The 72089-nt window shown below is 37.8% G+C and overlaps 6 protein-coding genes across 6 annotated transcripts; 3 read left to right on the top strand and 3 right to left on the bottom strand.

Annotated features, from left to right (window-relative positions):
* Positions 1 to 3078: 3078 nt before the first annotated feature.
* On the bottom strand, positions 3079 to 6481 carry LOC139040480 (olfactory receptor 4D10-like). The gene is made up of 2 exons (XM_070487251.1): positions 6293 to 6481; positions 3079 to 4754 (listed from the first exon to the last, which is right to left on the bottom strand). Exon 2 carries the CDS (start codon positions 4278 to 4280, stop codon positions 3345 to 3347), a length of 936 nt encoding a protein of 311 aa, XP_070343352.1. The 5' UTR covers positions 4281 to 4754; positions 6293 to 6481; the 3' UTR covers positions 3079 to 3344.
* Positions 6482 to 24243: 17762 nt separating this feature from the next.
* LOC139040695 (olfactory receptor 4D11-like) lies at positions 24244 to 25044 on the bottom strand. The gene has a single exon (XM_070487447.1). It carries the CDS (start codon positions 25042 to 25044, stop codon positions 24244 to 24246), a length of 801 nt encoding a protein of 266 aa, XP_070343548.1.
* Positions 25045 to 31076: 6032 nt separating this feature from the next.
* LOC139040776 (olfactory receptor 4D6-like) lies at positions 31077 to 32021 on the bottom strand. Its single transcript, XM_070487783.1, has one exon. The coding sequence runs from the start codon at positions 32019 to 32021 to the stop codon at positions 31077 to 31079; it is 945 nt and encodes a 314-aa protein (XP_070343884.1).
* Positions 32022 to 39990: 7969 nt separating this feature from the next.
* On the top strand, positions 39991 to 40935 carry LOC123277834 (olfactory receptor 4D6-like). Its single transcript, XM_070487784.1, has one exon. The coding sequence runs from the start codon at positions 39991 to 39993 to the stop codon at positions 40933 to 40935; it is 945 nt and encodes a 314-aa protein (XP_070343885.1).
* A 6032-nt stretch (positions 40936 to 46967) lies between these two features.
* LOC139040694 (olfactory receptor 4D11-like) lies at positions 46968 to 47768 on the top strand. The gene has a single exon (XM_070487446.1). The coding sequence runs from the start codon at positions 46968 to 46970 to the stop codon at positions 47766 to 47768; it is 801 nt and encodes a 266-aa protein (XP_070343547.1).
* A 17755-nt stretch (positions 47769 to 65523) lies between these two features.
* Positions 65524 to 68926, top strand: LOC139040479 (olfactory receptor 4D10-like). Its single transcript, XM_070487250.1, has 2 exons — positions 65524 to 65712; positions 67251 to 68926. Exon 2 carries the CDS (start codon positions 67725 to 67727, stop codon positions 68658 to 68660), a length of 936 nt encoding a protein of 311 aa, XP_070343351.1. The 5' UTR covers positions 65524 to 65712; positions 67251 to 67724; the 3' UTR covers positions 68661 to 68926.
* The last annotated feature ends 3163 nt before the right edge of the window (positions 68927 to 72089 follow it).

Genomic DNA, 72089 nt, shown 5'->3' with positions numbered 1-72089 from the left:
CAGGAGATCCATCTACAGGAAATAAGCCTGAGAAAAATCTCTTCTTTGTGTAATTCAAGGGATTCCAGAGAAAGAGTTGCTTTCTCGTCAATTCCAAAGTGAACTCATTTCTATGACTCTCATTTCACAATATCCTCTTTGTTCATCTTTCTTAGCTGTGCTTTCTGTCACTGAAGTTTCACCCTGGAATGTAGCACTTTGTGTACTTATCACATTGTTTTTAGACAGAATGTATTTATGAATATTAACAATTACATCTAGAGTTCAATTATTCTCACTCTTCTTTTCTCACACTTATGCATAGACACTGAGACCCCACAGGCATTCACACCCATGTAGAGTTATATTTCTTACCTAAAGTCTCCAACCTTCTCTTCCAACATCTTAAACAATGTTCACATGTATCTTGGGAATCATTCAACTTCGTAAAATTCTGTTAAATACCCCTCTCAAAGCCAGTGATTTCAGTGGCTTCCCTTTTATCTTTATGTGGGAAATGGCAGACATAAGATAATATTTTCTTGGTTTGTTCACAAAGTCTGACAGTGCTACACCATATTTGCCAATTCCTTGATCCCAGGATTGGAGTGAGAATTATCACAGGGACTATAGTTGGATGTGATTGTGGAAAAATTCTTCTGATAGTGAGGTGGTTTCAGTGGGAGTGATTGTGATTCAGGCACATATGCTTAGTAACACACTTTTTGTCTAGTGTCTAAAATTTTCTAATGGTGACAAAGATTTTCTCCTTGACTATATTCAGGCTCCCCTGAACTTTTCAACTAGGCTTTGACTTTTGGAACCCCATCCTTGTCTCTGCATTGTCCAATTTTAACAAAAATCCTGCTTCATCAGTTTAGCCAAAATCCCCCATCCTCCATAGCCTATCACCCTCTGTTCAGGTTCCTCATCCTCCACCATCCCCCCAGTGATGTCTAATCACCCTGACCTGACTTTGGCAAGAATTTTATTAGGTCAGTTTAGCCAGAATTCGACATTACTCCTGACATTTCCTTTTAGAGGTTTTTGTACTGGGAAATAAATGTCCATTCTTAAGGATTCTGAGCAACTTCCTTAGGCAGTTTCATGCACGTAGGGTGATTCCTGAAGTTTGACACAAAGCTTTGGAAGCAGCACTTGGACCTGAAGAGGTTGTTTAGTCAAGAGTGAGGGAGCTCCCAAAGAGCTGGTGAACAAAGTGGGTGATGCAGTTCTCACAGGATACACACGCAACCGGAATATCCACACTGGATGCATCTGCAAATCCCACTTGCTTGACCTTCAAAGTTTTTCAAAATACTCACCATCTCCACAATTACTACCCTAAATCATGTCTTCATTATTTCTTTCATGAGATTATTGCCTCATCTTGTTTTTGTCCTCACTCCTCTTCAGTCTATTAATAACAGTAGCTCCTGCAATTCTGTTAAAGCATGCATCACTATTCTGCTCTTTCAAGCCCTCCAAATGTATCCAATCTTGTTTAATGTGAAAGTCAAAATCCTCACAATCATCTAAAGATGGTCATCCTATGGCCCCATAATATCTCTTACCTTTAGTACTACACCTCTCCTCTTCTCATCCACTTACAAAGGCCTCCTTGCTGTTTCTTGGATCTCTGGGAAGATCAGCATCTCATGGCCTTTGCATGTCTGATTTTTGGACTGAGATTTGGACTGAGACATGAACATGTTTCTAGTTTCAAAGATTTTAACATCTGGGATCTACCTCCAGACATGAGAGGAAAAAGCACAACTCCCAGCAGCTGTAAATAGCATAAAAAGTAAACAATAAAAGCCAAGCTTATATATTGAATAATGTTTTCCACCTCAAGCCAACTTTTTTGAATGTATATGCATAGTCTGATGTAGCTTCATAGGTTTCTGTCATTTTTTAGGGCATCATATTAAGAGAGAATAATAACCATGAAGCAATTGTTTTCTTAACCATATTCTCCAATGACTTGAGGAGCAGAAAGGAGTTAGAGACGATATTCATTCATTGAGTTTTGTAATTCAACAATTTTTATGAGTGTTTTCTATGTTTTGCTTGCTGTGATAGATGCTGGGGATACAATAAAAGCATAATTCTACTGGGGGAGATAGGAAGAAGGAGGACAGGGAATTGGAAACAAGGTCATGAGTTCTGTGCCCAAGCTAAGCCCAGGGCACTGAGGGAAAGTGGTGGAGGTGGCAAGCAGGAAGGTGGGGTTCAGAGGAAGGTCAGGGTAAGGACCCTGCACAAGGTCACAGAACTCATAATTTTTGAGGTCTGTATTCTAAATCAAGCTGTGCTAACTTCAAGACACCTGCTCTCAATCACTGGATTGTGGGCTTTGGATGGAAAAATCTTCAGATAATAGTTATTTAGTTTATCACATAATAGAATCAGAGGAGGAACTTAATTTGAATGTGTTTACTTCCTTAAGATTTGATTACTTTATGAAAGACCATATAGAATCCAATGCCCAATCTGTATTATTTTCTTTCTCTCTTTCTTTTTTTTATTTTAAAGATTGGCACCTGAGCTAACATCTGTTGCCAATCTTCTCTCTCTTTTTCTTCTTCTCCCCAAAGCACCCCAGGACATAGTTGTATATTCTAGTTGCAGGTCTTTCTGGCTCTGCTATGTGGGACACTACCTCAGCATGGCTTGATGAGTGGTGTTAGGTCCATGCCTGGGATCCTCAATGGCAAAACCCTGGGCCACTAAAGTGGAATGCATGAACTTAACCACCCAGCCAAGGGGCCGGCCCCCTGTATTATTTTCTAATATGTGTCTCAGCTCCCTTCCTGGGAACAAGTTATGTACTTGGAATGTCTCAGCATATATATATTTTACTTTTTCTTATTGATATTTTTATTTAGACAACTGGAGATTCCCATGCAGTTGTAAGAAATAGCAGAGAGATATCCCACCTTAACCCATTTTCCCTCAATGTTCATTTCACAATCTATATGTATATCAAAATTTCAAGTTGTACATCTTCACCATATGCCTTTTTTATCTGTCAATTACATCACAAAGGAGCTGGGGAAAAAACCCACAATAATTGCAATATGATAAAATTGTCTGAGTTTATTTCAATTCTGATTCCTTTATTTCTTGCAAGGCCCTATTGCAAAAGCAATGAACACCTCTCCAGCTAACAATTTGATTTCTCTACTTCGTTTTAGAACATTAAACCCATCTTTTTACATTGTTATTGCAGCCTGATCCAGAATCTTTGAAAATAATGTGTATCTTAGTAGAAATATAAAAACTATTTAGAAATCCTTTAGTCAATACATTTTATTTGATGGACAAACATATTCAAAGGTGATGAGAAGGAGTGAGAGACCAGCCTATACCTTGTCAGAAGGCAGAAATCTTCTCTTCAGTCTCCTCATGGCTGACTTCATCTCCTGGTTCCTCAGAGTGTAGATTAAGGGGTTCAGCAGAGGGGAGATGACAGTAAAGGTGACGGAGATGGGCTTATCGGTGGGGAGGGCAGTGAAGGGCCGGGCATAGACATAGATGCAGGGCACAAAGTGCAGGGTCACCACAGTGATGTGTGAGGTGCAGGTGGAGATGGCTTTCCTCCTGCCCTCCCCAGCCTGAGACCTCAACATCATTAGGATGACTGTGTAGGACACAAACAGGAAGATAAACCACAGTGTAGTGACCAGTCCATTATTGGAAATCATCAGCAGCTCAAGCATAAAAATGTCAGTACAGACGAGTTTGAGGACATGGGGAACATCACAGTAGAAAGTGTCAAGAACATTGGGTCCACAGAAGGGGAGGGGCAGCAAAAGGGCAATCTGTACGATGGAGTGGACAAAGCCCCCCACCCACGAGGCCACTATTAACCCAATGCAACGGCCTCTACTCATGATGGTCACGTAGTGCAGGGGCTTGGAGATGGCCACATAGCGATCTAATGCCACCACTGACAATGAACATGCATCCACCCCTCCAATGAGGTGGAAGAAAAACATCTGAGTAAAGCAGCCATTGAAGGAGATGGTCTTTCTCTGTGACAGAAGGTCCACCAGAACCTTGGGAGCTGTGATGGAGGAAAAGCAGATGTCGGCAATAGACAAATTACGGAGCATAAAATACATGGGGTTGTGAAGGCGAGATTCAAAAGTCACAGTGACCATGATGAGAAAGTTTCCAACCAGAGTTGTCACATATACAAAAAGTAGGAAAAGAAATAAGACCCAGTTCAGTTCTTGATTCTGGGTTAGGCCAAGGAAAATAAATTCTTTGACCCTCGTGCAGTTTTTTAGCTCCATTGAGTCAACTTCTTTCTCTCTCTCTTGTTTCAAGCTTCTTCATTTGAAAAGACTTGGCTATTTATTTTGTTTTCTTCTCAAGCACTAAGAATACAATTCAGAATGTTCCTCGCGTGGTTGCGCTGTTTGTGATTTGTTGTTTTGTCTAAATTTTTAAGATTGCAGTCAGTTTGGTGATCAAATCAAATTATCCCATGTAAAGTCATTCAATAATTCTGTTCTTATAAAACTATTTTTGAAAAGAACAAACTTTATGTTCAGCAGTGATGTTTACATAACATTTTATTTAATTTATTTTAGTTTTCAAATTTTGCTATTGTTTTCTTCCCTCCAAATATATCGAATGTCCAAAATGTCTGAATCATAAACAGAAAGATAAGTACAATGTGGTTCCAGCCACTGTAGACTCATAGTATGAAAGTTTAATATTCATATTAGCGAACTTTCTGTTGACTTCCACAGGGTCTTGTCTTGCTAAAAAGAAAAAAAGAGTATCATTCTGTTTCTTACTGCAATGTTGCTGTGGCATGAGTCAGTTTCCTTACTGTTGGCTGTTTTATGTTGAATTTCTTAAAATTGCCACCTGTTATTCCATATATGTAGCTTTTCTTTGTCATTACCTTATACGAATCAGAATTTTTATTAATTATTTTTAAATATTTAAAATTTATTTTTAAGAAACACATTGAAACAATATATAAATACAAATATCAAAGAATATCTTTAATTTCTTTTATTGTGATAACACTTAAACATGAGAGCTGCCCTCTTAACAAATTTTTGGGTGCCAATACAGTATAGCCACAGTGCTGCACAGCAATTCTCTAGAACTTATTCATCTCACGTAACTGTTGTGATCCTTGCTTGAGTGTGGGGGAGAGAATAAAGATAGTGACCCACTTTTGAAAGGTCATCCATACTCTATCAACCACACTCTCTTCTGCCTCTTTCTCTGTGTGGATCAAAGCTAAGAGAGTAGAGGGTTCACACAGGAGGGAGAGATGTAGATATGTTTAGAATAATACCTATTTTTTATAAGCTGTTATTGGTCATTCTTAGGAAATTTTATAATTATTACTTATTCCACCTTATACTTAGCAAGTCAACATTTATTGCAATGTTCAAATGTATATGAACAAATGGGACCACATTGTCAAAGTGTTTGCAGCTTAGCGAAAGTGAATGATTTGTATAAATTGATGAACATAATGCATGATAAAATGTAAAATGTCAAGAGAAAAGTAGAGATTGATTTGGTTGGGATAGGAACTATGCTAAGAGATATAATGATTTCTATCAGTAATAAAAGCTGCTATTTTTTGAGTGTTTACTGTGTGTGAAGAGTTATGAAATGTTGACATTGAATTTTCACCACTATCCTTTAGAAAGTATTAATGTTATTCCTGTTTTTCAGATGGAATATAGTGTGAATCTATGTTTGACTGAAGTTAAGGAAAAGATAGAAATAGGATGGAAAAAACATTGTTTTGTTTGCCTCTTCAATCTTATGTATATAGGGTCTCATTTTGTATAACAAGAATATTTTGGGGTGCGCCTGATAGCCGTGTGGTTAAGTTTGCATGCACTGCTTTGGTGGCCCCAGGTTCACTGGTTCGGATCCTGGACACGGACCTATGCACTGCTCATCAAGCTATGCTGTGGCAGGCGTCCCACATAGGAAAAATAGAGAAAGACGGGCACAGATAGTAGCTCAGGGCCAATCTTCCTCAGCATAAGAGAGGAGGATTGGCAGCAGATGTTAGCTCAGTGATAATCTTTCTCAGAGAAACAAAACAAAGAAAAGAAAATTTGGTAAAGTCTGTCTGAAGATAAGAATTTTTCAGAAAGGGGTTCTGGAAACCCAATTTATGTGGAGCTTAGTCTGAGACTATCTCATCAAGAAGCAACTCAAATGATGACAGCAAACGAATGATGCCTTCTCTCACACTGAGTGGACCACATTTCTGAATCCCTCTTAACATATCACCTCTCTTCCAATAGTTAACACCCACCTTTGTTGTTTCTGTCACTGAGAAGATCATCTTGGCTCTGAAGCATTTAGTATACCTGGAAAATATCAAAGTCAAACTATTCATACATAGTTTGTATAATCAATAACAACATCTCAATGTCACTATCGATAACTTTAACCTTAGCTAAATCTTAACATCTTTACCTAATACCTTTGATCCTGAAACTCCAACTACAAATTGTATGTCATCAGGTACAGACCAGAATAAAACACTAGTGACACTAGTGACGTTAATTCTTGAAAATATTGTTTCTGAAGGCAGAGCCTCTTGGAAGACTAAATATCTTAGTGTCTTTATTCTCCTTTCAGGAAAGAAAGGGCAGATTCAAAGAATCACATCTTCAAGAACTTCCTCTGTGTCCCTATCTTACGTGCAAATCCCTCAGCCTCAGGCTTAATGTGAGAATTGCAAAGGGAATAATATTGGACAAGGAAGTGGAATTCAGTGCCTGATTCTGTTGTTGGTGATGAAGTTTCAAAGGGAGTTATTAAGAAGTTACTGAAACATTCACATGTGTAAACACACATTCACGCATACACAGACAGACACATTTTGATTGATATCCAAATTCTTTAGAGGCAGTAGAAGAAATCTATCTGTTTATCCATAGCTCAATAAGAACTTTGTTAAAACATGCCAAATACTGCACCTGAGAGAGAAAAAGGGTCCAGTTTTCATTGCTTGTAAGGCTCAGAGGACAGTATATACAAATCAGTTTCATTTTGATTGTCAAAAATCTCAAAAAAAAAACTGCACCTCAAATCCTTTGCTACCAGTCTAGTTTCTAATTATATGCAGAATGATTATAGTCTCATGATGTTGCTCTAAGTCTCTGCATGTAGAGAAACAAGACTTAGATGATGTTTGGGGAATGCACGTTTTTCCTTTTTTCCAACACTCTACTCAAATGGAAACTCTCAATTTGGATACATCTAGATAAGTATGTTAGTAAAGCTGTCTACAAAATCATAATAGTTACTTAAGATTACCTGAATTTATTGAATGATGTGATCTTATATAAAATGAACTTCCACTGTTTGCAGAATGCTGATGGGTTTGGATTTACTTGCTTTTCCATTTTGTTTTAGTACTGTGAACTAGCCTACACAGATTAAAAAGTGCATGATGCAGGTTATGTGTTTGAGATGGGTAATTCCTCCCCCAACCCAGCTTTACTGAGATTTAATTGACATATATCATTGAGTGTGTTTAAGGCATATAATGTGTTGATTTGATACATTTATAATTGCAAAATGCTTATCATCTTAGTGTTAGCGAACACTTTCATCACCTCACATAATTACTCATTCTTTTTGGTAGTGAGATCATACTCTCTTTTAAACTTTCAAGTATTGTTACCATATTGTTAACTATAATCACCATCTTTACATTAGATCCAAAACTTATTCATCTTATAGCTGGGAATTTGTACAGTTTAACCAACATCTCCTTACTTCTCCCCATCCCCAACACCTGGTAACCTACATTCATTCTACTCTGTTTCTATGAGATCAGATTTTTAGGTTCCATATATATATGAGATCATAGAATATTTGTCTTTGTTTGACTTAGTTCACTTAGCATAATGCCCTCAAGGTCCATCTGTGTTGTTGCAAATGGCAGGACTTTCTATTTTTTGTGACTGACCACACCTTCTTTATCCATCCATCCATTGGTGGACACTGAGATTGCTTTCATATCTTGAATGTTGTGAATAATGCTGCAATGAACATAGAAGTGCTGATACTTCTTCAAGACCTTAATTTCATTTCCTTTTGGTATATATCCAGAGATGGTATTGCTGGTTCATATGGTAGTCTTATTTTAAATCTTTTGAGGAACCTCTCTACTGTTTTCCACAGTGGTTGTACCAATGTATATTTCCAGCAGCAGTGCACAAGGATTTTCTTTCCTCCACATCCTCACCAACACTTATCTTTTGTCTTTTTGATGATAGCCATTCTAACAGGTGTGAACTGATATCTCACTGTGGTTTTGAATTGCATTTCTCTCATGCTTAGTGATGTTGAGCACATTTTCATGTACCTATTGGCCATTTGAATACCTTGTTTAAAAAAATATCTATTCAGTTCCTATGCCCATTTTTAAATCGGATTGTGTGTTTTTTGGTATTGAGTTTATCAGTTCTTTATGTGTTTTGGATACTAACAGCTTATCAGATACATAATTTGCAAATAATTTCTCCCATTCTGTAGGTTGTCTTCTCATGTTTTGATTGTCTCTTTTGCTGTGCAGAAGCTTTCAGTTTGATGTAGTTTCATTTATTAAGTTTTTCTTTTGTTGCTTGTGCTTTTGGTGTCATATCCAAAAAATTATTGACAAGGCCAATGTTGAGGAGATTTTCCATGACTTTTTCTCCTAGGAGTTTTATTGTTTCAGGTCTTATGTTTAAATATTTAATCCATTTCAAATAATTTTTCTGAGCTGTGTAAGACAGGGGTCTGATTTCATTATTATGCATCTAGTTATCTAGTTTTTCCAGTATCATTTATTGAAGAGAGTATCCCTTTCCCATTGTACATTCTTGGCTTCTTTGTTGTAAATTAATTGCCTGTATATGCATGGATTTATTTATGAGCTCTTGATTATGTTCCATTTATCTGTATGTCTGTTTTTATGCCAGACTATACTGTTTTGATTATTAAAGCTTTGTAGTATAAAGGTTGAAATCATAAGTATGATGCCTCCGAATTTATTTTTCTTTCTCTCAATTGCTTTTTCTAATTCTGTGAAAGATGTTATTGGAATTTGGATAGGGATTGCATTGAATCTGTAGATCTCCTTGGGTAGTATGTACATTTTACAATATTAATTCTTACAATCCATGAGCATAGAATATCTTTGTATTTATATATATCTTCTTCAATTTCTTTCGTCAATGGCTTATGATTCAGTGAACAGATCTTTCACTTCCTTGGTTAAATTTCTTCCTTAGCGTGTTATTCTTTTGATTCAATTCTAAATGGGATTGTATCTTTGAGTTCTCTTCTGTTAGTTCATTATCAGAATATAGAAATACTACTGATTTTTGTAAGGTGACTTTGCACCCTGCAACTTTGATGTAGTTGTTGATTATTTATCATAATTTTCCAATGGATTCTTTAGGGTTTTCTACATATAAAATCATCTAATCTGCAAATAGTGAGAGTTCCACTTCTTCATTGCCTATTTGGATTCCTTTTATTTCTTTTTCTTGCCTAATTGCTCTGGCCCAAACCTCCAATACTATGTTGAAGAAGAGTGGTGAGAGTGGCCACACTTGTCTTGTTCCTGTTTTCAGAGGGATGGCTTTCATTTTTTCTCCATTGAGTATGATGTTGGCTGTGGGTTTGTCATATACGGCCTTTAATATGTTGAGTTACTCTCCTTCTATAAACATTTTTTTTTGAGGAAGATTAGCCCTGAGCTAACTGCTGCCAATCCTCCTCTTTTTGCTGAGGAAGGCTGGCCCTGAGCTAACATCCATGCCCATCTTCCTCTACTTGATACATGGGAAGCCTACCACAGCATGGCTTGCCAAGCAGTGCCATGTCTTCACCTGGGATCTGAACAGGCAAACCCCGGGCTGCTGAAGCTGAACATGTTTACTTAACTGCTGTGCTATGGGGCCGGCCCCTATATATATTTTATTGAGAGTTTTTATCATGAATGGGTGTTATATCTTGTCTAATGCTTTCTCTGTGTCTGTTGAGATTATTGTGTGGTTTTTATTCCTCATTTAGTTAATGTGGTGTATCACCTTGATTGATTTACAGATGTCAAACCATCCCTGTGTCTCTGGTATGAATCCCACATGATCATGGTGTGTGATCTTTTTAATGTATTGCTGTTTTCAGTTTGCCAATATTTTGTTGAGGATTTTTGCGTCTATGCTCATCAGTGCTATTGGCATGTAATTTTCCTTGTTTGTGTTATCCTTGTCTTCTTTTGGTATCTGGGTGATGTTGGCCTCATGGAATGTGTTAGGAAGTGTTCTGGCTTCCTCAATTTTTTGGAATAGTTTGAGGATAGTTAATAAATCTTCTTTGAATGTTTGGTAGAATTCTCCATAGAAGCCATCTGTTCCTGTGCTTTTATTTTGGGGGAGGTTTTTGATTACTATTTCAACCTCTCTACTTGCGATTTGTCTATTCAGATTCTCTATTTCTTCTTGATTCAGTTTTGGGAAGTTGTAAGAGTCTAAGAATTTATTCTTTCTTCTAAACTGTCCAATTTGTAGGCGTATAGGTTTCCAAAGTATTCTTTTATAATCTTTTGTATTTCTGTGGTAGCCATTGTAATTTTTCCTTTTTCATTTCTAATTTTATCTATTTGAGACTTCTCTCTTTTTTTCTTAGTGAGTCTCCCTAAAGGTTTGTCAATTTTGTTTATCCTCCCAAAGAACCAGCTCTTTGATTCATCGATCCTTTCTACTGTCTTTTTTGTGTCAATATCATTTGTTTCTGCTCTACTTTTTCTTTTTTCCCTCCACCCACTGAGTTTGGGCTTTATTTGTTCTTCTTTTTCTAATTCTGTTAGGAGAAGTTTAAGGTTGCTTATTGGAGATTTTTATTGTTTGTTAACATGGGCCTGTATTGCTATAAATTTCCATCTTAGGATCACTTTTGCTGCATCCCGTATAAGCTGGTCTGATGCATTTTCATTTTCCTTTGTCTATAGTATTTTTTGATTTCTCCTTTAATTTCTTTAATCATCCATTTGTTGTTCAGTAGCATATTGTTTAGTTTCCACATTTTTGTCCCTTTCCCAGCTTTTTTCTCCTAGTGGATTTCTAGTTTCATAGCATTATGGTCAGAAAAGATGCTAGATATTATTTCAATCTACTTAAATTTATTGAGGCTTGCCTTATTTCCCAATATATGGTCTACCCTTGAGAATGTTACATGCGCACTAGAGAAGAATGTGTATTCTGCTGTTTTTGCATGGAGTGTTCTATACATATCTCTAAAGTCCATCTGGTCTTTTCATTTAATTCCACTATTTCCTTGTTGAATTTTTGTCTGGATGATCTATCCATTGATTTAAAAGGAGTGTTCAGGTCCATACTGTTATTGTGTTGTTGGTAATATCTCCTTTTAAGTTTGTTAACAGTTGCTTTATGTACTTTGGTACTCCTGTGTTGGGTGCATAAATATTTATAAATGTTAATTCTTCTTGGTGGAGTGTCCCTTTAATCATTATATACTGCCCCTCTTTGTGTCTCTTTACCTGTTTTATCTTGACATCTACTTTGTCTGATACAAGTATGGCAACATCTGCTGTCATTTATTTGTCATTAGCATGGGATATCTTCTTCCATTGCTTCACTCTGAGACTGTGTTTGTCTTTGGGGCTGAGATGTGTTTCCTGGAGGCAGCATATTGTTGGGTCTTGTTTTTTAATCCATCCTACCACTCTGTCTTTTGATTGGAGAATTCAATCCATTTACATTTAGAGTGATTATTGATATATGAGGGCTTAATGCTCCCCTCTCATTGCTTATTTTCTGCATTTCCCTTTTTTCTCGTCCCATGTATTTTGGATTACCAATTGGGTTAAGTAGTTTTCTATGATGATTTTCTTGATTTTCTCCTTATGTCTCTGTTTTAATTATTTGTTTACTGATTACCAGTAGGTTTATAGAAATATCTTATAGATGAGCTAGTGCATTTTTGATAGCCTTTTATTTCATTAGACTAAACCAATTCCATCTCTTTCCTCCTCCCCTTTTAGGTTATCATTGTCATATCTTTTTCCATCTTGTGTTGTGAGTTTGTGTTAAAATGACAAGATTATATTTATTTTGGTGTTTTCCTTCCCTTTATCTTTAATGTTATAGTTAAGTGTTTACTAATCTGTTCTAATAGACAGCTGCATTTTCCTGATTATTGCCTACCTATTTATCTCCTGGCTCAGGGCTTTGTAGCTCCTTTCCTTTTATTTTTCCACTATGAGGGCCTTACTGAGGATTTCTTGTAGGAATGGCATGTGGTGATGAACTCCCTTAGCTTTTGTTTATCTGGGAAACTTTTTATTTCTCTGTCATATCTAAAGCATATTTTTGATTGATAGACCATTCTTGGCTTAAAGTTTTTGTTTTTCAAAATTTTGAATATATCATTCCACTTTCTCCTAGCCTGTAAGGTTTCTGCTGAGAAATCCACTGAAAGCCTGTTAGGGGTTCCTTTGTTAGTTGTTTTCTTTTGCCTTGCTTCCCTTAATATTTTCTCTTTGTCATTGACTTTTGCCAGCTTTACTAATATATGCCTTGGAGAAGGTCTTTTTACATTGATACAGTTAGGAAATATATTGGCTTATTTCACTTGCATTTCCAACTCCTTCCTCATGTTTGGGAAGTTCTCTGCTATTATTTCTTTGAACAAGCTTTCTGCTCCATTCTCCTTCTCTTATCCCTCTGGAATACCTATAATCCTTATGCTGCATTTCCTAATTGAGTCTGATATTTCTCAGATAATTTCTTCCTTTCTTTTTAATCTCAGTTCTCTCTCCTCCTCCATCTGAAACATTTCTATATTTCTGTTCTCTAAGTTGGTAATTCAATCCTCCATAATATCAGCTCTATTGTTTAGGGAATCCAGATTTTTCTTCATCTCATTCATTGTGTTTTTCATCTCCACACAGTTCTGATTGGTTCTTTTTATAGTTTCAATCTCTTTTATGAAGAAGTTCCTCAATTCATTGAACTGCCTTTCTGCATTTTCCAGTTACTCGTTGAGTATTTTTTTAATGATAGTTATTTTGAATTCTCTGTCATTTAGGTTGTGAATTTCCATGCTGTTGGGGCTGATTGCTGGGTACTTGTCATTTTCCTTCTGTTCTTGAGATTTAATATCTTCATACAGCTTGATGGCCTGGATTTTTGTCTCCATCTCGTGATATTATCTTTTATTTTTTTTAGGAAGATTAACCCTGAGCTAACTGCTGCCAATCCTCCTCTTTATTCTGAGGAAGACTGGCCCTGAGCTAACATCTGTGCCCAGCTTCCTCCACGTTATATGTGGGACGCTTACCACAGCATGGCATGCCAAGCAATGCCATGTTCACACCCGGGATCCAAACTGGTAAACCCCGGGCTGCCAAAGTGGAACATGCACACTTAACTGCTGTGCCACTGGGCCGGCCCCTCATGACATTATCTGTTCACAGTTTCCAACTGCCACCACTGGGTGGGATCAGGCACTGTGTATTCTGAGCTTGCCACAATCTGCAGCTCCCTAGCTCAAAACAGACTCCTTTTCTGTTTGTGTGGCACTCTGGCCATTTGCTGAGCTAGATCACTGGGCAGGGGGAGGGGCACTTTCTTTCACCTGTGTGATCCCCTCAGCTGCTGGCTACTTTTCTCTCTGTGCGGTGGTCTGTCTGATGGCAGAGCTGGAGTGCTGGGCAGGAGGAGGGGCACTTTCTGTTAAGATTTTTCTACTTTCTTTTAGTCCATTTTGGTAACCTATAATTCCCATGAAAATTATATACTTTAGTATATCCTGGAAATTTTAAAAATTACATTTCAACGCACTGAGTCTTTACTTCTTTCTCTTGAAAGGCTGCAAGTCCATAGAGTGCATTTGTTTACATGTTCAGTGAGAAAAGTGTAACTCCTGAATGTGCCTGGATCTTTGGGAAACAAAAGGAGGGTGTCTAGAAGAGAATATCTTATCAGCTTCCCATAAGATAAGTATCTTCATGTCTTCCAAAATGAGGAACTGTAGCTGTAGCATCTTTGGTCCCCTAAAGTGAGCAAAAATAGAAGTTTCACACTTTATTTTAATACCAAGAAAATGATGAACTGCACATAAATAATGTAGTGTTATTGACGATCAGAATTTGATTATAAAAATCTGTTTTGTACTAGTGAGTTGACGACAGTCTTCTGTGTTCCTAAAATACATGGCTGACAAAATAAAACTTGTTTACTTTTTACCTGTCTCTCTTTGGAAAAGTCTTTGTGTGTGACTGTGTGTGTTTGCATGTGTATGTGTGTGTGACAGGGACTGATTACCTCATACAGTGATGTGTTGCTTAATGGTGAGGATGCATTCTGAGAAATTCATTTTTAGGTGATTTTGTCATTGTGTGAACATCATAGAGTGTACTCACACAAATCTAGATAATACAGACTTCTATACACCTAGGTTATATGGTATTAATCTTGTAGGATTACAGTCATTAATGTGGTCTGAATTGACCAAAATGCCATTATGTGACACATGACTGTATTTTTAAATATTCAATTTCTTGAGTTCTAAGATGAACTTTTCTTTCATATTTTAACATCCGTGAAATTAAGATTTGTCTTACAATCAATGAGTATATGTGATATGGAAATGCTTCATTTTTACTACTTAGCTGTCATTAAAGTGGCAAATACAGTTTACAGTGGATGACATTTTAAATTCTAATATGGTAAGTATAGTCAATATACAAAATGCTTGAGACTCCATCTCTGAGTCTCTTTTCATAAAGTCTAGGGGCACTTCAATTGATATCAAGTCATCTCACTATTAGCCAATTACATGTGGAATTTATGAGAGTGTTAAATTAGACCTTTACTTCAGATTTGAAGGTCGATTTCATCCTCTACAGAGTTTTAAAGTGGTGACAGCTTGGGACTGGCTTCTCTAGCCCATTGCCCTTGTACTTGAGATTTGTGCGTGGTGTGTTGCTCATTCTTAGGCTTTTGGGAGAAACATGTGGGCACCTTCCCTTGATTGAGCCCTGTCCCACCTCTGACCCTTTTTATTCATTTTTCTCTTTCTTTACCTTTTCAGTCCATACAGCCCCTTCATCTCCAATTGAAGCATTTCTCTTATATTAGTTTCCTACTACTCCTGTTACAAAATTACAAAGAGTTAGTTGTTTAAAACAACACAAATTTATTGTCCTAAAATTCTGTAGGTCAGAAATCTGACATGGGCCTCACAAAGCTAAAATCAAGGTGTTGGCAGGATGCATTCTTTTCTGGAGGTTCTAAGGCAGAACCCATTCTTCTCTTTTTCTAGCTTCTAGAGTCTAGCTACATTCCTTGGCTTGTGGATACTTCCGTCTTTAAAGCCAACCATGTCAACTCAAGTACTCCTCACGTTGCTTACTCTGACCTCCTCTTCTGTCTACCTCTTCCACTTTTGAAGGCCCTTGTGATTTTATTGGCCCTCTCCCAGATAATCCAGGGTAATCTCCCTCTTCAAGGTCAGCTCATTAGCAACCTTAATTCCACCTGCAACCTTAATTTCCTTTACTATCTAAATAGCATACTCACAGATTCTGAAGATTAGGATGTGAATATCTTTGTGGGGGGATTACTCTTCCTACTACAACTCCCTCTTACTCAGCTTCTGCATTTTTTGCAAGTCATTCTGAAATCTCAAAACTCTGAATGCTGGAAAATCTTTAGGAATATATTTGGCAGTAAACTCTGATCTGACGTGAATTAATTTTGTTGCAAAATTTGATCTGAATTTATGTGACACCATGCACAGTTTTTATTTATTGCATGTTTGTGGAAATATTCATACAGAATATCAAAGTGTTTGTGTATCAGATGCTTCCCATGGAAGAAATTACGTAATACATAATACATGCACTGTATTATGTTTCTAAAATATAAGAAATTATAAATTAAAAAATCTAGCTGTTTCCAATAAATGAAAATGAAGGAATGCAGTCTTACATTATCATTATTATTATCATAATAATTAGCCTACTGCTACATTTCTATGAATCTGCTTACTTACTCAATCTTACTAGGATTTGTGCTCCAGAAGAAAGAGAGAGTAAGAAAATTCCATCCTCCCATATATGATTGTCAGGTATTTCAAGTGTCTGTCTGGACATACTCAAAGCACTGGTTTATTGAAACTCCGATTGAATGAATTTGTACATTCATTTTCCATGAATATTGCAAAACATTCATTTTTCCTGGGATGTTTCTATTCTATGGTGTACATGGGTCTCAACAAATGTTATTGAATCTAACATTTGATTTGGTGTTCTCATAAAGAGACACACAGATGCCCAGATCTTGAGTATAAGATTGCAGATACTGTGATTCAAATACTTCCATTTCCTTTGACTTCCATGATGAAGTATCTGTTCAAGAAATAGAGACAATTTTAAATACTAAAAACCAAGGAGGATCTCGTCAAGATGGCAGCATAGGCAGACTCTGAACTCACCTCCTCCCACAAACACAGCCAGATCACAACTATTCTTGGAAAAATTATCCCAGACAGACAACTGAAATGTGGATAAAAAGAACACCCACAACAAGAAACTGTCCTGACTGAGGCAGAAGAGGGAGAAATTCCTTATGGAGAGAAAAAGAAGCCACCTTTGTGAGTGGTGGAGCTTCACAGCCAGCCAGATGGGAGCCATCCTAAGGTATGCAGCCTCCCTTGGAGAAGTAAGGCCCTTAGTAAGGGCACTGTACCACTATAAGCATCCTTCAGACTCAGCACAACTGAGATAAGTGTCCTACTATCTGGCTCCACTGGCTATTAACTGCAATGGGGAATAACCCCAGAAAAGCTATCAGAAGAAAGCTGGAAATATCCAGCTCTTAAAAGGCCCATACATAGATTCACCCATCTCAGACAGCAACCTAAAATCACCAAAAAGAAAGCTCCACAGTCCTTTGGTGAAAAGAGACTCACCTGGCAGGCTCTGGGTGCATCTCAGTGAGTGATGAGACCGCTCCAGAGACTGAGACATTAGTGGCAGCCATTGGTGTGACCAAGTACAGGAGAGCTGATATAGATGCTGGCAGATGCCATTGGAGTTCTTCCCCTGGCTTGTTAGTTCAAGGGTCTGCCACACCCCTGCACCCAATAAAGAATGGATTTAATTCAGTTCATCCCAGGCAGGCAGCCCACTCTAGGGACTGGAACCACGTAACAACAAGCCCTCATGCTACTTGTCAGCCTGCGTAGACTGGGTACCTTAATCCTCTACAGACAGGCTGGTGTGTCCACCTCTGTGGAGCAGGGCCTGTGTGAGGACCAGATGAACTGTGGGCGGCATTGGTGGAGGGGTGGGGGCATCTACAGTGTGGTTACAGAGTACGCTTCAGGAGATCAGGAAGTATTCATGAGCCAGGACTGTGTTTATGGTGTGTGTGGACTGGGGGCGGGGGGGGGGCTTATCAGTGGCAGAAGACTTGTGCTTCACAAAAGCCCACAAACAAGATTTGCCCCACCTTCTGAAGCCTGAAAGAGTTGAGTGCTCCCCATGCCTAAGGCCTGCCCGACAGAACTGTGATTCTAAGAGAGCTGACAATAGCCTTGCAAGCCTGAGGCCTACAGCAACTGTTATCCCCTGAGCCTAGCAACCAACTACATTGGGTACCTACTCAAGTAACAGGAAAACTGCAACAAGAGTGTGCTATTAGATCTTGTTGCCAATGCTGCTGGGGCTCCCCAAACCCAACTTACAAACAGCCAGCCAGGGAGTGAAAGACTAGACTCCTTGAGTATCTGCAGTAAGAGCAACCCTGACACAGCAGAAGGACATAAATAGCACACACAGGGGTCACTCATGGGTCATTTGGATTGCTGATGAGAGGGAAGCACACTACTGGGCCTCTAAAGGCTTTTCTTACATAAAGCCACTTCTCCAAGATCAGTTGACATGGCTGACTCACCTAAAACATAGAAATAAGCGCAGAGAAAGAGGCATAATCAGTAGGCAAAGGAATACATTCCATGCAAAGGAACAGGACAACCCCTCTCCCAAAAAGAATTAAATGAAACAGAAATAAGCAATCTACCTGACAAAGATTTCAAGCAAAAACTCATAGGGATTCTCATAGATATTGGGAGAAGACTGGATGAACACACTGAGAACATCAACAAAAAATTAGAAAATATAAAAAAGAACCAGTCAGAAATGAAGAATACAATACTGGAAATGAAAAATTCACTAGAGGGACTTAATAGCCGAGTAGATGATACAGAAAGGATCAGCAAGCTGGATGAAAGACTAGAGGAAATCACCCAAGCTGAACACATAAAAGAAAAAAGAATTTAAAAGAATGAGGACAGTCTAAGAGAACTTTGGGACCATATCAAGCACACTAACATTCGTATTATGTGTGTCCCAGAAGGAGAAGATAGAGACAAAAGGGCAGATAATCTATTTGAAGAAATAATAGATGAAAACTTTCCTAACCTAAGGAAGGAAACAGACACCCAAGTACAGGAAACACAGAGAACACCAAACAAGATAATCCCAAAGAGACCCACACCAAGACACATTATAGTTAAAATGTCCGCAATTAAAGATAAAGAGAGAATCTTAAAAGCAGCAAAGAAGGGCCATAAATGACATACAAAGGAAAGCCCATAAGGCTATTGGTGCTCTTCTCAGCCTAAACCCTAAAGGCTAGAAGAGAGTGGCATGACATATTTAAAGTGCTGAAAGGAAAAAAAGCTACAGCCAAGAATACTCTCTTCAGCAAGATTATCATTCAGAATGGAAGGAGAGATAAAGAGCTTCCCAGACATGCAAAAATTAAAGGAGTTTACTACTATGAAACAAGTTCTAAAAGAAATGCTGAAGGGACTTATTTAAGTGGGAAAGAGAAGATCACAATAGGGATAAGAACATTATCAAAAAACCAAACAGATAATAAAAATCTCTGGTAAAGGCAAAAATACAGTAAAGGCAGCAGATCAACCACCTCTGAAAATAATATGAGGGTTAAAAGACAAAAATACTAAAATTACCTATTCAACAATAAGAGGGTAATGAATAGACACACACAAAATAAGAAATTAGATATTATTTCAAAAACATAAAATGTGGGAGGAGGGGCGTAAGAGATTAGAGATTTTACAAGAGCTCAAGCTAAAGAGACTATCAACTCAATATAGATTGCTGTATATGTAGAATAGTATATGGGAACCTCATGGTAATCACAAATCAGAAACCTATAATAAGTGAACAAATAAGTGAGAGGAAAGAAATCAAACACATTACTAAAGAAAGCCATAAAACCACAAGGGAAGAGAGCAAGAGAAGGAGAATGAACAGAGAACTACTAAAACATCTAGAAAACGAAAAGTAACAAAATGGCAATAAATACATACTTATCAATAGCTACTTTAAATGTCAGTGGACTAAAGACTCCAATCAAAAGGCATAGGGTGGCCAACTGGATAAAAAAAAACAAGACTCATATATATGCTGCATATAAAAGACACACTTCAGACCTAAAGGCACTCACAAACTGAAAGTAAAAGGATGGAAAAAGATATTCCCTGCAAATGGCAAAGAAAACAAAGCAGGGGTAGCAATACTTATATCAGACAAAATAGATTTTAAAACAAAAACTATAACAAGAGACAAAGAAGGGCACTACATAATGATAAAGGGAACAAAGCAACAAGAAGATACAACACTTGTAAATATCTATGAAGCCAATATAGGAGCCCCTAAATATATAAAGTAATCATTAACAGACATAAAAGGAGAAATATGCAGTAACACAATAATAATAGAGGACTTTAACATTCCACTTACACCAATGGATAGGTTACCCAAACAGAAGATCAATGAGGAAACATTGGCCTTAAATGACACATTAGACCAGATTGACTTAGTAGATATATATATAGAACATTCCATCCCCAAACCACAAAATACATATTGTTTTCAAATGCACATGGAACATTCTCCAGAACTGATCACATATTAGGCTACAAAAGAAGTCACAATAAATTTAAGAAAACTGAAATAATACCAAGCATCTTTTCAGACTACAAAGGTAAGAAACTAGAAATCAGCTACAGGAAGAAAATCAGAAAAGCCACAAAAATGTGATGAATAAACAAAATGCTACTGAGCAACGATTGGGTCAGTGAAATCAAAGGAGAAATAAAAAATACTGGCAGACAAAAGAAAATGAAAATACAACATGATAAAATCTATGAGGTACAGCAAAAGTGCTTCTAAGAGGGAAGTTTATAGCAATTCTGGCCTGCCTCAACAAACAAGAAATACCCCAAATAAACTAACAGTGCACCTAAAGGAAGTGGAAAAAGAAGAAGAAGACAAAGCCCCAAATCCGTAGAAGGAAGGAAATAATAAAAATCAGAGCAGAAATAAAGGAAATAGAGACTGAAAAAAATAGAAAAAATTAATGAAAGCAAGAGCTCGTTCTTTGAAAAGATAAACCAAATTAGCAAATCTTTAGCTAGAAGCACCGAGAAAAAAAGAGAGAAGCCTCAAATAAACAAAATCAGAAATGAAAGAGGAGAAATTACAATGGACATCTCAGAATTACAAAAGACTATAAGAGAATATTATGAAAAGCTATATGCCAACAAATTGGATAATCTTGAAGAAATAGATAAATTGTTAGAATCATACAACCTTCCAAAACTGGATTAAGAAGAAGTAGAGTATTTGAATAGACCAATCACCAGTATGGAGATCAAAACAGTAATCATTGCCTACCAAAAAACAAAAGCCAGACGGCTTACCTGGTGAATTCTACAAAACATTCAAAGAATACATAATACCTATCCTTCTCAAACTGTTACACAAATTTATAGAGGAGGCAAGTCTTCCTAAATCTTTCTATGAATCCAACATTATCCTGATATCTAAACCAGACAAGGACAATACAAAAAATGAAAATTACAGGCCAATATCACTGATGAACATCGATGAAAATAAAACTCAACAAAATACTAGAAAATCTAATACAACAGTACATTAAAAAGATGATACATCATGATCTAGTGGGTTTCATTCTAGGGATGCAAGGATGGTTCAACATGTGCAAATCTATCAATGTGATATACCACATTAACAAAATGAAGAATAAAAATCACATGATCATCTCAATAGATGCAGAGAAAGCATTTGACAAGATACAGTATCCATTTATGATAAGAACTCTAAATAAAATGGGTATAGAAGGAAAATACCTCAAAATAATAAAGGCCATATATGACAAACCCACAGCTAATATTATTCTCAATGGAGAAAAACGGAAAGCTATCCGTCTAAGAACTGGAACCAGAAAAGGATGCCCACTGTCACCACTCTTATTTTACATCGTATTGGAAGTCTCAGCTAGAGCAATCAGTCAAGAAAAAGAAATAAAAGGGATCCAAATAGGAAAAGAAGTAAAACTGTCACTCTTTGCAGACGACACGATTTTATATGTAGAAAACCATAAGGAATCCACTAAAAAATCTTTTAGAAATAATAAATGAATACAGTCAAGTTGCAGGATGCAACATCAACATACAAAAATCGGTCCCGTTTCTATACACTAACAACGAAGTAGTAGAAAGAGAAATTAAGAATATAATACCATTTACAAGTGCAACAAAAACAATAAAATACCTAGGAATATCCTTAACCAAGGAGGTGAAAGATCTGTATACCAACAACTATAAAACATTGTTGAAAGAAATTGAAGAAGATACAAAGAAATGGAAAGATATTCCATGCTCTTGGATTGGAAGAATTACCATAATTAAAATATCCATCCTTCCTAAAGCAATCTATAGATTCAATGCAATTCCTATCAAACTTCCAACATCATTCTTTCACAGAAATAGAACAAAGAATCCTACAATTTATATGGAACAACAAAAGACCCCGAATAGCCAAAGCAATGCTGAGGAAAAAGAATAAAGCTGGAGGTACCACAACCCCAGATTTCAAAATATACTACAAAGGTTTAGTAAAAACCAAGCTTGGTAATAGCACAAAAAGAGACACACAGATCAATGGAACAGAATCAAGAGCCCAGAAATAAACCCGCACATTTATGGACAACTAATTTTTGACAAGGGAGCCAAGAGCATATAATGGATAGAGGAGAGTCTCTTCAATAAATCATGTGAAAACTGGACAGTCACGTGCAAAAGAATGGAAGCAGACTATTATCTTACACCACGCACAAAAATCAACTCAAAATGGATTAAATCCTTGAATGTGAGAACTGAAAACATGAAACTTCTAGAAGAAAATATACTCAGTACCCTCTTTGACATCGGTCTTTCCAGCAGTCTTTCAAATACCATGTCTGACCAGGCAAGATAAACAATAGTAAAACAATAAACCTACAGGATGACATCAAACTAAAAAGCTTCTGCACAGCAACAGAAACCATCAATAAAATGAAAAGACAACCTAGAAATTGGGAGAAGATATTTGCAAACCATATATCAGATAAGGTGTTAATACCCAAAATATAGAAGGAACTCATATATCTCAACAATAAAAAAACTAACAACCCAATTAAAAAATGGACAAAAGATCTGAACAGAGATTTCTCCAAAGAAAACATATGAATGGCCAACAGGCACAGGCAAAGATGTTCAACATTATTAACTATCAGAGAAAAATAAATCAAATTGCAATGAGATATGACCTCACTCTGGTCAGAATGACTATAATTAACAAGACAGGAAACAGCAAATGTTGGGGAGGATGTGGAGAGAAGGGAACCCTTGTACACTCCTGGTGGAAGTGTAAACTGGTGCAGCTGCCATGGAAAACAGTATGGAGTTTCAGAAAATTATGAAATCAGAAAATTAAGAATGGATCTACCATATGATCCAGCTATTCCACTGCTGAGTCTTTATCCAAAGAACTTGAAAACACAAATTCATAAAGATACATGCACCCCTATGTTCATTGCAGCACGATTCACAACAGCCAAGACTTGGAAGCAACCTAGGTCCTGATCAAGGGACAAATGGATAAAGAAGATGTAGCATATATACACAATGGAATACTACTCAGTCATAAGAAATGTTGAAATCTGACCATTTGTGACAACATGGATGGACCTTGAAGGTATTATGCTGAGTGAAATAAGTCAGACAGAGAAAGTCAAATACTCTATGATCTCACTCTTAAGTAGAAGATTAAAAGAAAGGACAAACAAAAAGATAACAACAGAGACTGGATTTCTGGTTACCAGAGGGGAAGTGGGAAGGGAGGAGGGCAAAAGGGTTGATTAGGCACACATGTGTGGTGACGGATCGTAATTAGTCTTTGGGTGGTGAACATGATGTAATCTACACAGAATTTGAAATATATTTTAATGTACACCTGAAAGTTTTATAATGTTATAATCCAATGTTACTTCAATAAAAATAAATAAATAAATTCTAAAAACCATGACCAAGTAGAACTGATGTCATACTCTTATATAAATTCCTTTCCTTCCATTCCACAAATTCAATGAACAAACACTAATAGCTTCTTACAGGTCAGGCACTTTTCTAGTCACTGCAAATATAATGGAGAATTAGATCTGCTAAGTTCTCTGGAGCTCTTTAATGCACTGTGGTAAGGGAAATGACAAAGAAGTGCACATAGGAAAAAAATATTTATTGGCTTAGATACAGCTTTTCCTTTCTCAACTAGTCAAACTAACTTATGTCTGAGGCAATAGTATGAACAGTTAGACAGGTAGTTCCAGATTCTTACCCCTGCTGTAGGCATATATTGGAGCTTTAAAAATAAGACTGTATAAGTTCTAGGTCACATCCAACTGTTAGGAAGTCACAGGGAGTGAAAGACAATGAAGATCCTTAAAACTAAGTCTCTACACATACTGAATGGTTGTGTCCCTGTTGCCTACTGCATGTCTGGACACCACAGTCCTATCTTTCATCCCATTGCCTGGACACCAAGAACTTCTACAGTATTTCACGTTTGTGCCCTGCTTGCTGTCAATTGCTCTTTAAGGACTATGTTCTATCCGCTTAATTTCTTGCTGGTGTTCCTTCTCAATATCGTTGTGCCAGGTAGCTGATCCTTTGTGCCTGTGCCATCTTGCTATACTCGTCTATTTATGGTTGAAGCATGACAATATGTGACAGCTAATATTTTAAGAAAATATCTCAATTATATTCTTGCAGCTTGATCCACAATCTGTAATCAGGCTATCCCCTTTCAGAAAGCATGAGTCTTCTCTTCAGTCTTCTCATGGATGACTTCATCTCGTGGTTCCTCAGGGTGTAAATCATGGGGTTCAGAACAGGGATGATGACAGTGAAGGTGATGGAGACAGCTCTGTCCATGGGGAGGGCAGTGAAGGGCCGGGCATAGACATAGATGCAGGGAACAAAGTGCAGTGTCACCACAGTGATGTGGGCTGTGCAGGTACAGATGGCTTTCTTCCTGCCTTCTCCAGTTTGAGTTCTCAGCATCATCAAGAGCACTGTGTATGACACAAGAAGAAGGACAAACCACAGGGTAGTGACCAGGCCATTGTTGGAAATCATTAAAAGCTCAATGACAAAGGTGTCAGTGCAGGCGAGTTTGAGCACCTGCGGGACATCACAATAGAAGCCATCAACAACATTAGGTCCACAGAAGGGGAGGGGTAGCAAAAGGGAAATATGCACAATGGAGTGGACAAAGCCCCCCATCCAGGAAGCCACAATGAGGGCAGTGCATCTCCCCCTACTCATGATGGTCACATAGTGCAGGGGCTTGGAGATGGCCATGTAGTGATCAAAGGCCATCACAGAGAGAGAAAAAATGTCTGCTCCACTGAGGAGGTGGAAGAAAAACATCTGTGTGATGCAACCGTTGAAGGAGATGGTCTTTCTCCTTGACAGAAGGTCTGCTAGGACCTTCGGAGCAGTGATGGAGGAGAAGCAGATGTCCAAGACAGAGAGATTGCGGAGCAGGAAGTACATGGGTGTGTGAAGGCGAGGCTCACAGGCCACAGTGATCATGATGGCAACATTTGCTAACACAGTTGTTACATAAATCACAGCTAAAAATAAAAATAAGAGCAAGCTTAACTCTTGAGACTGGGTAAGGCCACAAAAAATGAATTCAGACACCCTGGTATGATTTCTCAGGGCCATTGGATGATATTTCCTCCTCCAAGTACAGCTTGGAAAGAAATAATATTACTTAGGTAATGAAATCAAAGTTTTACCTCATACAGAAAATGAACATACATAAATATATCTTATTCTTCATGAACTATCTGTGTTACCAGGGAAATCACTCAGTTCTACTTGCTTCAGTTCCCTCATTAGTACAAGTTGAGTTTTGAGCTAGATCATTTGCTTTCCTACCGTACTTGATTGGGGACTTTGTGATCTTTTAAAGTTCACCCCTAGAAGTTGCTGAGGAAGAGATCTAAGGAAGGCTTTATGGAAAGAATTATGGGTTCCCTACATCTTCGTGAATCAGAGCAGCTCTGATTTTATTCAAGTTTCACTTTGTATCTATGGCTTAAAAGCCTTTGGAATAAATCAACCCTCAAATGCCTTTCAGTAACAAGATGATATGGGTCAATTTGAACAGCATATTATTGTTTTAAAAGCTACTGCACACTTAATTACAATAAAATTTCCTAATATCCCTCTGAGTTTAGGGAGAAAGCTGTTATTCCCACTTTAATAATACCAAAACTGAAATCAATAAGTATAAGCCAATTTTCCAAAGTAATTCAGAAAACCAGTGGCAGAGAAAAAGTAACACAGTTTTCTTCTGTCTCTTAGTTCTAGGATCTTTCCATTATACCACACTGCCTGCCAGTTTCAAAATATATAAATCCATGAATAATTTGTGTAAGGAACACTCTACAGAACTTTCAGTGGTGAGTTTTATTAGCTCCTCAATTTCCTCTTTCCATCAATGGAATTTTAGACCTTGCAGAAATGACATCTTCTCTTCAATGTTTTATTTCATTTCATAGATACTAAGAGGTCAAGGGTAAATGATGAATTTAACACAAAGAAGTTGACAAAGATGGTGATGGAGATGATTATGTTCACAAAGGTCCAGACATGCATACATAGAGAACGAGCATGAAATTCAAGGTTACCACAGAAATGTAGGCAGTACAGGTAAATGTGAATTTCCTCCTGTGCCCTTCCTATAAAAGATAAACAGTTTCTAGTGAGCTTGGGATTTTCACTTTCTGATGGAGTAAAATAAACACAAGATGGAAGCAATGGTTGTTCCCCATCCCTGAGGGTTGGTAGGTTCTCTTACTATAGAGTCGTGGCTGAGGAGGAAGGGGCAGATCCAACTTAGAGGATTTTTATTTCCTTGTATTTTTCCCGTATGAGTCAGGAGTAAGCAACCTTTGGTTGTTTGAAGATCAATTAAGGAAAAATAAAGTTCTTAAGAGGCCCAAGTGACAAGTATAAGATCACGCAGGAAGCTAGTGATGGAGTTAGACTTTGACATTCAGCCCATGTCATTTCAATAATTTATAAGAAGATTTATGATGGTGGCAGTGGTCACAAAGTTAACTCAGAGTTATAGGTAAAAGCCATCCTCAGCCTAAGCATCTGCCTGAATCACCTGGCATTACCTTATTGATAGATGGTCACTGTCCAGATCAGTGCCCAACTGGGAAGCATCATGATTGGTCTGTGTAAAAACAAACTTTGGGAAGGTAAGAGTCTTGAAAAACTATGTGGATAAATAAGCCCAAAACACATGTTGCCTCTCATTTGCTCTGGAGAATTTGATGACTTGTCTTGTTTTCCCAGTTTATTCAGTCTCTGAGGGCACACTTACCTCCACAGCATGTACTGATAGGCAGTATGTTTTATCCAAAAGACTTATATTGAGCCACCCACATGCAAGAGACCTGGGCACTGTTAAAACTCTCCTGAGGGTACTACTCTTTTCACTTCTCTCAATTTGTCCCATTCTCCTCATCCTCACTTAAACCTTTATCACTTCTCCTCAGATTGTTTCAGGAGTTCTGTAACTGGTCTCCTTTTCTTCGGTGTAGTTTTCTCTAATTCATCCTCTCTGTTGTTTGCAGAAATATCTTCACAAGTCATAAATGGGACCACTTATTCCCTTGCTGGAAAATTTCTAGTAGTTCCCTATTGCTTATAGAATAAAGATTAAACTTTTCTTATAGCATCCAAGACTTCCCTCCATCTTCGATATTATCTAGTGCCCTGTTTCCTTTGATTCTGTTTCAGGTGTTTCAATGTTATACACATTCTTATGCCTTTGGATCTGTGATCTTGTTGCTCCCTCTACCTACCGTATCCTCCCTACTCTCAGAATCTCCCATCTATCCATCTTCACAAACACTGACCTTTCGACACTCGGGTCCAGAGACTCCTCTTCTGTGAAAACTTCCCTGACACCCCTTTGTGACTCATTCCCTGCACTGACTTCTCTTCTGGTATTTTTAACAGTTTCTTCTAATTATATGTCTCTTTTCCCTTAGCACACTATAATTTCCCTATTATACCTCAAGTTCATCCTGTCTGCTCAGTATTTCATCCATCAAATCTTCACTTAGTATGGGGCATGCGTTAGGTGCTCAATAAATGTTTTGTTGCTGTTTTAAAGATTGACACCTGAGCTAACATCTGTTGCCAATTTTCTTTTTTTCCCTTCTTTTCCCCAAAGCCCCCAAGTACATAGTTGTATATTTCAGTTGTGAGTGCCTCTGGTTGTGCTGTGTGGGATGCTGCCTCACCGTGGCCTGAGGGGTGCCATGTCCATGCCCTGGCTCTGAACACGGCAAACCCCTGGACTGCCCAAGCAGATTGCATGAACTTAACCACTCGGCCACAGGGCCAGGCCCTCAATAAATGTTTCTTAAATTTATAAATCTAGCTGGTAAGTGCACATCATTACTTATAAGCATTGGCATTGGAATGTGAGTGAGGGAGAAGGATCTTGATGAACACAGGCTAAGAAACTCTTTTGTTAACATCTTTGACATGGCCTGAGGGATGCCAGATAGAGATTTGTTTTCTGATCCAGGCTATAAAACACCTTTGTGACCTTGAGAAAGTCACATTGCCTCTCTGTTCCTTGGATCCTCAGTTGTAAAATGTGAGGGCAATCTAACGTGATGTGGTGTAGGGCAATGTTAAGAGTTTTCAGGTAGGGCAAATTTGGGTTGGAATTTTGCCTCTTCCTCATTTGTTACATGGAGCAAGTTCTTTATTTTCCTTCAATTTATTCCTCTGCAAACTGGGAAGCATACCACTTACTTCAATGGGTGGCATAAGGAGTAACTATGATCATGTTTGTAAAGTACCAAGATCAGAGTGGACATTCAATTAACTTGATTCATTTCCCTTTTTCCTGAAAACAGAATCTGACCTGCCTATCATGAGGGTTATTTATGAAGACATATGTAGAATATTCTATTGAATAGCAATAAAATGCGATTCAATAGAAGTACAACTTCTCTTTGAACCAACTTAACTATTTTTGTTTCCATGAACTTGCATGAATTAACCAAGTGGACTTGAGCCTTCAGCTCTGGGTCATTGGGTTCAGGAATAAGACAGGCTCTGGATCAAAGGCTAAAGAGACCCAGTGAGTCATGGGCAGTGTATGGAAATAGGGTTGCCTTTGAAACCTCCACAGTTTTTAAGATAAGTTGAGGTTAAGATTATGTTTTTGAAGGAAGCACCAATGTTGTGGAAAGAGGCTCCATGATCCCATGGACGAACCCTAAGCTAGAATAAAATCTGCTCCTTATATGCAACTCAATTGTTCCATCAAATACGAGCTGCTTTCTCTTTTACCATGCTGACTCCATCTCTGTGGCTCCTTCTTCTTAAGGAGACATTCCTCCTTTTCCAGTATTTAAAATCTACTTCTTTGTTTTCCGTTACTAAAATTTTCAGATATTTTTGCAATATCTTATACACTAGGTACATTTTCATGCACATCCTATCCAAGTATAATCCACAATGTCTCACACTCTGACAGTTCAATGTTCTTACCCAAATCCTTCAGTATCCAAGCTGGAATTTATGCCATCTGAGACTGGATAGCTGGGCCTCAGTGTATATGGTTCTGGGGAAATATCATGTTAGAAGTTGAAGTCCTTCTGCAGGTTAGTTACATTAGACTTCGGTATCTTCTCTTAAAACTTCACATTGGAAAGGGCAGACTCAGGGAGTTACATCATCATGGCTCTTCATCTGGTCCCAAAGCATCCCTATCACATACAGTAGTCCCTTAGGCTCAAGCCTAATATGAGAATTACCAAAGGGAATTTTATTATATCTGAGTGTGGAAATAGAATGGACATTCTTATGACAGTGTTGGAGTTCCAGTGGGAGTTATTAAATATTTTCCAAGTCATTATTGGACACAAATCCACGCATATGTGCACACACATACATATGCATGCACTTACAGACACACACAAACAAAGATGCCCACGTTTCTATGCTTTCCAAATTCTTGCAAGGCCCCAGAAGACATATGCTATTTATTCTGTGATTCTTTGAATTTTGGGGAAACATGTTAATAGAAATATCTAATGCCATATTATCATTCATTCTCAGTGTGGGCAATGTGACCAAGGGGGCAAAAATTGGTTATTGGTAGCCAAAAAATCTTAGATATTGCAATGATGTGTGGTCCTTCAAAGATCTTTGGTGTGTAAAAAGATATACAGTATATCTTTGGTATTACATTTTCTTGTGGGAAAGCAATTAGTAAAAACACCTAATAAAGCTCCTTGGGGGGGGGCAATAATTTTAAAAAGTTTGAGAAGCACTGCCATGTGGTTAAGAGTCTTGGCCCAATGTCTCTGTCTTGTAGGACTCAGAGAAAATCACAAATGTATGTCATCTACTAGGACTATTTTGCAAGTATTAATGCATCATAACAATTTCAAAAGAATGGTCTATATGTTGAAGTTTCCTGAGATTTCTTATTCCTCTTGGCCAATTTTTTAATGACTTTTGGAGGCTGAAGGGTAGAATTTGAAGCAGGAATAAAGAGAGAAGGGAGATTTATTGTCTCTCTACATAATTACATTTTTAGAATCGTCCTCTTGGGAGAGAGGTGTATTACAAAGAAGACCCAGTGGCTATTCCTAAATGGCCCTGCCTACAATGTGTTTCTTTTCTCTCCTGCTACAAAAAATGGATCTTGAGTGTGTGAAAAGGTATTTTTTTTTTTACCAGTGATTTATCTTGAATTGTCTGTGCATATATAGACAAAACTATAGTTTTGCTCCAGCTATAAAAGCCCTGGGAGTGAAGTGGAGAGAAGATAGAGGGAATAAAGAAGTTTAAGTTAACAAAAAATAAATTATCTTTGTGGATTTTGTGCAGATATAGCCCCAATTTGTACAAGTACTTTTGAGATTAATTTGAGTGAGAAAATCAGTAGAATGGATCTGAGAATAGTGAAATATATTGAAATATGTTGAAGATTCTGTACTCAAAATATTAAATCAAGAAGTGATTTTAATAATCAACTGGGAATAATCAGAGAAGGCAGAGAAATCTCAGAGACACTAGAGAAAGCATGTGAGAAAGAAATACATCCATATTCTGTATATATGCACATTTAGGAATATTATAACAGGGAAATTGTTTGTATGCCTGATTAATTCCAGGAGCAATGCTAATTTTTGCAACTATCATCCTCTCAACATTTGTAATTCTTTACTCTCTTGGCAACCTTGTGAGGAGACAATGTTATTTCCATATTGCAGGTGGTAAAAGTGAGGTAAAGTATGTTGGCATGAGAGTTACAGATTACAACAAAATAGCATTAGGTTATTGATTTTAGTCTTATACCTCATTCCTCTCCCCAGTCTGCAAGCCCAATATCTCATGTTGTTCAACCTCATCTCTTCTTTTTGTTTCTATATTCCCTCTAATAGAGTTAAGCGTCTATGAGGATGTAGAGAAATGACTGTGGAGAAAAGAGATAGCTGTCTCTTACTCCCAGGATAGCGGTTTGAGAAAAACTAATCAGAGTTAGATTTCCATCTCAATCTGACTGCTCACCCCAGTTTACTGCTCTCAGAAAACCCAATCCTTCTCTGAAGTCTCTTCATGGCTGATTTCATCTCTTGGCTCCTCAGAGTGTAGATGATGGGGTTCACCATGGGGGTGATGACCGTGTTATTGATAGACACAGCTATGTCCATGGGCAGTGTAGTGAAGGGCCGGCAGTAGATGTAAATGAAAGGCACAAAGTGAAGAGTCACCACCAGGATGTGGGAGGTGCAGGTGGTGAGGGCCTTGTGCCGGCCCTCCCCAGAGTGAGATCTCAGCATCACCAGAATAATAGTGTAGGACCCCAGGAGCCCGAGGAACCACAGGAGTGTCACCAGCCCATTGTTAGAGATCATAAGGAGTTCCAGAGCAAAGGTGTCAGTGCAGGCCAGTTTAACCACTTGGGGCGCATCACAGTAGAAGGCATCTAGGACATTGGGACCACAGAAGGGGAGTGGAAGTAAGAGAATTATCTGGACAATTGAGTGCAAACCACCACCCACCCAAGAGGCGACCACCAAACCCACCCACATCGATCTCCTCATAATGGTCACATAATGCAGAGGTTTGGCAATTGCAAGGTATCTGTCATAGGCCATCACAGAGAGGAAAAAAATATCTGCCCCACCAGCAAAGTGGAAGAAGAAGATCTGTACCATGCAGCCATGGTAAGAGATGGTTTTCCTCTCTGATAAAAGATCCACCAGGAACTTGGGAACGGTGACAGCTGAGAAAACAATGTCCAGGACTGATTTGTTCCTCAGGAGAAAGTACATGGGAGTGTGGAGGTGGGACTCACAGGTGATGGTCAGCACAATGAGTGTGTTACCCAGCACAGTTGTTACATACACAGCAAGGAAGACCACAAACAAGCAAAACTCTAGCTCCCGGAAGCGAGTGAGTTCCAGGAAGACAAATTCCTTCACAGTGGTGTGGTTGCTCTGGCCCATGATGGGGACTACCCTCTGCTAGGTCTACCTTAGGAGAAGATATGTTAGGATTAGGAGTATGCAGTCATGAGGCGGCAATATCATTTATCATATATTGTTATAAGGCTCTTGCAAGTATCCAGATCATAACGACTACTCAGAAAAACCGTGCTAGAGTCTCCCTTTTCATTGTGTGGAAACTCTTTATCCTGGTGATTTTCCTTTCTTGTTGTAAAACCCTAGGTTGACAAGAAGAACTCCTATGTCCTTACTCTGACTAGAGGGAGATGGAAAGGCTATGGTCATTTGACCATGGCTTATTTTCTATCCTGCAGAAATAACTTCTTTACATGTATGCAAAGCTTTATAATTTACTAAAAGCTTTCACCTGCAACATTTCATCTTGATTTTGATTCTTGTGGTGTCTCTGTGGGCTCTGTAGAGTAGTTATGATTATCTCCATTTTACATAGGAGAAACTGAAGCTTAGAGCAGTTAATGACTTTCCCACATTTGCAAAATCACAAAGTTAATAAGTGGCAAATCAAGGATTTGAACCCAAATAATTTTTCTGACTTGACAGAGACTCCCTTCTTGACGAGATTTTAGTTAGGCCCTTCTGAGCCCTCTTCTCAACTAGGTGTCAACCTCGACCTTACACATTTTTCCTGGATAAACTCAGTTTTAGCAAGAATCCTGCTAAATCAGTTTAGCAAGAAGCCCCTACCCTTGATATCTGATCAAATTTCTCAACCCCCACCCTAGACATCTAACTCCTTGTATCAAAGTTCTTGGCTTGTCTTTAGCAAGAATCCTGTTAAGCCAATTTAGCAAGAATCCCCCTATCCTTGCATTCTCCCTTTAGTAATTCTCTATCCACTGACCCTCTCCCTCTGTTCATTGGCTATAAATCCCAACTTCTCCTCATTGTATTCGCAGTTGAGCTTAATCTCTCCCCTCTATTGCAATAGTCTTGACCTCTACTGCAACAGTCTTGAATAAAATCTGTCTTGCCATTTTTAACAAGTGTCTGGTGAATAATTTTTATTTAACAGTCTCCAGAGGTTTTTCCACTGTAGCGTTCTGCCAGATCAGAGGGTGTGGGGCTTACTTTGCTATATCAGAATTATAGTGGGTAGATTAACTTTACAGTTAATTAAGTAGCCTGACTAGTTGAGCTTTTTCTTGTTTAGTGAGGTGAGCCTGTATTGCGATGAATTTCCCTCTTAGGACTGCTTTTGCTGCATCCCAAATGATTTGGTGTGTTGTGTTCTCATTTTCATTAGTCTCCAGATAAAATTTGATTTCTTCTTTAATTTCTTCAATGATCCATTGTTTGTTGAGAAGCGTATTGTTTAGTCTCCACATTTTTACACCTTTCTCTGCTTTTTTCTTGTAGTTGATTTCTAGTTTAATAGCATTATGATCAGAAAAGATGCTTGATATTATTTCAACTCTCTTGTATTTATTGATGTTTGCTTTGTTTCCCAAAATATGGTCAATCCTTGAGAATGTTCCATGTGCACTTGAGAAGAATGTGTAACCTGCTGTTTTTGGATGAAGTGTTCTATATATATCTATTAAGTCCATCTGGTCTAATATTTCATTTAATTCTACTATTTCCTTGTTGATTTTCTGTCTGGATGTTCTGTCCATTGGTGTTAATGGTGTGTTGAGGTCCCCTACTATTATTGTATTGTTGTTGATGTCTTCTTTTAGTTCTATTAAGAGTTGCTTTACAAATTTTGGTGCTCCTGTGTTGGGTGCGTATATATTTATAAGTGTTATGTCTTCTTGGTGGAGAGTCCCTTTTATCATTATATACTGTCCCTCTTTGTCTTTCTTTATCTGTTTTGCTTTGAAATCTACCTTGTCTGATATTAGTATAGCGACACCTGCTTTCTTTTGTTCATTATTAGCTTGGAGTATTGTTCTCCATCCCTTCACTCTGAGTCTGTGTTTGTCTTTGGGGCTGAGGTGTGTTTCCTGGAGGCAGCATATTGTTGGATCTTGTTCTTTGATCCATCCTGCCACTCTGTGTCTTTTGATTGGGGAGTTCAATCCATTTACATTTAGAGTGATTGTTGAGATGTGGGGGCCTACCACTCCCATTTTGTGTCTTGTTTTCCGGTTTTCTTCAATTTCCTTTGTTTCTCGTCCCATGGTTTAATCTGTTCTGATGTAGAGCTGCTACTCTCTGTTGTTGTCCTTCTACTTATCTCCTCTGCTCTTGGTTTTGTAGCCCCTTTCCTTTTTTGGATGTTTCAGGAGTGAGGGTTTTCCTGAGGATTTCCTGAAGAGGAGGTTTTGTGGCAATGAACTCCCTTAATTTTTGTTTATCTGGGAAAGTTTTTATTTCTCCATCGTATTTGAAGGATATTTTCGCTGGGTAGAGAATTCTCGGCTGTAGATTTTTGTCCTTCAGATTTTTGAATATATCATTCCACTCTCTTCTAGCCTGTAAAGTTTCTGCTGAGAAATCTGCTGATAGCCTGATGGGGGTTCCTTTGTAGGTTAGTTTCTTTTGCCTGGCTGTCCTTAGTATTTTCTCCTTGTCGTTGACTTTTGCTAGCTTCACTACCATATGCCGTGGAGTTGGTCTTCTTGCATTGATAAAGTTTGGAGATCTATTGGCTTCTGTCACCTGAAGATCCATCTCTCTCACCAGATTTGGGAAGTTCTCAGCCATTATTTCTTTGAATAGGCTTTCTGCCCCTTTCTCCTTCTCTTCTCCCTCTGGTATACCTATAATCCTTACGTTGCATCTCCTAATTGTGTCTGATAATTCTCAGAGAGTTTCTTCATTTCTTTTTAGTCTTGCTTCTCTCTCCTCCTCTGCCTGCAGCAATTCTATATTGCCATCTTCCAAATTGCTAATTCTTTCCTCCATATTATTGGCCCTACTGTTCAGAGCATCTAGATTTTTCTTAATCTCCTCTATTGTGTTCTTCATTTCCAATATTTCTGTTTGGTTCTTCTTTATCGTATCAAACTCTTTTGTGACATAGCTCCTGAACTCATTGAGTTGTCGGTCAGAATTCTCTCTTAACTCATTGAGTATTTTAATGATTGCTGTTTTGAAATCATCATCATTTAGGTTATATATCTCATTTTCTTTGGGATTGTTTTCTGTGTATTTGTTACTTTCTTTCTGTTCTGGTGATTTAATGTATTTTTTCATATTGCTTGATGTTGTTGATTTGTGCCTCCACATGGAGATAGAGTTTAGTCGCTCCTTTCACTTGTTTCAGCTGCTGCGGTGGGGGAGCAGCTGTTTATACTGCACCAACCAGGAACCCTGTCCACAGTTGCTAACTGGGCCTGAGGCATAACATCAGAGCTCAAATTAATGAGGAAAAGCTTTTACTTCAAAGTGTATGTTAATACACTTTTTCTAATTTTCAAAATCAGAAGCCATTTAAAATCTATTTTAAAAATTGGACACAATAGAATATCTTTTCAAAAAAAGATTACCAAAATCCAAATACCCACAGATAATAGCTGCTACTATTGAGGTAGACATCTTTCCAGACTTCTTTTAAACATATAGATTTTGGGGCCTGCCCAGTAGCATAGAGGTTAAGTTTACATGTTCTGCTTCGGTGGCCCAGGGTTCGCCAGTTCAGATCCCGGGTGCAGACATGGCACCACCTCTCAAGCCATGCTGTGGTAGGTGTCCCACATATACAGTAGAGGAATATGGGCATGGATGTTAGCTCAGGGCCAGTCTTCCTCAGCAAAAAGAGGAGGATTGGTAACAGATGTTAGCTCAGGGTTAATCTTCCTCACAAAAAAAATAGATTTATTTGCAAAAGTAACAGTATGTGATACAGTCAGCACTTCAACCTATCACTAAAAAGGACTCTTACCACATCCAAGAGTAAAGTTCTACATTATCAATTTTATTGGCTGAAAATACTGAATTACTCTATTGTACAGTAACTTATTGAACAAGTTTTATATATCAGATATTAATCTAAATTCTTATTTCTTATAATCTGTACTGTCACAAACTTTCTTTGCACTTATGGCATTAAGCACTTGATTTATTAACTGTTTAGCATAAATTCCTAAGATAGAATTCCTGAGTCAAAGGACTTGCACATTTTAAGTTTTGGCACATATTTCAAGAATGACCCCAGAAAGTTTGTCCCTCTGTACACTCCTACCAACCATATATCTCCTTCCCCATATCCATGCAAATAATGGGTCTTTTAAACATTGACCAGTACTTCAGGTGAAAATTGATATCTCATTGCAATTTTAATTTTCATTTCTTTGCATAATAGTGTAATTGAACATCAATTCATATATGAGCTGACCAACTATATTTCTCTGTGAATCATGACCCACTTTTGTTTTAAAGTATACATTTCTCACTGAATGATAAAAGCTCTATTTATAGCAAAAGTAGTAAACTTATTTTGTATTATTTTTTACATACATTTTCCCAAGTTTTTCATTCATTTTTAGTTTTTAACTTATTTTTAATGCTTTTGAAACATGGAAGTTTCATATTTTTATTCAACCAAATCTAATAGTCTTTGGTAATCTTTGGTGTAATGCTTACCAAGTTCTTCTCAACCCCAAAATTATAAAAACAATTACTTAAATTTTATTCGAATATTATAATAAATTTGTTTTTTTGGCATTTGTATCATCAAGATGACAAACTCTTCAGTCTTCCATTTCAAGTTAAAATGTGTTGCAATTTATTTTGGCTTATGACATCCATCTATAAAAAGAAATCAAACATCCAACCACAATTAGAATTAGGCTGTTTCTTTACAATACCTTAATCATTAGTTAAAATTAGAAAACTAATGTAATTTTTGACTAGACCTAGACCCAGTAAAGTTCATGTCTGGACTTATAGATGTACACAAAAATACATTTCCAAAATGCTGAGTGCAGCATTATTTGAAAATAGTAATGAGGACCCAACTAGGCAAACTGAAGGTGGCAATGTATGATTTTTGTGGCCCCTCACCTCCTGCAGATTCTACAAGCCTGACTCCCAACGCTACACACCCATCCTTAGTTTCCATATTACCTTTTCAACCCCTGTCGGCCAAGACTGCTATGATTTCCTGCCTAGCACCCATTCCAATCTTGCCTTCATAACCAATGCTTGTCCTGGACATGGCTGATTGCCTTATACCTATGAAAATCAGTCTCTACCTTAGTAACCAATGTATTTACTCATCACATCTACAAAGGATTAGGGAGATCTTACAGCAACAACAGCAAAACACGTAACAAAACAACAAAATATAAGTAGGAAACTGTTAAGAGATTACAGTTGAGAAAGTATGGAGTAGGAAATTAACCCATATATAGGTTTTTGAGTGTATGGAAGACAAAACAGAAATAGCCCAGTACGTAGTCTTCATTGTCTAAGAGGAAGATCTTACTGGTTTCCTAGGGGAGCTGTCCCTGACACTTGGGTCTAGGTCAAATGTTTCCCTTGGAGTTTCAAGTTGGGAAGCTAATACATCTTGCCCTCAATACAATCCTAAGGTGGGCTCTTATTTGTAGACACCTTTTATAAAGGGAAATAACATAATTTGAGTAGCTTTCTGTTGTTTGCTAGGTGGCAGTAAAAAATTCCAGAATACCACCTCCAGGTACTGTGTTATGATGGGATATTAAAGTAGGATTCTTATTGTATCATATTAAAAGAACCCTTAGAGAGAAAATTCACTTTTCCACAGGAATAAAATGGTTCTAATGGTGAAATCAGAAATCTAGGAAAATCAACAGAGAAGATTTTTATTTAAGAAGCTTTCTGCATGTCTGAACTCCTCAAATTAAACCATAAAATACCCCTCAACTGTAACAGAACTGAAAAAAGAAATGCCACTAAACAGGTCATTTGCAGGGTGCTTTATTATGTTTTTATTTCAGGGATTGTGCTCTGTTCTTTTTTTATCTAGTCTACTCTCTTTCTTATCCTATTTTCTTCATATATGCTTCCATTGCTTTGAATGCCAAAACTGTTTACTTTCTATTGTTGAACTGGCTTTGGGTCATCTCAACTATTTGAATTTTTAAAAATTATCTGCAATATGAGAGTCCTTGGACATACAAATATTCATATTTAAGAGAGTTTTGTCCTCTGATGGCCAGATATCTGATTTGAAAAAACCTTACTTGCCAACATAGCAACAGAAGAAAATCCCTGGAATTTGAGGTTATATTTAATCCCAGGTTAAAATTCTCTATCTTTCCAAGAGTTTAACTGTTTTAGATTCTACCTATAGGTGAGATCATGCAGTGTTTGTCTTTCTGTGGCTGGCTTATTTCACTTAGCATAATGTCTTCCACTCAGAAGCAGAGAGTAGGATGGTGATCACCAGAGGCTTGGGGTAGAGAGAAATGGGACGATGTTAGTCAAGGGATATGAGCGGTACAAAGTTTCAGTAATGCAGGGTGAATAAGTCCTGGAAATGTAATGCACTATAGTTAACAATACTTTATTGTATGCTTGAAATTTGTTTAAAGGGTAGATATTAAGTATTCTCATGGCAAAAATTCAAAGAGGACTCGGAAAATTTTTATTAAAGTTATGTATCTTTCACCAATCCATAGAGTGATTCTAGAAAAATAAATACCCTTCTCCATTCACCCCTAAAGTAAGGAGGATCAGATTAAGTCACCACTGAGGTCTGGAAGTTTTAATGATGAGTTTGTTTGTGATGATTTCATGTGCTCTGAATGATGATTGCAGCTCTACACTCAACCAAGAGCCTTGTGGACCAAGTGAGATCCAAGTGTCTCAGAGCACATGGAGGAGTACTTATGATTCTTCTCTCCTGTATGAAAGGAGATGAGGATTAACTAGTCAGGCTACTTAATTAACTGTAAAGTTAATCTACCCACTATAATTCTGATATAGCAAAGTAAGCCCCACACCCTCTGATCTGGCAGAACGCTACAGTGGAAAAACCTCTGGAGACTGTTAAATAAAAATTATTCACCAGACACTTGTTAAAAATGGCAAGACAGATTTTATTCAAGACTGTTGCAGTAGAGGTCAAGACTATTGCAATAGAGGGGAGAGATTAAGCTCAACTGCGAATACAATGAGGAGAAGTTGGGATTTATAGCCAATGAACAGAGGGAGAGGGTCAGTGGATAGAGAATTACTAAAGGGAGAATGCAAGGATAGGGGGATTCTTGCTAAATTGGCTTAACAGGATTCTTGCTAAAGACAAGCCAAGAACTTTGATACAAGGAGTTAGATGTCTAGGGTGGGGGTTGAGAAATTTGATCAGATATCAAGGGTAGGGGCTTCTTGCTAAACTGATTTAGCAGGATTCTTGCTAAAACTGAGTTTATCCAGGAAAAATGTGTAAGGTCGAGGTTGACACCTAGTTGAGAAGAGGGCTCAGAAGGGCCTAACTAAAATCTCGTCAAGAAGGGAGTCTCTGTCAAGTCAGAAAAATTATTTGGGTTCAAATCCTTGATTTGCCACTTATTAACTTTGTGATTTTGCAAATGTGGGAAAGTCATTAACTGCTCTAAGCTTCAGTTTCTCCTATGTAAAATGGAGATAATCATAACTACTCTACAGAGCCCACAGAGACACCACAAGAATCAAAATCAAGATGAAATGTTGCAGGTGAAAGCTTTTAGTAAATTATAAAGCTTTGCATACATGTAAAGAAGTTATTTCTGCAGGATAGAAAATAAGCCATGGTCAAATGACCATAGCCTTTCCATCTCCCTCTAGTCAGAGTAAGGACATAGGAGTTCTTCTTGTCAACCTAGGGTTTTACAACAAGAAAGGAAAATCACCAGGATAAAGAGTTTCCACACAATGAAAAGGGAGACTCTAGCACGGTTTTTCTGAGTAGTCGTTATGATCTGGATACTTGCAAGAGCCTTATAACAATATATGATAAATGATATTGCCGCCTCATGACTGCATACTCCTAATCCTAACATATCTTCTCCTAAGGTAGACCTAGCAGAGGGTAGTCCCCATCATGGGCCAGAGCAACCACACCACTGTGAAGGAATTTGTCTTCCTGGAACTCACTCGCTTCCGGGAGCTAGAGTTTTGCTTGTTTGTGGTCTTCCTTGCTGTGTATGTAACAACTGTGCTGGGTAACACACTCATTGTGCTGACCATCACCTGTGAGTCCCACCTCCACACTCCCATGTACTTTCTCCTGAGGAACAAATCAGTCCTGGACATTGTTTTCTCAGCTGTCACCGTTCCCAAGTTCCTGGTGGATCTTTTATCAGAGAGGAAAACCATCTCTTACCATGGCTGCATGGTACAGATCTTCTTCTTCCACTTTGCTGGTGGGGCAGATATTTTTTTCCTCTCTGTGATGGCCTATGACAGATACCTTGCAATTGCCAAACCTCTGCATTATGTGACCATTATGAGGAGATCGATGTGGGTGGGTTTGGTGGTCGCCTCTTGGGTGGGTGGTGGTTTGCACTCAATTGTCCAGATAATTCTCTTACTTCCACTCCCCTTCTGTGGTCCCAATGTCCTAGATGCCTTCTACTGTGATGCGCCCCAAGTGGTTAAACTGGCCTGCACTGACACCTTTGCTCTGGAACTCCTTATGATCTCTAACAATGGGCTGGTGACACTCCTGTGGTTCCTCGGGCTCCTGGGGTCCTACACTATTATTCTGGTGATGCTGAGATCTCACTCTGGGGAGGGCCGGCACAAGGCCCTCACCACCTGCACCTCCCACATCCTGGTGGTGACTCTTCACTTTGTGCCTTTCATTTACATCTACTGCCGGCCCTTCACTACACTGCCCATGGACATAGCTGTGTCTATCAATAACACGGTCATCACCCCCATGGTGAACCCCATCATCTACACTCTGAGGAGCCAAGAGATGAAATCAGCCATGAAGAGACTTCAGAGAAGGATTGGGTTTTCTGAGAGCAGTAAACTGGGGTGAGCAGTCAGATTGAGATGGAAATCTAACTCTGATTAGTTTTTCTCAAACCGCTATCCTGGGAGTAAGAGACAGCTATCTCTTTTCTCCACAGTCATTTCTCTACATCCTCATAGACGCTTAACTCTATTAGAGGGAATATAGAAACAAAAAGAAGAGATGAGGTTGAACAACATGAGATATTGGGCTTGCAGACTGGGGAGAGGAATGAGGTATAAGACTAAAATCAATAACCTAATGCTATTTTGTTGTAATCTGTAACTCTCATGCCAACATACTTTACCTCACTTTTACCACCTGCAATATGGAAATAACATTGTCTCCTCACAAGGTTGCCAAGAGAGTAAAGAATTACAAATGTTGAGAGGATGATAGTTGCAAAAATTAGCATTGCTCCTGGAATTAATCAGGCATACAAACAATTTCCCTGTTATAATATTCCTAAATGTGCATATATACAGAATATGGATGTATTTCTTTCTCACATGCTTTCTCTAGTGTCTCTGAGATTTCTCTGCCTTCTCTGATTATTCCCAGTTGATTATTAAAATCACTTCTTGATTTAATATTTTGAGTACAGAATCTTCAACATATTTCAATATATTTCACTATTCTCAGATCCATTCTACTGATTTTCTCACTCAAATTAATCTCAAAAGTACTTGTACAAATTGGGGCTATATCTGCACAAAATCCACAAAGATAATTTATTTTTTGTTAACTTAAACTTCTTTATTCCCTCTATCTTCTCTCCACTTCACTCCCAGGGCTTTTATAGCTGGAGCAAAACTATAGTTTTGTCTATATATGCACAGACAATTCAAGATAAATCACTGGTAAAAAAAAAAATACCTTTTCACACACTCAAGATCCATTTTTTGTAGCAGGAGAGAAAAGAAACACATTGTAGGCAGGGCCATTTAGGAATAGCCACTGGGTCTTCTTTGTAATACACCTCTCTCCCAAGAGGACGATTCTAAAAATGTAATTATGTAGAGAGACAATAAATCTCCCTTCTCTCTTTATTCCTGCTTCAAATTCTACCCTTCAGCCTCCAAAAGTCATTAAAAAATTGGCCAAGAGGAATAAGAAATCTCAGGAAACTTCAACATATAGACCATTCTTTTGAAATTGTTATGATGCATTAATACTTGCAAAATAGTCCTAGTAGATGACATACATTTGTGATTTTCTCTGAGTCCTACAAGACAGAGACATTGGGCCAAGACTCTTAACCACATGGCAGTGCTTCTCAAACTTTTTAAAATTATTGCCCCCCCCCAAGGAGCTTTATTAGGTGTTTTTACTAATTGCTTTCCCACAAGAAAATGTAATACCAAAGATATACTGTATATCTTTTTACACACCAAAGATCTTTGAAGGACCACACATCATTGCAATATCTAAGATTTTTTGGCTACCAATAACCAATTTTTGCCCCCTTGGTCACATTGCCCACACTGAGAATGAATGATAATATGGCATTAGATATTTCTATTAACATGTTTCCCCAAAATTCAAAGAATCACAGAATAAATAGCATATGTCTTCTGGGGCCTTGCAAGAATTTGGAAAGCATAGAAACGTGGGCATCTTTGTTTGTGTGTGTCTGTAAGTGCATGCATATGTATGTGTGTGCACATATGCGTGGATTTGTGTCCAATAATGACTTGGAAAATATTTAATAACTCCCACTGGAACTCCAACACTGTCATAAGAATGTCCATTCTATTTCCACACTCAGATATAATAAAATTCCCTTTGGTAATTCTCATATTAGGCTTGAGCCTAAGGGACTACTGTATGTGATAGGGATGCTTTGGGACCAGATGAAGAGCCATGATGATGTAACTCCCTGAGTCTGCCCTTTCCAATGTGAAGTTTTAAGAGAAGATACCGAAGTCTAATGTAACTAACCTGCAGAAGGACTTCAACTTCTAACATGATATTTCCCCAGAACCATATACACTGAGGCCCAGCTATCCAGTCTCAGATGGCATAAATTCCAGCTTGGATACTGAAGGATTTGGGTAAGAACATTGAACTGTCAGAGTGTGAGACATTGTGGATTATACTTGGATAGGATGTGCATGAAAATGTACCTAGTGTATAAGATATTGCAAAAATATCTGAAAATTTTAGTAACGGAAAACAAAGAAGTAGATTTTAAATACTGGAAAAGGAGGAATGTCTCCTTAAGAAGAAGGAGCCACAGAGATGGAGTCAGCATGGTAAAAGAGAAAGCAGCTCGTATTTGATGGAACAATTGAGTTGCATATAAGGAGCAGATTTTATTCTAGCTTAGGGTTCGTCCATGGGATCATGGAGCCTCTTTCCACAACATTGGTGCTTCCTTCAAAAACATAATCTTAACCTCAACTTATCTTAAAAACTGTGGAGGTTTCAAAGGCAACCCTATTTCCATACACTGCCCATGACTCACTGGGTCTCTTTAGCCTTTGATCCAGAGCCTGTCTTATTCCTGAACCCAATGACCCAGAGCTGAAGGCTCAAGTCCACTTGGTTAATTCATGCAAGTTCATGGAAACAAAAATAGTTAAGTTGGTTCAAAGAGAAGTTGTACTTCTATTGAATCGCATTTTATTGCTATTCAATAGAATATTCTACATATGTCTTCATAAATAACCCTCATGATAGGCAGGTCAGATTCTGTTTTCAGGAAAAAGGGAAATGAATCAAGTTAATTGAATGTCCACTCTGATCTTGGTACTTTACAAACATGATCATAGTTACTCCTTATGCCACCCATTGAAGTAAGTGGTATGCTTCCCAGTTTGCAGAGGAATAAATTGAAGGAAAATAAAGAACTTGCTCCATGTAACAAATGAGGAAGAGGCAAAATTCCAACCCAAATTTGCCCTACCTGAAAACTCTTAACATTGCCCTACACCACATCACGTTAGATTGCCCTCACATTTTACAACTGAGGATCCAAGGAACAGAGAGGCAATGTGACTTTCTCAAGGTCACAAAGGTGTTTTATAGCCTGGATCAGAAAACAAATCTCTATCTGGCATCCCTCAGGCCATGTCAAAGATGTTAACAAAAGAGTTTCTTAGCCTGTGTTCATCAAGATCCTTCTCCCTCACTCACATTCCAATGCCAATGCTTATAAGTAATGATGTGCACTTACCAGCTAGATTTATAAATTTAAGAAACATTTATTGAGGGCCTGGCCCTGTGGCCGAGTGGTTAAGTTCATGCAATCTGCTTGGGCAGTCCAGGGGTTTGCCGTGTTCAGAGCCAGGGCATGGACATGGCACCCCTCAGGCCACGGTGAGGCAGCATCCCACACAGCACAACCAGAGGCACTCACAACTGAAATATACAACTATGTACTTGGGGGCTTTGGGGAAAAGAAGGGAAAAAAAGAAAATTGGCAACAGATGTTAGCTCAGGTGTCAATCTTTAAAACAGCAACAAAACATTTATTGAGCACCTAACGCATGCCCCATACTAAGTGAAGATTTGATGGATGAAATACTGAGCAGACAGGATGAACTTGAGGTATAATAGGGAAATTATAGTGTGCTAAGGGAAAAGAGACATATAATTAGAAGAAACTGTTAAAAATACCAGAAGAGAAGTCAGTGCAGGGAATGAGTCACAAAGGGGTGTCAGGGAAGTTTTCACAGAAGAGGAGTCTCTGGACCCGAGTGTCGAAAGGTCAGTGTTTGTGAAGATGGATAGATGGGAGATTCTGAGAGTAGGGAGGATACGGTAGGTAGAGGGAGCAACAAGATCACAGATCCAAAGGCATAAGAATGTGTATAACATTGAAACACCTGAAACAGAATCAAAGGAAACAGGGCACTAGATAATATCGAAGATGGAGGGAAGTCTTGGATGCTATAAGAAAAGTTTAATCTTTATTCTATAAGCAATAGGGAACTACTAGAAATTTTCCAGCAAGGGAATAAGTGGTCCCATTTATGACTTGTGAAGATATTTCTGCAAACAACAGAGAGGATGAATTAGAGAAAACTACACCGAAGAAAAGGAGACCAGTTACAGAACTCCTGAAACAATCTGAGGAGAAGTGATAAAGGTTTAAGTGAGGATGAGGAGAATGGGACAAATTGAGAGAAGTGAAAAGAGTAGTACCCTCAGGAGAGTTTTAACAGTGCCCAGGTCTCTTGCATGTGGGTGGCTCAATATAAGTCTTTTGGATAAAACATACTGCCTATCAGTACATGCTGTGGAGGTAAGTGTGCCCTCAGAGACTGAATAAACTGGGAAAACAAGACAAGTCATCAAATTCTCCAGAGCAAATGAGAGGCAACATGTGTTTTGGGCTTATTTATCCACATAGTTTTTCAAGACTCTTACCTTCCCAAAGTTTGTTTTTACACAGACCAATCATGATGCTTCCCAGTTGGGCACTGATCTGGACAGTGACCATCTATCAATAAGGTAATGCCAGGTGATTCAGGCAGATGCTTAGGCTGAGGATGGCTTTTACCTATAACTCTGAGTTAACTTTGTGACCACTGCCACCATCATAAATCTTCTTATAAATTATTGAAATGACATGGGCTGAATGTCAAAGTCTAACTCCATCACTAGCTTCCTGCGTGATCTTATACTTGTCACTTGGGCCTCTTAAGAACTTTATTTTTCCTTAATTGATCTTCAAACAACCAAAGGTTGCTTACTCCTGACTCATACGGGAAAAATACAAGGAAATAAAAATCCTCTAAGTTGGATCTGCCCCTTCCTCCTCAGCCACGACTCTATAGTAAGAGAACCTACCAACCCTCAGGGATGGGGAACAACCATTGCTTCCATCTTGTGTTTATTTTACTCCATCAGAAAGTGAAAATCCCAAGCTCACTAGAAACTGTTTATCTTTTATAGGAAGGGCACAGGAGGAAATTCACATTTACCTGTACTGCCTACATTTCTGTGGTAACCTTGAATTTCATGCTCGTTCTCTATGTATGCATGTCTGGACCTTTGTGAACATAATCATCTCCATCACCATCTTTGTCAACTTCTTTGTGTTAAATTCATCATTTACCCTTGACCTCTTAGTATCTATGAAATGAAATAAAACATTGAAGAGAAGATGTCATTTCTGCAAGGTCTAAAATTCCATTGATGGAAAGAGGAAATTGAGGAGCTAATAAAACTCACCACTGAAAGTTCTGTAGAGTGTTCCTTACACAAATTATTCATGGATTTATATATTTTGAAACTGGCAGGCAGTGTGGTATAATGGAAAGATCCTAGAACTAAGAGACAGAAGAAAACTGTGTTACTTTTTCTCTGCCACTGGTTTTCTGAATTACTTTGGAAAATTGGCTTATACTTATTGATTTCAGTTTTGGTATTATTAAAGTGGGAATAACAGCTTTCTCCCTAAACTCAGAGGGATATTAGGAAATTTTATTGTAATTAAGTGTGCAGTAGCTTTTAAAACAATAATATGCTGTTCAAATTGACCCATATCATCTTGTTACTGAAAGGCATTTGAGGGTTGATTTATTCCAAAGGCTTTTAAGCCATAGATACAAAGTGAAACTTGAATAAAATCAGAGCTGCTCTGATTCACGAAGATGTAGGGAACCCATAATTCTTTCCATAAAGCCTTCCTTAGATCTCTTCCTCAGCAACTTCTAGGGGTGAACTTTAAAAGATCACAAAGTCCCCAATCAAGTACGGTAGGAAAGCAAATGATCTAGCTCAAAACTCAACTTGTACTAATGAGGGAACTGAAGCAAGTAGAACTGAGTGATTTCCCTGGTAACACAGATAGTTCATGAAGAATAAGATATATTTATGTATGTTCATTTTCTGTATGAGGTAAAACTTTGATTTCATTACCTAAGTAATATTATTTCTTTCCAAGCTGTACTTGGAGGAGGAAATATCATCCAATGGCCCTGAGAAATCATACCAGGGTGTCTGAATTCATTTTTTGTGGCCTTACCCAGTCTCAAGAGTTAAGCTTGCTCTTATTTTTATTTTTAGCTGTGATTTATGTAACAACTGTGTTAGCAAATGTTGCCATCATGATCACTGTGGCCTGTGAGCCTCGCCTTCACACACCCATGTACTTCCTGCTCCGCAATCTCTCTGTCTTGGACATCTGCTTCTCCTCCATCACTGCTCCGAAGGTCCTAGCAGACCTTCTGTCAAGGAGAAAGACCATCTCCTTCAACGGTTGCATCACACAGATGTTTTTCTTCCACCTCCTCAGTGGAGCAGACATTTTTTCTCTCTCTGTGATGGCCTTTGATCACTACATGGCCATCTCCAAGCCCCTGCACTATGTGACCATCATGAGTAGGGGGAGATGCACTGCCCTCATTGTGGCTTCCTGGATGGGGGGCTTTGTCCACTCCATTGTGCATATTTCCCTTTTGCTACCCCTCCCCTTCTGTGGACCTAATGTTGTTGATGGCTTCTATTGTGATGTCCCGCAGGTGCTCAAACTCGCCTGCACTGACACCTTTGTCATTGAGCTTTTAATGATTTCCAACAATGGCCTGGTCACTACCCTGTGGTTTGTCCTTCTTCTTGTGTCATACACAGTGCTCTTGATGATGCTGAGAACTCAAACTGGAGAAGGCAGGAAGAAAGCCATCTGTACCTGCACAGCCCACATCACTGTGGTGACACTGCACTTTGTTCCCTGCATCTATGTCTATGCCCGGCCCTTCACTGCCCTCCCCATGGACAGAGCTGTCTCCATCACCTTCACTGTCATCATCCCTGTTCTGAACCCCATGATTTACACCCTGAGGAACCACGAGATGAAGTCATCCATGAGAAGACTGAAGAGAAGACTCATGCTTTCTGAAAGGGGATAGCCTGATTACAGATTGTGGATCAAGCTGCAAGAATATAATTGAGATATTTTCTTAAAATATTAGCTGTCACATATTGTCATGCTTCAACCATAAATAGACGAGTATAGCAAGATGGCACAGGCACAAAGGATCAGCTACCTGGCACAACGATATTGAGAAGGAACACCAGCAAGAAATTAAGCGGATAGAACATAGTCCTTAAAGAGCAATTGACAGCAAGCAGGGCACAAACGTGAAATACTGTAGAAGTTCTTGGTGTCCAGGCAATGGGATGAAAGATAGGACTGTGGTGTCCAGACATGCAGTAGGCAACAGGGACACAACCATTCAGTATGTGTAGAGACTTAGTTTTAAGGATCTTCATTGTCTTTCACTCCCTGTGACTTCCTAACAGTTGGATGTGACCTAGAACTTATACAGTCTTATTTTTAAAGCTCCAATATATGCCTACAGCAGGGGTAAGAATCTGGAACTACCTGTCTAACTGTTCATACTATTGCCTCAGACATAAGTTAGTTTGACTAGTTGAGAAAGGAAAAGCTGTATCTAAGCCAATAAATATTTTTTTCCTATGTGCACTTCTTTGTCATTTCCCTTACCACAGTGCATTAAAGAGCTCCAGAGAACTTAGCAGATCTAATTCTCCATTATATTTGCAGTGACTAGAAAAGTGCCTGACCTGTAAGAAGCTATTAGTGTTTGTTCATTGAATTTGTGGAATGGAAGGAAAGGAATTTATATAAGAGTATGACATCAGTTCTACTTGGTCATGGTTTTTAGAATTTATTTATTTATTTTTATTGAAGTAACATTGGATTATAACATTATAAAACTTTCAGGTGTACATTAAAATATATTTCAAATTCTGTGTAGATTACATCATGTTCACCACCCAAAGACTAATTACGATCCGTCACCACACATGTGTGCCTAATCAACCCTTTTGCCCTCCTCCCTTCCCACTTCCCCTCTGGTAACCAGAAATCCAGTCTCTGTTGTTATCTTTTTGTTTGTCCTTTCTTTTAATCTTCTACTTAAGAGTGAGATCATAGAGTATTTGACTTTCTCTGTCTGACTTATTTCACTCAGCATAATACCTTCAAGGTCCATCCATGTTGTCACAAATGGTCAGATTTCAACATTTCTTATGACTGAGTAGTATTCCATTGTGTATATATGCTACATCTTCTTTATCCATTTGTCCCTTGATCAGGACCTAGGTTGCTTCCAAGTCTTGGCTGTTGTGAATCGTGCTGCAATGAACATAGGGGTGCATGTATCTTTATGAATTTGTGTTTTCAAGTTCTTTGGATAAAGACTCAGCAGTGGAATAGCTGGATCATATGGTAGATCCATTCTTAATTTTCTGATTTCATAATTTTCTGAAACTCCATACTGTTTTCCATGGCAGCTGCACCAGTTTACACTTCCACCAGGAGTGTACAAGGGTTCCCTTCTCTCCACATCCTCCCCAACATTTGCTGTTTCCTGTCTTGTTAATTATAGTCATTCTGACCAGAGTGAGGTCATATCTCATTGCAATTTGATTTATTTTTCTCTGATAGTTAATAATGTTGAACATCTTTGCCTGTGCCTGTTGGCCATTCATATGTTTTCTTTGGAGAAATCTCTGTTCAGATCTTTTGTCCATTTTTTAATTGGGTTGTTAGTTTTTTTATTGTTGAGATATATGAGTTCCTTCTATATTTTGGGTATTAACACCTTATCTGATATATGGTTTGCAAATATCTTCTCCCAATTTCTAGGTTGTCTTTTCATTTTATTGATGGTTTCTGTTGCTGTGCAGAAGCTTTTTAGTTTGATGTCATCCTGTAGGTTTATTGTTTTACTATTGTTTATCTTGCCTGGTCAGACATGGTATTTGAAAGACTGCTGGAAAGACCGATGTCAAAGAGGGTACTGAGTATATTTTCTTCTAGAAGTTTCATGTTTTCAGTTCTCACATTCAAGGATTTAATCCATTTTGAGTTGATTTTTGTGCGTGGTGTAAGATAATAGTCTGCTTCCATTCTTTTGCACGTGACTGTCCAGTTTTCACATGATTTATTGAAGAGACTCTCCTCTATCCATTATATGCTCTTGGCTCCCTTGTCAAAAATTAGTTGTCCATAAATGTGCGGGTTTATTTCTGGGCTCTTGATTCTGTTCCATTGATCTGTGTGTCTCTTTTTGTGCTATTACCAAGCTTGGTTTTTACTAAACCTTTGTAGTATATTTTGAAATCTGGGGTTGTGGTACCTCCAGCTTTATTCTTTTTCCTCAGCATTGCTTTGGCTATTCGGGGTCTTTTGTTGTTCCATATAAATTGTAGGATTCTTTGTTCTATTTCTGTGAAAGAATGATGTTGGAAGTTTGATAGGAATTGCATTGAATCTATAGATTGCTTTAGGAAGGATGGATATTTTAATTATGGTAATTCTTCCAATCCAAGAGCATGGAATATCTTTCCATTTCTTTGTATCTTCTTCAATTTCTTTCAACAATGTTTTATAGTTGTTGGTATACAGATCTTTCACCTCCTTGGTTAAGGATATTCCTAGGTATTTTATTGTTTTTGTTGCACTTGTAAATGGTATTATATTCTTAATTTCTCTTTCTACTACTTCGTTGTTAGTGTATAGAAACGGGACCGATTTTTGTATGTTGATGTTGCATCCTGCAACTTGACTGTATTCATTTATTATTTCTAAAAGATTTTTTAGTGGATTCCTTATGGTTTTCTACATATAAAATCGTGTCGTCTGCAAAGAGTGACAGTTTTACTTCTTTTCCTATTTGGATCCCTTTTATTTCTTTTTCTTGACTGATTGCTCTAGCTGAGACTTCCAATACGATGTAAAATAAGAGTGGTGACAGTGGGCATCCTTTTCTGGTTCCAGTTCTTAGACGGATAGCTTTCCGTTTTTCTCCATTGAGAATAATATTAGCTGTGGGTTTGTCATATATGGCCTTTATTATTTTGAGGTATTTTCCTTCTATACCCATTTTATTTAGAGTTCTTATCATAAATGGATACTGTATCTTGTCAAATGCTTTCTCTGCATCTATTGAGATGATCATGTGATTTTTATTCTTCATTTTGTTAATGTGGTATATCACATTGATAGATTTGCACATGTTGAACCATCCTTGCATCCCTAGAATGAAACCCACTAGATCATGATGTATCATCTTTTTAATGTACTGTTGTATTAGATTTTCTAGTATTTTGTTGAGTTTTATTTTCATCGATGTTCATCAGTGATATTGGCCTGTAATTTTCATTTTTTGTATTGTCCTTGTCTGGTTTAGATATCAGGATAATGTTGGATTCATAGAAAGATTTAGGAAGACTTGCCTCCTCTATAAATTTGTGTAACAGTTTGAGAAGGATAGGTATTATGTATTCTTTGAATGTTTTGTAGAATTCACCAGGTAAGCCGTCTGGCTTTTGTTTTTTGGTAGGCAATGATTACTGTTTTGATCTCCATACTGGTGATTGGTCTATTCAAATACTCTACTTCTTCTTAATCCAGTTTTGGAAGGTTGTATGATTCTAACAATTTATCTATTTCTTCAAGATTATCCAATTTGTTGGCATATAGCTTTTCATAATATTCTCTTATAGTCTTTTGTAATTCTGAGATGTCCATTGTAATTTCTCCTCTTTCATTTCTGATTTTGTTTATTTGAGGCTTCTCTCTTTTTTTCTCGGTGCTTCTAGCTAAAGATTTGCTAATTTGGTTTATCTTTTCAAAGAACGAGCTCTTGCTTTCATTAATTTTTTCTATTTTTTTCAGTCTCTATTTCCTTTATTTCTGCTCTGATTTTTATTATTTCCTTCCTTCTACGGATTTGGGGCTTTGTCTTCTTCTTCTTTTTCCACTTCCTTTAGGTGCACTGTTAGTTTATTTGGGGTATTTCTTGTTTGTTGAGGCAGGCCAGAATTGCTATAAACTTCCCTCTTAGAAGCACTTTTGCTGTACCTCATAGATTTTATCATGTTGTATTTTCATTTTCTTTTGTCTGCCAGTATTTTTTATTTCTCCTTTGATTTCACTGACCCAATCGTTGCTCAGTAGCATTTTGTTTATTCATCACATTTTTGTGGCTTTTCTGATTTTCTTCCTGTAGCTGATTTCTAGTTTCTTACCTTTGTAGTCTGAAAAGATGCTTGGTATTATTTCAGTTTTCTTAAATTTATTGTGACTTCTTTTGTAGCCTAATATGTGATCAGTTCTGGAGAATGTTCCATGTGCATTTGAAAACAATATGTATTTTGTGGTTTGGGGATGGAATGTTCTATATATATATCTACTAAGTCAATCTGGTCTAATGTGTCATTTAAGGCCAATGTTTCCTCATTGATCTTCTGTTTGGGTAACCTATCCATTGGTGTAAGTGGAATGTTAAAGTCCTCTATTATTATTGTGTTACTGCATATTTCTCCTTTTATGTCTGTTAATGATTACTTTATATATTTAGGGGCTCCTATATTGGCTTCATAGATATTTACAAGTGTTGTATCTTCTTGTTGCTTTGTTCCCTTTATCATTATGTAGTGCCCTTCTTTGTCTCTTGTTATAGTTTTTGTTTTAAAATCTATTTTGTCTGATATAAGTATTGCTACCCCTGCTTTGTTTTCTTTGCCATTTGCAGGGAATATCTTTTTCCATCCTTTTACTTTCAGTTTGTGAGTGCCTTTAGGTCTGAAGTGTGTCTTTTATATGCAGCATATATATGAGTCTTGTTTTTTTTTATCCAGTTGGCCACCCTATGCCTTTTGATTGGAGTCTTTAGTCCACTGACATTTAAAGTAGCTATTGATAAGTATGTATTTATTGCCATTTTGTTACTTTTCGTTTTCTAGATGTTTTAGTAGTTCTCTGTTCATTCTCCTTCTCTTGCTCTCTTCCCTTGTGGTTTTATGGCTTTCTTTAGTAATGTGTTTGATTTCTTTCCTCTCACTTATTTGTTCACTTATTATAGGTTTCTGATTTGTGATTACCATGAGGTTCCCATATACTATTCTACATATACAGCAATCTATATTGAGTTGATAGTCTCTTTAGCTTGAGCTCTTGTAAAATCTCTAATCTCTTACGCCCCTCCTCCCACATTTTATGTTTTTGAAATAATATCTAATTTCTTATTTTGTGTGTGTCTATTCATTACCCTCTTATTGTTGAATAGGTAATTTTAGTATTTTTAACCCTCATATTATTTTCAGAGGTGGTTGATCTGCTGCCTTTACTGTATTTTTGCCTTTACCAGAGATTTTTATTATCTGTTTGGTTTTTTGATAATGTTCTTATCCCTATTGTGATCTTCTCTTTCCCACTTAAATAAGTCCCTTCAGCATTTCTTTTAGAACTTGTTTCATAGTAGTAAACTCCTTTAATTTTTGCATGTCTGGGAAGCTCTTTATCTCTCCTTCCATTCTGAATGATAATCTTGCTGAAGAGAGTATTCTTGGCTGTAGCTTTTTTTCCTTTCAGCACTTTAAATATGTCATGCCACTCTCTTCTAGCCTTTAGGGTTTAGGCTGAGAAGAGCACCAATAGCCTTATGGGCTTTCCTTTGTATGTCATTTATGGCCCTTCTTTGCTGCTTTTAAGATTCTCTCTTTATCTTTAATTGCGGACATTTTAACTATAATGTGTCTTGGTGTGGGTCTCTTTGGGATTATCTTGTTTGGTGTTCTCTGTGTTTCCTGTACTTGGGTGTCTGTTTCCTTCCTTAGGTTAGGAAAGTTTTCATCTATTATTTCTTCAAATAGATTATCTGCCCTTTTGTCTCTATCTTCTCCTTCTGGGACACACATAATACGAATGTTAGTGTGCTTGATATGGTCCCAAAGTTCTCTTAGACTGTCCTCATTCTTTTAAATTCTTTTTTCTTTTATGTGTTCAGCTTGGGTGATTTCCTCTAGTCTTTCATCCAGCTTGCTGATCCTTTCTGTATCATCTACTCGGCTATTAAGTCCCTCTAGTGAATTTTTCATTTCCAGTATTGTATTCTTCATTTCTGACTGGTTCTTTTTTATATTTTCTAATTTTTTGTTGATGTTCTCAGTGTGTTCATCCAGTCTTCTCCCAATATCTATGAGAATCCCTATGAGTTTTTGCTTGAAATCTTTGTCAGGTAGATTGCTTATTTCTGTTTCATTTAATTCTTTTTGGGAGAGGGGTTGTCCTGTTCCTTTGCATGGAATGTATTCCTTTGCCTACTGATTATGCCTCTTTCTCTGCGCTTATTTCTATGTTTTAGGTGAGTCAGCCATGTCAACTGATCTTGGAGAAGTGGCTTTATGTAAGAAAAGCCTTTAGAGGCCCAGTAGTGTGCTTCCCTCTCATCAGCAATCCAAATGACCCATGAGTGACCCCTGTGTGTGCTATTTATGTCCTTCTGCTGTGTCAGGGTTGCTCTTACTGCAGATACTCAAGGAGTCTAGTCTTTCACTCCCTGGCTGGCTGTTTGTAAGTTGGGTTTGGGGAGCCCCAGCAGCATTGGCAACAAGATCTAATAGCACACTCTTGTTGCAGTTTTCCTGTTACTTGAGTAGGTACCCAATGTAGTTGGTTGCTAGGCTCAGGGGATAACAGTTGCTGTAGGCCTCAGGCTTGCAAGGCTATTGTCAGCTCTCTTAGAATCACAGTTCTGTCGGGCAGGCCTTAGGCATGGGGAGCACTCAACTCTTTCAGGCTTCAGAAGGTGGGGCAAATCTTGTTTGTGGGCTTTTGTGAAGCACAAGTCTTCTGCCACTGATAAGCCCCCCCCCCGCCCCCAGTCCACACACACCATAAACACAGTCCTGGCTCATGAATACTTCCTGATCTCCTGAAGCGTACTCTGTAACCACACTGTAGATGCCCCCACCCCTCCACCAATGCCGCCCACAGTTCATCTGGTCCTCACACAGGCCCTGCTCCACAGAGGTGGACACACCAGCCTGTCTGTAGAGGATTAAGGTACCCAGTCTACGCAGGCTGACAAGTAGCATGAGGGCTTGTTGTTACGTGGTTCCAGTCCCTAGAGTGGGCTGCCTGCCTGGGATGAACTGAATTAAATCCATTCTTTATTGGGTGCAGGGGTGTGGCAGACCCTTGAACTAACAAGCCAGGGGAAGAACTCCAATGGCATCTGCCAGCATCTATATCAGCTCTCCTGTACTTGGTCACACCAATGGCTGCCACTAATGTCTCAGTCTCTGGAGCGGTCTCATCACTCACTGAGATGCACCCAGAGCCTGCCAGGTGAGTCTCTTTTCACCAAAGGACTGTGGAGCTTTCTTTTTGGTGATTTTAGGTTGCTGTCTGAGATGGGTGAATCTATGTATGGGCCTTTTAAGAGCTGGATATTTCCAGCTTTCTTCTGATAGCTTTTCTGGGGTTATTCCCCATTGCAGTTAATAGCCAGTGGAGCCAGATAGTAGGACACTTATCTCAGTTGTGCTGAGTCTGAAGGATGCTTATAGTGGTACAGTGCCCTTACTAAGGGCCTTACTTCTCCAAGGGAGGCTGCATACCTTAGGATGGCTCCCATCTGGCTGGCTGTGAAGCTCCACCACTCACAAAGGTGGCTTCTTTTTCTCTCCATAAGGAATTTCTCCCTCTTCTGCCTCAGTCAGGACAGTTTCTTGTTGTGGGTGTTCTTTTTATCCACATTTCAGTTGTCTGTCTGGGATAATTTTTCCAAGAATAGTTGTGATCTGGCTGTGTTTGTGGGAGGAGGTGAGTTCAGAGTCTGCCTATGCTGCCATCTTGACGAGATCCTCCTTGGTTTTTAGTATTTAAAATTGTCTCTATTTCTTGAACAGATACTTCATCATGGAAGTCAAAGGAAATGGAAGTATTTGAATCACAGTATCTGCAATCTTATACTCAAGATCTGGGCATCTGTGTGTCTCTTTATGAGAACACCAAATCAAATGTTAGATTCAATAACATTTGTTGAGACCCATGTACACCATAGAATAGAAACATCCCAGGAAAAATGAATGTTTTGCAATATTCATGGAAAATGAATGTACAAATTCATTCAATCGGAGTTTCAATAAACCAGTGCTTTGAGTATGTCCAGACAGACACTTGAAATACCTGACAATCATATATGGGAGGATGGAATTTTCTTACTCTCTCTTTCTTCTGGAGCACAAATCCTAGTAAGATTGAGTAAGTAAGCAGATTCATAGAAATGTAGCAGTAGGCTAATTATTATGATAATAATAATGATAATGTAAGACTGCATTCCTTCATTTTCATTTATTGGAAACAGCTAGATTTTTTAATTTATAATTTCTTATATTTTAGAAACATAATACAGTGCATGTATTATGTATTACGTAATTTCTTCCATGGGAAGCATCTGATACACAAACACTTTGATATTCTGTATGAATATTTCCACAAACATGCAATAAATAAAAACTGTGCATGGTGTCACATAAATTCAGATCAAATTTTGCAACAAAATTAATTCACGTCAGATCAGAGTTTACTGCCAAATATATTCCTAAAGATTTTCCAGCATTCAGAGTTTTGAGATTTCAGAATGACTTGCAAAAAATGCAGAAGCTGAGTAAGAGGGAGTTGTAGTAGGAAGAGTAATCCCCCCACAAAGATATTCACATCCTAATCTTCAGAATCTGTGAGTATGCTATTTAGATAGTAAAGGAAATTAAGGTTGCAGGTGGAATTAAGGTTGCTAATGAGCTGACCTTGAAGAGGGAGATTACCCTGGATTATCTGGGAGAGGGCCAATAAAATCACAAGGGCCTTCAAAAGTGGAAGAGGTAGACAGAAGAGGAGGTCAGAGTAAGCAACGTGAGGAGTACTTGAGTTGACATGGTTGGCTTTAAAGACGGAAGTATCCACAAGCCAAGGAATGTAGCTAGACTCTAGAAGCTAGAAAAAGAGAAGAATGGGTTCTGCCTTAGAACCTCCAGAAAAGAATGCATCCTGCCAACACCTTGATTTTAGCTTTGTGAGGCCCATGTCAGATTTCTGACCTACAGAATTTTAGGACAATAAATTTGTGTTGTTTTAAACAACTAACTCTTTGTAATTTTGTAACAGGAGTAGTAGGAAACTAATATAAGAGAAATGCTTCAATTGGAGATGAAGGGGCTGTATGGACTGAAAAGGTAAAGAAAGAGAAAAATGAATAAAAAGGGTCAGAGGTGGGACAGGGCTCAATCAAGGGAAGGTGCCCACATGTTTCTCCCAAAAGCCTAAGAATGAGCAACACACCACGCACAAATCTCAAGTACAAGGGCAATGGGCTAGAGAAGCCAGTCCCAAGCTGTCACCACTTTAAAACTCTGTAGAGGATGAAATCGACCTTCAAATCTGAAGTAAAGGTCTAATTTAACACTCTCATAAATTCCACATGTAATTGGCTAATAGTGAGATGACTTGATATCAATTGAAGTGCCCCTAGACTTTATGAAAAGAGACTCAGAGATGGAGTCTCAAGCATTTTGTATATTGACTATACTTACCATATTAGAATTTAAAATGTCATCCACTGTAAACTGTATTTGCCACTTTAATGACAGCTAAGTAGTAAAAATGAAGCATTTCCATATCACATATACTCATTGATTGTAAGACAAATCTTAATTTCACGGATGTTAAAATATGAAAGAAAAGTTCATCTTAGAACTCAAGAAATTGAATATTTAAAAATACAGTCATGTGTCACATAATGGCATTTTGGTCAATTCAGACCACATTAATGACTGTAATCCTACAAGATTAATACCATATAACCTAGGTGTATAGAAGTCTGTATTATCTAGATTTGTGTGAGTACACTCTATGATGTTCACACAATGACAAAATCACCTAAAAATGAATTTCTCAGAATGCATCCTCACCATTAAGCAACACATCACTGTATGAGGTAATCAGTCCCTGTCACACACACATACACATGCAAACACACACAGTCACACACAAAGACTTTTCCAAAGAGAGACAGGTAAAAAGTAAACAAGTTTTATTTTGTCAGCCATGTATTTTAGGAACACAGAAGACTGTCGTCAACTCACTAGTACAAAACAGATTTTTATAATCAAATTCTGATCGTCAATAACACTACATTATTTATGTGCAGTTCATCATTTTCTTGGTATTAAAATAAAGTGTGAAACTTCTATTTTTGCTCACTTTAGGGGACCAAAGATGCTACAGCTACAGTTCCTCATTTTGGAAGACATGAAGATACTTATCTTATGGGAAGCTGATAAGATATTCTCTTCTAGACACCCTCCTTTTGTTTCCCAAAGATCCAGGCACATTCAGGAGTTACACTTTTCTCACTGAACATGTAAACAAATGCACTCTATGGACTTGCAGCCTTTCAAGAGAAAGAAGTAAAGACTCAGTGCGTTGAAATGTAATTTTTAAAATTTCCAGGATATACTAAAGTATATAATTTTCATGGGAATTATAGGTTACCAAAATGGACTAAAAGAAAGTAGAAAAATCTTAACAGAAAGTGCCCCTCCTCCTGCCCAGCACTCCAGCTCTGCCATCAGACAGACCACCGCACAGAGAGAAAAGTAGCCAGCAGCTGAGGGGATCACACAGGTGAAAGAAAGTGCCCCTCCCCCTGCCCAGTGATCTAGCTCAGCAAATGGCCAGAGTGCCACACAAACAGAAAAGGAGTCTGTTTTGAGCTAGGGAGCTGCAGATTGTGGCAAGCTCAGAATACACAGTGCCTGATCCCACCCAGTGGTGGCAGTTGGAAACTGTGAACAGATAATGTCATGAGGGGCCGGCCCAGTGGCACAGCAGTTAAGTGTGCATGTTCCACTTTGGCAGCCCGGGGTTTACCAGTTTGGATCCCGGGTGTGAACATGGCATTGCTTGGCATGCCATGCTGTGGTAAGCGTCCCACATATAACGTGGAGGAAGCTGGGCACAGATGTTAGCTCAGGGCCAGTCTTCCTCAGAATAAAGAGGAGGATTGGCAGCAGTTAGCTCAGGGTTAATCTTCCTAAAAAAAATAAAAGATAATATCACGAGATGGAGACAAAAATCCAGGCCATCAAGCTGTATGAAGATATTAAATCTCAAGAACAGAAGGAAAATGACAAGTACCCAGCAATCAGCCCCAACAGCATGGAAATTCACAACCTAAATGACAGAGAATTCAAAATAACTATCATTAAAAAAATACTCAACGAGTAACTGGAAAATGCAGAAAGGCAGTTCAATGAATTGAGGAACTTCTTCATAAAAGAGATTGAAACTATAAAAAGAACCAATCAGAACTGTGTGGAGATGAAAAACACAATGAATGAGATGAAGAAAAATCTGGATTCCCTAAACAATAGAGCTGATATTATGGAGGATTGAATTACCAACTTAGAGAACAGAAATATAGAAATGTTTCAGATGGAGGAGGAGAGAGAACTGAGATTAAAAAGAAAGGAAGAAATTATCTGAGAAATATCAGACTCAATTAGGAAATGCAGCATAAGGATTATAGGTATTCCAGAGGGATAAGAGAAGGAGAATGGAGCAGAAAGCTTGTTCAAAGAAATAATAGCAGAGAACTTCCCAAACATGAGGAAGGAGTTGGAAATGCAAGTGAAATAAGCCAATATATTTCCTAACTGTATCAATGTAAAAAGACCTTCTCCAAGGCATATATTAGTAAAGCTGGCAAAAGTCAATGACAAAGAGAAAATATTAAGGGAAGCAAGGCAAAAGAAAACAACTAACAAAGGAACCCCTAACAGGCTTTCAGTGGATTTCTCAGCAGAAACCTTACAGGCTAGGAGAAAGTGGAATGATATATTCAAAATTTTGAAAAACAAAAACTTTAAGCCAAGAATGGTCTATCAATCAAAAATATGCTTTAGATATGACAGAGAAATAAAAAGTTTCCCAGATAAACAAAAGCTAAGGGAGTTCATCACCACATGCCATTCCTACAAGAAATCCTCAGTAAGGCCCTCATAGTGGAAAAATAAAAGGAAAGGGGCTACAAAGCCCTGAGCCAGGAGATAAATAGGTAGGCAATAATCAGGAAAATGCAGCTGTCTATTAGAACAGATTAGTAAACACTTAACTATAACATTAAAGATAAAGGGAAGGAAAACACCAAAATAAATATAATCTTGTCATTTTAACACAAACTCACAACACAAGATGGAAAAAGATATGACAATGATAACCTAAAAGGGGAGGAGGAAAGAGATGGAATTGGTTTAGTCTAATGAAATAAAAGGCTATCAAAAATGCACTAGCTCATCTATAAGATATTTCTATAAACCTACTGGTAATCAGTAAACAAATAATTAAAACAGAGACATAAGGAGAAAATCAAGAAAATCATCATAGAAAACTACTTAACCCAATTGGTAATCCAAAATACATGGGACGAGAAAAAAGGGAAATGCAGAAAATAAGCAATGAGAGGGGAGCATTAAGCCCTCATATATCAATAATCACTCTAAATGTAAATGGATTGAATTCTCCAATCAAAAGACAGAGTGGTAGGATGGATTAAAAAACAAGACCCAACAATATGCTGCCTCCAGGAAACACATCTCAGCCCCAAAGACAAACACAGTCTCAGAGTGAAGCAATGGAAGAAGATATCCCATGCTAATGACAAATAAATGACAGCAGATGTTGCCATACTTGTATCAGACAAAGTAGATGTCAAGATAAAACAGGTAAAGAGACACAAAGAGGGGCAGTATATAATGATTAAAGGGACACTCCACCAAGAAGAATTAACATTTATAAATATTTATGCACCCAACACAGGAGTACCAAAGTACATAAAGCAACTGTTAACAAACTTAAAAGGAGATATTACCAACAACACAATAACAGTATGGACCTGAACACTCCTTTTAAATCAATGGATAGATCATCCAGACAAAAATTCAACAAGGAAATAGTGGAATTAAATGAAAAGACCAGATGGACTTTAGAGATATGTATAGAACACTCCATGCAAAAACAGCAGAATACACATTCTTCTCTAGTGCGCATGTAACATTCTCAAGGGTAGACCATATATTGGGAAATAAGGCAAGCCTCAATAAATTTAAGTAGATTGAAATAATATCTAGCATCTTTTCTGACCATAATGCTATGAAACTAGAAATCCACTAGGAGAAAAAAGCTGGGAAAGGGACAAAAATGTGGAAACTAAACAATATGCTACTGAACAACAAATGGATGATTAAAGAAATTAAAGGAGAAATCAAAAAATACTATAGACAAAGGAAAATGAAAATGCATCAGACCAGCTTATACGGGATGCAGCAAAAGTGATCCTAAGATGGAAATTTATAGCAATACAGGCCCATGTTAACAAACAATAAAAATCTCCAATAAGCAACCTTAAACTTCTCCTAACAGAATTAGAAAAAGAAGAACAAATAAAGCCCAAACTCAGTGGGTGGAGGGAAAAAAGAAAAAGTAGAGCAGAAACAAATGATATTGACACAAAAAAGACAGTAGAAAGGATCGATGAATCAAAGAGCTGGTTCTTTGGGAGGATAAACAAAATTGACAAACCTTTAGGGAGACTCACTAAGAAAAAAAGAGAGAAGTCTCAAATAGATAAAATTAGAAATGAAAAAGGAAAAATTACAATGGCTACCACAGAAATACAAAAGATTATAAAAGAATACTTTGGAAACCTATACGCCTACAAATTGGACAGTTTAGAAGAAAGAATAAATTCTTAGACTCTTACAACTTCCCAAAACTGAATCAAGAAGAAATAGAGAATCTGAATAGACAAATCGCAAGTAGAGAGGTTGAAATAGTAATCAAAAACCTCCCCCAAAATAAAAGCACAGGAACAGATGGCTTCTATGGAGAATTCTACCAAACATTCAAAGAAGATTTATTAACTATCCTCAAACTATTCCAAAAAATTGAGGAAGCCAGAACACTTCCTAACACATTCCATGAGGCCAACATCACCCAGATACCAAAAGAAGACAAGGATAACACAAACAAGGAAAATTACATGCCAATAGCACTGATGAGCATAGACGCAAAAATCCTCAACAAAATATTGGCAAACTGAAAACAGCAATACATTAAAAAGATCACACACCATGATCATGTGGGATTCATACCAGAGACACAGGGATGGTTTGACATCTGTAAATCAATCAAGGTGATACACCACATTAACTAAATGAGGAATAAAAACCACACAATAATCTCAACAGACACAGAGAAAGCATTAGACAAGATATAACACCCATTCATGATAAAAACTCTCAATAAAATATATATAGGGGCCGGCCCCATAGCACAGCAGTTAAGTAAACATGTTCAGCTTCAGCAGCCCGGGGTTTGCCTGTTCAGATCCCAGGTGAAGACATGGCACTGCTTGGCAAGCCATGCTGTGGTAGGCTTCCCATGTATCAAGTAGAGGAAGATGGGCATGGATGTTAGCTCAGGGCCAGCCTTCCTCAGCAAAAAGAGGAGGATTGGCAGCAGTTAGCTCAGGGCTAATCTTCCTCAAAAAAAAATGTTTATAGAAGGAGAGTAACTCAACATATTAAAGGCCGTATATGACAAACCCACAGCCAACATCATACTCAATGGAGAAAAAATGAAAGCCATCCCTCTGAAAACAGGAACAAGACAAGTGTGGCCACTCTCACCACTCTTCTTCAACATAGTATTGGAGGTTTGGGCCAGAGCAATTAGGCAAGAAAAAGAAATAAAAGGAATCCAAATAGGCAATGAAGAAGTGGAACTCTCACTATTTGCAGATTAGATGATTTTATATGTAGAAAACCCTAAAGAATCCATTGGAAAATTATGATAAATAATCAACAACTACATCAAAGTTGCAGGGTGCAAAGTCACCTTACAAAAATCAGTAGTATTTCTATATTCTGATAATGAACTAACAGAAGAGAACTCAAAGATACAATCCCATTTAGAATTGAATCAAAAGAATAACACGCTAAGGAAGAAATTTAACCAAGGAAGTGAAAGATCTGTTCACTGAATCATAAGCCATTGACGAAAGAAATTGAAGAAGATATATATAAATACAAAGATATTCTATGCTCATGGATTGTAAGAATTAATATTGTAAAATGTACATACTACCCAAGGAGATCTACAGATTCAATGCAATCCCTATCCAAATTCCAATAACATCTTTCACAGAATTAGAAAAAGCAATTGAGAGAAAGAAAAATAAATTCGGAGGCATCATACTTATGATTTCAACCTTTATACTACAAAGCTTTAATAATCAAAACAGTATAGTCTGGCATAAAAACAGACATACAGATAAATGGAACATAATCAAGAGCTCATAAATAAATCCATGCATATACAGGCAATTAATTTACAACAAAGAAGCCAAGAATGTACAATGGGAAAGGGATACTCTCTTCAATAAATGATACTGGAAAAACTAGATAACTAGATGCATAATAATGAAATCAGACCCCTGTCTTACACAGCTCAGAAAAATTATTTGAAATGGATTAAATATTTAAACATAAGACCTGAAACAATAAAACTCCTAGGAGAAAAAGTCATGGAAAATCTCCTCAACATTGGCCTTGTCAATAATTTTTTGGATATGACACCAAAAGCACAAGCAACAAAAGAAAAACTTAATAAATGAAACTACATCAAACTGAAAGCTTCTGCACAGCAAAAGAGACAATCAAAACATGAGAAGACAACCTACAGAATGGGAGAAATTATTTGCAAATTATGTATCTGATAAGCTGTTAGTATCCAAAACACATAAAGAACTGATAAACTCAATACCAAAAAACACACAATCCGATTTAAAAATGGGCATAGGAACTGAATAGATATTTTTTTAAACAAGGTATTCAAATGGCCAATAGGTACATGAAAATGTGCTCAACATCACTAAGCATGAGAGAAATGCAATTCAAAACCACAGTGAGATATCAGTTCACACCTGTTAGAATGGCTATCATCAAAAAGACAAAAGATAAGTGTTGGTGAGGATGTGGAGGAAAGAAAATCCTTGTGCACTGCTGCTGGAAATATACATTGGTACAACCACTGTGGAAAACAGTAGAGAGGTTCCTCAAAAGATTTAAAATAAGACTACCATATGAACCAGCAATACCATCTCTGGATATATACCAAAAGGAAATGAAATTAAGGTCTTGAAGAAGTATCAGCACTTCTATGTTCATTGCAGCATTATTCACAACATTCAAGATATGAAAGCAATCTCAGTGTCCACCAATGGATGGATGGATAAAGAAGGTGTGGTCAGTCACAAAAAATAGAAAGTCCTGCCATTTGCAACAACACAGATGGACCTTGAGGGCATTATGCTAAGTGAACTAAGTCAAACAAAGACAAATATTCTATGATCTCATATATATATGGAACCTAAAAATCTGATCTCATAGAAACAGAGTAGAATGAATGTAGGTTACCAGGTGTTGGGGATGGGGAGAAGTAAGGAGATGTTGGTTAAACTGTACAAATTCCCAGCTATAAGATGAATAAGTTTTGGATCTAATGTAAAGATGGTGATTATAGTTAACAATATGGTAACAATACTTGAAAGTTTAAAAGAGAGTATGATCTCACTACCAAAAAGAATGAGTAATTATGTGAGGTGATGAAAGTGTTCGCTAACACTAAGATGATAAGCATTTTGCAATTATAAATGTATCAAATCAACACATTATATGCCTTAAACACACTCAATGATATATGTCAATTAAATCTCAGTAAAGCTGGGTTGGGGGAGGAATTACCCATCTCAAACACATAACCTGCATCATGCACTTTTTAATCTGTGTAGGCTAGTTCACAGTACTAAAACAAAATGGAAAAGCAAGTAAATCCAAACCCATCAGCATTCTGCAAACAGTGGAAGTTCATTTTATATAAGATCACATCATTCAATAAATTCAGGTAATCTTAAGTAACTATTATGATTTTGTAGACAGCTTTACTAACATACTTATCTAGATGTATCCAAATTGAGAGTTTCCATTTGAGTAGAGTGTTGGAAAAAAGGAAAAACGTGCATTCCCCAAACATCATCTAAGTCTTGTTTCTCTACATGCAGAGACTTAGAGCAACATCATGAGACTATAATCATTCTGCATATAATTAGAAACTAGACTGGTAGCAAAGGATTTGAGGTGCAGTTTTTTTTTTGAGATTTTTGACAATCAAAATGAAACTGATTTGTATATACTGTCCTCTGAGCCTTACAAGCAATGAAAACTGGACCCTTTTTCTCTCTCAGGTGCAGTATTTGGCATGTTTTAACAAAGTTCTTATTGAGCTATGGATAAACAGATAGATTTCTTCTACTGCCTCTAAAGAATTTGGATATCAATCAAAATGTGTCTGTCTGTGTATGCGTGAATGTGTGTTTACACATGTGAATGTTTCAGTAACTTCTTAATAACTCCCTTTGAAACTTCATCACCAACAACAGAATCAGGCACTGAATTCCACTTCCTTGTCCAATATTATTCCCTTTGCAATTCTCACATTAAGCCTGAGGCTGAGGGATTTGCACGTAAGATAGGGACACAGAGGAAGTTCTTGAAGATGTGATTCTTTGAATCTGCCCTTTCTTTCCTGAAAGGAGAATAAAGACACTAAGATATTTAGTCTTCCAAGAGGCTCTGCCTTCAGAAACAATATTTTCAAGAATTAACGTCACTAGTGTCACTAGTGTTTTATTCTGGTCTGTACCTGATGACATACAATTTGTAGTTGGAGTTTCAGGATCAAAGGTATTAGGTAAAGATGTTAAGATTTAGCTAAGGTTAAAGTTATCGATAGTGACATTGAGATGTTGTTATTGATTATACAAACTATGTATGAATAGTTTGACTTTGATATTTTCCAGGTATACTAAATGCTTCAGAGCCAAGATGATCTTCTCAGTGACAGAAACAACAAAGGTGGGTGTTAACTATTGGAAGAGAGGTGATATGTTAAGAGGGATTCAGAAATGTGGTCCACTCAGTGTGAGAGAAGGCATCATTCGTTTGCTGTCATCATTTGAGTTGCTTCTTGATGAGATAGTCTCAGACTAAGCTCCACATAAATTGGGTTTCCAGAACCCCTTTCTGAAAAATTCTTATCTTCAGACAGACTTTACCAAATTTTCTTTTCTTTGTTTTGTTTCTCTGAGAAAGATTATCACTGAGCTAACATCTGCTGCCAATCCTCCTCTCTTATGCTGAGGAAGATTGGCCCTGAGCTACTATCTGTGCCCGTCTTTCTCTATTTTTCCTATGTGGGACGCCTGCCACAGCATAGCTTGATGAGCAGTGCATAGGTCCGTGTCCAGGATCCGAACCAGTGAACCTGGGGCCACCAAAGCAGTGCATGCAAACTTAACCACACGGCTATCAGGCGCACCCCAAAATATTCTTGTTATACAAAATGAGACCCTATATACATAAGATTGAAGAGGCAAACAAAACAATGTTTTTTCCATCCTATTTCTATCTTTTCCTTAACTTCAGTCAAACATAGATTCACACTATATTCCATCTGAAAAACAGGAATAACATTAATACTTTCTAAAGGATAGTGGTGAAAATTCAATGTCAACATTTCATAACTCTTCACACACAGTAAACACTCAAAAAATAGCAGCTTTTATTACTGATAGAAATCATTATATCTCTTAGCATAGTTCCTATCCCAACCAAATCAATCTCTACTTTTCTCTTGACATTTTACATTTTATCATGCATTATGTTCATCAATTTATACAAATCATTCACTTTCGCTAAGCTGCAAACACTTTGACAATGTGGTCCCATTTGTTCATATACATTTGAACATTGCAATAAATGTTGACTTGCTAAGTATAAGGTGGAATAAGTAATAATTATAAAATTTCCTAAGAATGACCAATAACAGCTTATAAAAAATAGGTATTATTCTAAACATATCTACATCTCTCCCTCCTGTGTGAACCCTCTACTCTCTTAGCTTTGATCCACACAGAGAAAGAGGCAGAAGAGAGTGTGGTTGATAGAGTATGGATGACCTTTCAAAAGTGGGTCACTATCTTTATTCTCTCCCCCACACTCAAGCAAGGATCACAACAGTTACGTGAGATGAATAAGTTCTAGAGAATTGCTGTGCAGCACTGTGGCTATACTGTATTGGCACCCAAAAATTTGTTAAGAGGGCAGCTCTCATGTTTAAGTGTTATCACAATAAAAGAAATTAAAGATATTCTTTGATATTTGTATTTATATATTGTTTCAATGTGTTTCTTAAAAATAAATTTTAAATATTTAAAAATAATTAATAAAAATTCTGATTCGTATAAGGTAATGACAAAGAAAAGCTACATATATGGAATAACAGGTGGCAATTTTAAGAAATTCAACATAAAACAGCCAACAGTAAGGAAACTGACTCATGCCACAGCAACATTGCAGTAAGAAACAGAATGATACTCTTTTTTTCTTTTTAGCAAGACAAGACCCTGTGGAAGTCAACAGAAAGTTCGCTAATATGAATATTAAACTTTCATACTATGAGTCTACAGTGGCTGGAACCACATTGTACTTATCTTTCTGTTTATGATTCAGACATTTTGGACATTCGATATATTTGGAGGGAAGAAAACAATAGCAAAATTTGAAAACTAAAATAAATTAAATAAAATGTTATGTAAACATCACTGCTGAACATAAAGTTTGTTCTTTTCAAAAATAGTTTTATAAGAACAGAATTATTGAATGACTTTACATGGGATAATTTGATTTGATCACCAAACTGACTGCAATCTTAAAAATTTAGACAAAACAACAAATCACAAACAGCGCAACCACGCGAGGAACATTCTGAATTGTATTCTTAGTGCTTGAGAAGAAAACAAAATAAATAGCCAAGTCTTTTCAAATGAAGAAGCTTGAAACAAGAGAGAGAGAAAGAAGTTGACTCAATGGAGCTAAAAAACTGCACGAGGGTCAAAGAATTTATTTTCCTTGGCCTAACCCAGAATCAAGAACTGAACTGGGTCTTATTTCTTTTCCTACTTTTTGTATATGTGACAACTCTGGTTGGAAACTTTCTCATCATGGTCACTGTGACTTTTGAATCTCGCCTTCACAACCCCATGTATTTTATGCTCCGTAATTTGTCTATTGCCGACATCTGCTTTTCCTCCATCACAGCTCCCAAGGTTCTGGTGGACCTTCTGTCACAGAGAAAGACCATCTCCTTCAATGGCTGCTTTACTCAGATGTTTTTCTTCCACCTCATTGGAGGGGTGGATGCATGTTCATTGTCAGTGGTGGCATTAGATCGCTATGTGGCCATCTCCAAGCCCCTGCACTACGTGACCATCATGAGTAGAGGCCGTTGCATTGGGTTAATAGTGGCCTCGTGGGTGGGGGGCTTTGTCCACTCCATCGTACAGATTGCCCTTTTGCTGCCCCTCCCCTTCTGTGGACCCAATGTTCTTGACACTTTCTACTGTGATGTTCCCCATGTCCTCAAACTCGTCTGTACTGACATTTTTATGCTTGAGCTGCTGATGATTTCCAATAATGGACTGGTCACTACACTGTGGTTTATCTTCCTGTTTGTGTCCTACACAGTCATCCTAATGATGTTGAGGTCTCAGGCTGGGGAGGGCAGGAGGAAAGCCATCTCCACCTGCACCTCACACATCACTGTGGTGACCCTGCACTTTGTGCCCTGCATCTATGTCTATGCCCGGCCCTTCACTGCCCTCCCCACCGATAAGCCCATCTCCGTCACCTTTACTGTCATCTCCCCTCTGCTGAACCCCTTAATCTACACTCTGAGGAACCAGGAGATGAAGTCAGCCATGAGGAGACTGAAGAGAAGATTTCTGCCTTCTGACAAGGTATAGGCTGGTCTCTCACTCCTTCTCATCACCTTTGAATATGTTTGTCCATCAAATAAAATGTATTGACTAAAGGATTTCTAAATAGTTTTTATATTTCTACTAAGATACACATTATTTTCAAAGATTCTGGATCAGGCTGCAATAACAATGTAAAAAGATGGGTTTAATGTTCTAAAACGAAGTAGAGAAATCAAATTGTTAGCTGGAGAGGTGTTCATTGCTTTTGCAATAGGGCCTTGCAAGAAATAAAGGAATCAGAATTGAAATAAACTCAGACAATTTTATCATATTGCAATTATTGTGGGTTTTTTCCCCAGCTCCTTTGTGATGTAATTGACAGATAAAAAAGGCATATGGTGAAGATGTACAACTTGAAATTTTGATATACATATAGATTGTGAAATGAACATTGAGGGAAAATGGGTTAAGGTGGGATATCTCTCTGCTATTTCTTACAACTGCATGGGAATCTCCAGTTGTCTAAATAAAAATATCAATAAGAAAAAGTAAAATATATATATGCTGAGACATTCCAAGTACATAACTTGTTCCCAGGAAGGGAGCTGAGACACATATTAGAAAATAATACAGGGGGCCGGCCCCTTGGCTGGGTGGTTAAGTTCATGCATTCCACTTTAGTGGCCCAGGGTTTTGCCATTGAGGATCCCAGGCATGGACCTAACACCACTCATCAAGCCATGCTGAGGTAGTGTCCCACATAGCAGAGCCAGAAAGACCTGCAACTAGAATATACAACTATGTCCTGGGGTGCTTTGGGGAGAAGAAGAAAAAGAGAGAGAAGATTGGCAACAGATGTTAGCTCAGGTGCCAATCTTTAAAATAAAAAAAAGAAAGAGAGAAAGAAAATAATACAGATTGGGCATTGGATTCTATATGGTCTTTCATAAAGTAATCAAATCTTAAGGAAGTAAACACATTCAAATTAAGTTCCTCCTCTGATTCTATTATGTGATAAACTAAATAACTATTATCTGAAGATTTTTCCATCCAAAGCCCACAATCCAGTGATTGAGAGCAGGTGTCTTGAAGTTAGCACAGCTTGATTTAGAATACAGACCTCAAAAATTATGAGTTCTGTGACCTTGTGCAGGGTCCTTACCCTGACCTTCCTCTGAACCCCACCTTCCTGCTTGCCACCTCCACCACTTTCCCTCAGTGCCCTGGGCTTAGCTTGGGCACAGAACTCATGACCTTGTTTCCAATTCCCTGTCCTCCTTCTTCCTATCTCCCCCAGTAGAATTATGCTTTTATTGTATCCCCAGCATCTATCACAGCAAGCAAAACATAGAAAACACTCATAAAAATTGTTGAATTACAAAACTCAATGAATGAATATCGTCTCTAACTCCTTTCTGCTCCTCAAGTCATTGGAGAATATGGTTAAGAAAACAATTGCTTCATGGTTATTATTCTCTCTTAATATGATGCCCTAAAAAATGACAGAAACCTATGAAGCTACATCAGACTATGCATATACATTCAAAAAAGTTGGCTTGAGGTGGAAAACATTATTCAATATATAAGCTTGGCTTTTATTGTTTACTTTTTATGCTATTTACAGCTGCTGGGAGTTGTGCTTTTTCCTCTCATGTCTGGAGGTAGATCCCAGATGTTAAAATCTTTGAAACTAGAAACATGTTCATGTCTCAGTCCAAATCTCAGTCCAAAAATCAGACATGCAAAGGCCATGAGATGCTGATCTTCCCAGAGATCCAAGAAACAGCAAGGAGGCCTTTGTAAGTGGATGAGAAGAGGAGAGGTGTAGTACTAAAGGTAAGAGATATTATGGGGCCATAGGATGACCATCTTTAGATGATTGTGAGGATTTTGACTTTCACATTAAACAAGATTGGATACATTTGGAGGGCTTGAAAGAGCAGAATAGTGATGCATGCTTTAACAGAATTGCAGGAGCTACTGTTATTAATAGACTGAAGAGGAGTGAGGACAAAAACAAGATGAGGCAATAATCTCATGAAAGAAATAATGAAGACATGATTTAGGGTAGTAATTGTGGAGATGGTGAGTATTTTGAAAAACTTTGAAGGTCAAGCAAGTGGGATTTGCAGATGCATCCAGTGTGGATATTCCGGTTGCGTGTGTATCCTGTGAGAACTGCATCACCCACTTTGTTCACCAGCTCTTTGGGAGCTCCCTCACTCTTGACTAAACAACCTCTTCAGGTCCAAGTGCTGCTTCCAAAGCTTTGTGTCAAACTTCAGGAATCACCCTACGTGCATGAAACTGCCTAAGGAAGTTGCTCAGAATCCTTAAGAATGGACATTTATTTCCCAGTACAAAAACCTCTAAAAGGAAATGTCAGGAGTAATGTCGAATTCTGGCTAAACTGACCTAATAAAATTCTTGCCAAAGTCAGGTCAGGGTGATTAGACATCACTGGGGGGATGGTGGAGGATGAGGAACCTGAACAGAGGGTGATAGGCTATGGAGGATGGGGGATTTTGGCTAAACTGATGAAGCAGGATTTTTGTTAAAATTGGACAATGCAGAGACAAGGATGGGGTTCCAAAAGTCAAAGCCTAGTTGAAAAGTTCAGGGGAGCCTGAATATAGTCAAGGAGAAAATCTTTGTCACCATTAGAAAATTTTAGACACTAGACAAAAAGTGTGTTACTAAGCATATGTGCCTGAATCACAATCACTCCCACTGAAACCACCTCACTATCAGAAGAATTTTTCCACAATCACATCCAACTATAGTCCCTGTGATAATTCTCACTCCAATCCTGGGATCAAGGAATTGGCAAATATGGTGTAGCACTGTCAGACTTTGTGAACAAACCAAGAAAATATTATCTTATGTCTGCCATTTCCCACATAAAGATAAAAGGGAAGCCACTGAAATCACTGGCTTTGAGAGGGGTATTTAACAGAATTTTACGAAGTTGAATGATTCCCAAGATACATGTGAACATTGTTTAAGATGTTGGAAGAGAAGGTTGGAGACTTTAGGTAAGAAATATAACTCTACATGGGTGTGAATGCCTGTGGGGTCTCAGTGTCTATGCATAAGTGTGAGAAAAGAAGAGTGAGAATAATTGAACTCTAGATGTAATTGTTAATATTCATAAATACATTCTGTCTAAAAACAATGTGATAAGTACACAAAGTGCTACATTCCAGGGTGAAACTTCAGTGACAGAAAGCACAGCTAAGAAAGATGAACAAAGAGGATATTGTGAAATGAGAGTCATAGAAATGAGTTCACTTTGGAATTGACGAGAAAGCAACTCTTTCTCTGGAATCCCTTGAATTACACAAAGAAGAGATTTTTCTCAGGCTTATTTCCTGTAGATGGATCTCCTGAGACTGAATTCTACACACATATGTCTTATGTTAAATTAAAACTAGAGAGAAAATAAAATATGTCAAACCTTCAAAAAAACTTGAA

The sequence above is a fragment of the Equus asinus genome, chromosome 17 (genome assembly GCF_041296235.1).
Source record: "Equus asinus isolate D_3611 breed Donkey chromosome 17, EquAss-T2T_v2, whole genome shotgun sequence".
NCBI classification, from domain to species: domain Eukaryota; kingdom Metazoa; phylum Chordata; class Mammalia; order Perissodactyla; family Equidae; genus Equus; species Equus asinus.
Note: the sequence above shows the minus strand (reverse complement) of the source record. Positions and strands in the feature narration are given on the sequence as shown.

Excerpts from the sequence above, each read along its gene's own strand:
- LOC139040480 (XM_070487251.1), bottom strand. The coding sequence starts at position 4,280 with ATGGAGCTAAAAAACTGCACGAGGGTCAAAGAATTTATTTTCCTTGGC.
- LOC139040695 (XM_070487447.1), bottom strand. The coding sequence starts at position 25,044 with ATGATCACTGTGGCCTGTGAGCCTCGCCTTCACACACCCATGTACTTC.
- LOC139040776 (XM_070487783.1), bottom strand. The coding sequence starts at position 32,021 with ATGGGCCAGAGCAACCACACCACTGTGAAGGAATTTGTCTTCCTGGAA.
- LOC123277834 (XM_070487784.1), top strand. The coding sequence starts at position 39,991 with ATGGGCCAGAGCAACCACACCACTGTGAAGGAATTTGTCTTCCTGGAA.
- LOC139040694 (XM_070487446.1), top strand. The coding sequence starts at position 46,968 with ATGATCACTGTGGCCTGTGAGCCTCGCCTTCACACACCCATGTACTTC.
- LOC139040479 (XM_070487250.1), top strand. The coding sequence starts at position 67,725 with ATGGAGCTAAAAAACTGCACGAGGGTCAAAGAATTTATTTTCCTTGGC.